This window comes from Cannabis sativa, chromosome 5 (genome assembly GCF_029168945.1).
Source record: "Cannabis sativa cultivar Pink pepper isolate KNU-18-1 chromosome 5, ASM2916894v1, whole genome shotgun sequence".
Lineage (NCBI taxonomy): Eukaryota > Viridiplantae > Streptophyta > Magnoliopsida > Rosales > Cannabaceae > Cannabis > Cannabis sativa.
This window is the reverse complement of record NC_083605.1, coordinates 18,944,331-19,016,419: the sequence shown is the minus strand read 5'-3', so window position 1 is coordinate 19,016,419 and position 72,089 is coordinate 18,944,331. Positions and strand designations below refer to the sequence as shown.

The 72,089-nt window shown below is 32.7% G+C and overlaps 4 protein-coding genes and 1 non-coding gene across 6 annotated transcripts; 3 read left to right on the top strand and 2 right to left on the bottom strand.

The window, feature by feature from the left end:
* Positions 1 to 15,818: 15,818 nt before the first annotated feature.
* On the bottom strand, positions 15,819 to 15,925 carry LOC133038629 (small nucleolar RNA R71). Its single transcript, XR_009688129.1, has one exon. It is a non-coding gene; the product is annotated as a small nucleolar RNA R71 (small nucleolar RNA).
* Positions 15,926 to 16,787: 862 nt separating this feature from the next.
* LOC115717683 (uncharacterized) lies at positions 16,788 to 17,464 on the top strand. The gene is made up of 2 exons (XM_061116281.1): positions 16,788 to 17,017; positions 17,131 to 17,464. Exons 1-2 carry the CDS (start codon positions 16,788 to 16,790, stop codon positions 17,462 to 17,464), a joined length of 564 nt encoding a protein of 187 aa, XP_060972264.1.
* A 9-nt stretch (positions 17,465 to 17,473) lies between these two features.
* On the top strand, positions 17,474 to 17,989 carry LOC133038195 (uncharacterized). Its single transcript, XM_061116280.1, has one exon. It carries the CDS (start codon positions 17,474 to 17,476, stop codon positions 17,987 to 17,989), a length of 516 nt encoding a protein of 171 aa, XP_060972263.1.
* Positions 17,990 to 23,017: 5,028 nt separating this feature from the next.
* Positions 23,018 to 25,644, bottom strand: LOC115716795 (violaxanthin de-epoxidase, chloroplastic). 2 transcript variants are annotated; one of them, XM_030645698.2, is made up of 6 exons: positions 25,314 to 25,644; positions 24,889 to 25,204; positions 24,627 to 24,799; positions 24,234 to 24,330; positions 23,753 to 24,144; positions 23,018 to 23,656 (listed from the first exon to the last, which is right to left on the bottom strand). In XM_030645698.2, the coding sequence occupies exons 2-6, from the start codon at positions 25,168 to 25,170 to the stop codon at positions 23,155 to 23,157; spliced, it is 1,446 nt and encodes a 481-aa protein (XP_030501558.2). In that variant the 5' UTR covers positions 25,171 to 25,204; positions 25,314 to 25,644; the 3' UTR covers positions 23,018 to 23,154. The 2 variants fall into 2 exon arrangements, with proteins under 2 accessions (XP_030501558.2, XP_030501559.2); XM_030645699.2 differs by having other exon boundaries at positions 24,889 to 25,216; positions 25,314 to 25,486.
* A 6,072-nt stretch (positions 25,645 to 31,716) lies between these two features.
* LOC115717684 (uncharacterized) lies at positions 31,717 to 32,529 on the top strand. The gene is made up of 2 exons (XM_030646666.2): positions 31,717 to 32,002; positions 32,099 to 32,529. Exons 1-2 carry the CDS (start codon positions 31,717 to 31,719, stop codon positions 32,527 to 32,529), a joined length of 717 nt encoding a protein of 238 aa, XP_030502526.2.
* The last annotated feature ends 39,560 nt before the right edge of the window (positions 32,530 to 72,089 follow it).

Here is a 72,089-nt window from a genome sequence, read left to right as displayed (position 1 = left end):
ACTGGATTTAGACTGACATGATAATCAGCGATAGGTATTCTTACACCTTGGATAAGTGTTATGTCCTTTCCAAGGCATTGGCAAAGTTTACCAGTATCGGATGTATGGAGTATACATCGGAAGGGACCGATACTGAACTTTGATTAGATATACTAAAATTTACCGTAATATCTATTCAATTCAATGTCACCCGTTGATCCTAGATCAAATGATCTTAATCCTGATATGATTAGGTTCGATCTCAAGAGTACTATACATGTTTTTTGATTTGTTAGTTAAGCCTACTTTTGGGTCAGGGTGATACGTACATTTTGGGAACATGATAGTATAATTGAGTGGGAGCGCTAACATAAATATGGAATCTATAACTTCTATAGGAATTTAGAAGTGAAATGATGATATCCTTCGAGCTTGTCTAAACAGAGATAAATGGTGTAGATCTCATTTCACTTCGCTGAAATATCATTTATACGGACCTAAGTGTTTTAAGGATAAAATACATTGAAGGTGTAACGGTAACTTAGTGCCTATTCAATGTAGAACTCTATTAGAGGGTCATTGATCAAATTAGGATTATAACAGCGGATAACTAATGACGTATCTATATCGTGGAACATATAGAGCGTTCTATATGACTGAGAGTGCAATTCCAAGTTCTAAGTGTGGATTCAATAAGAAATTAATATGTTAGGGAATTTACTTGGTAAATTCGGTTCGACGTATTGGAAGCTCGGAAATATAGGCCCATGGTCCCCATACTAGTTGAGACCATACTGCTTGTAAGACTCAGTTAATTGATTTTAATTAATCAATTATAATTCTAAAGTTAGACTGTGTCTACTTTATTAATTTTCACTAAGCAAGGGCGAAATTATGAAGAAAAGAGATTCTAGGTTTATTTATTAATTAAGATACTTTTATGTCTAAATTAATAAATATATTAAATGACAATATTATTTAATAATTATTTTTAAGTTATTAAATAATTAGAATTGACATTTAAATGGTTAAAATTGGAAAATTGGCATTTTGAGAAAATGAGAATGAAAAATAACAAAATGGGAAAGTTGCAAAGTGAGGCCCAATTTCCTTATATGGCCGCCCACTATGCAAAGGGTTTACCATTTTATTTGTCTATTATTTTAATGCCATACAGTTCTAACCTAAACCTAGAAGGCATTCTATAAATAGAAAGTATTGGCTTCAAGAAACTCATGACTATGTTCTGCTACAGAAAGGAATCAAGGGCTAGAGATCTAAACGGAAGGAGTCATTATATTCTGCTGCACCCAATGTAAGGTTTACTAAACTTTATATGTGTTTATTTCATTGTTTTAGAATTCATATTAGGATGTTAATGAAACATACTTGGTAGTAAATCTAGATCCTGGTAAAATATTTCCAACAACTGGCGCCAGAGCCATGGTAATGATTTACTTTCATGAAATATGAATTAAAACGATGTTTTGTGTTGATTTGGATGGTTTCATATTGGTTTATGTGCTTATGTGATGAATGTATGTGTTGTACGAAATTTTTCCATGAAAAATATTTTTTTCTATTTTTGAAAATATTTTATTTGGATTCCTTGTGAAAAATTAAGCAATTTTGTTTTTTACGGAACTCGATTCCGATAAAAATTGAAAAAGTTATGAATTTTGGAAAATTGGGATTCTTGGTTGTCGAAGCTAGGTGCACGCATGCACCAGGTGCTTCAGACAACCTGGGCTACGCGTGCGAGCATCCTGCTGATCCACCCAGGATCACCCTGCGAGCGCTGAGCTTTGCCGCACATCCCATCCTGCAACGTTCCCCATCCGCGTGCGTGCCAAGCTAATTGCAGCCTATTTTGGGCTGCACGTGCAGCCTTGCTGCCAGCAGTCCCAAAATTACAATTTTTGTGGTTTTTTCCCCAAAATTCCAATTTTTTATGGAAATTTTTCCCAAAATTCGATTTTTACAATTTTTGAAATATTTACAATTTTAAATATTTTCCTTTTTGAAATATTTCCAATTTTAAATATTTCTAATTATGGTAAGATTTAAAAATTTGTTAACTTCTTTAATATTTATATATTATTTAATTATAAGATTAAATATTTTGATATTTGACATATTTTAAATTAAAAGATAACATTGTTTTTTTATTAAAAATATTATATTAAAATTATCTTATATTACAAATTTAAATAATTAATAAATTTGAAATAAACATACATATTTTTATAGATACACTTACCATAATATTTTCAAATTCAAAATTTGTTATTTTGTTTTTTATTTTATTAATTTTAATAAATTATAAGTTTAAAAATGATATTTTTCTATATATATGTATCATTTTTTTCCTTATTGGAAATTTATAAATCATATCTTAAATATTCAAATAACTTAGATATTTTGTAAAAATTTGAATATTGCTTAATTTGAGATATTTTGATATATAATTATGGTAATTATTATTTATTTATTATTTTATTCCTAAAATAATGATTATCTAATCAAATCTATTTTAAAATTGGTTTATTTTATTACTTTAATTTTATTAAATTATAAGATTTGAAAGTGATATTGAAGATTCTTTCTTTCAAATCATTGATCTTATTTGATATTTGATTTAATTTGATAAAAATAATTCAAATAAACCTAGATATTTTAAAATTAGTTTCTTTATTTTGAGATTTTAAGGTTTGTTTTAACAACCCTAAATTTTTAAAATTTAATTGGTTAGTTTAAGAATAATAATTTAATTATATTAATATCTTATTTCACATCTGTTACATGGACAATGTTTGTTTATTTATTTATATTGTTTATTCAAAAAAAAAATAACAAACCTATTATTTATTTGATCTAAATTTCTATGATTAACTTGTTGACAGATCCAATGATCTGATTTTAATCATAGTCCAATTGTCAATAGATCTTATGAATAATTTGTAACAGTTAAATTTTGTACTTCTTTCATCTGTGTAAACCTAGTAACATGATAGGGCCCATCCAAATCATTTGACCTGTGTGAGCTTATATGTTTGCTATTGGGCTTAGATGCATAGAGGAAGTCCATTTAAGTTTTTACTAAGTAAATGGACTAGGTTGCTAAAATAAAATTTGACATAAGTAATTTTATTTAGGTCCAATTAGATTTGGGCTTATTCAATGAATAACAATTATTTATTTTAAGGCTAAATTCCTCTCTTTTGGGCCTTGTGTGAGAGTTGGGGGCCAATAGAAGTGCGTACGACATACTCAACCCAGCTCCCCTTCACATGAACTGTCCCAATTGTGAAGGCCCATTTGCCTTATTTAAATAATTGTATTAGGTTAATTATATTAGTCTAACCTACTTAAAATTGAATTAACAACATAATTAACTTTTAAAATATATGAAATTTATTTTTCATTTAATATTTTAAAGTTAATTTTAGAAAAACACTTAGTTAATGATATATATTCTAGATAGTTATTTCTATACTAGTTATTATTTCTAATATTAAATAGGAAAATATCATTGATTGTGAAATTAATTGTTTAATAATTAATTTTAGTACAATCTAAGTTTAGTATATTTTCCTAGTATTAAACTAGAATTAATAATTAAGTTTCCTCTATACTTAATTATTTATTTCTTGAATTTAATACATTTAATTGAAAATTTCAATATCTAAGTTGATTTTCATCATGATACTTAAATATTGTTATTTTCATGTTATTTAATTAAAGTTGAAAATTATCTTAAGTTTGGAATCTTATTTCAGAATAACTTAAATCTGAATAATTTTCAAAATATATTTTATTTTATTTTATTAATTTTTTTCCCACAATTTCGAAATTGCATTTCTTTAATGTAAAAATTTCGAATTTTATTTGAAAAATAGATTAAAGTTGAAAATTATTTATTTTAATTTCGGACCAACTTAAATCAATGATTTTTTCATTTAGTGATTAATGAAAATAAATGAACTAAAATATATTATAATTAGAAATTGAATTAATTAGTCAATGAAAGTCTAGATAGTTATTATCTGTTTTGCATGAAGTATTTTTCTAGTGATATTTAATTAAATAGAAAATTAATATTTAAGTTGATTCTTAATCATGATACGTAAATATTTGAAAAATTTTCTTAAATATTTAATTAAATAGGAAAATTATATTTTTGTTGTAAATTAATTTTATTAATTAATTTTGGGCCAACATAAAATTAAGATAATTTTTCCAGGATTTATTTTTATTTTATTTTAAAGTATTTTCGAAAGTAGCATTTTTATACACTTCATTTTTCGAAATGCAACATACATTTATAGAAAATTAAATTTGACTTGTAAATTAATTTAAATTAATTTTGAAACAACTTAAATTGAATAATTTTCTAAATATTTATTGGAAATTAGTACTAAGATGGAAATAATTCACGTTATTTTCATATCCATCTAAGTATAATTTATAAATATTAAATTAAAATTTATATTTAGAATTTTTTATTCTAAATTGAAAATTTTAATTAAATAAATATACATTTAAAATAAATTGATTAAAATAAATATTAGAAGAAAATACACTTTGAATAATGAGCTTTATTATTATGACATTCGATCTCCATTGTTGGTTTTACATAGTTCTTGTTTTAGTGAGTAATCCTCCTTAATGGAGGAACGTTCATTAGCAATTTCACGCCGTAGAATCTCGAATAATAATATTATTTGTAAGTGTTTTATGTAGTATTGATCACCCTAATGGTGGCGACTGTATTTGACTTACAAAAGTATGAAACAATGGTGGAAGCTCATAAGATAGAATAGCCTTGACTCTCGCCTAAACGGGACAACGCTGGGTTCCAATCTTGATCGAATAAAAGGTTGCTAGAATGTTTATCATTTCAGATGAGCTGAAAACTCTATTCAACGGATGGTATCACTGACTCTCGCCTAAACGGGACATTGATATCAGTTTGTTGAAGACCTTGGAAATTATTTAGGATTGTATGTTTTAGTATTTTCACTTGTCATTCCTACTTGCTATATGTTTAATAATTTCTGAATTGTGTATGAATTTATATTGAACATGTTATTTTCTGTTATTAAATTGTAGTTTAATTTCGAATCTTCATTGTTGGTCTAACTTGGTTTGTTGTTCTAATGAGATAAATCCCTAATGGATTTTCACCATGAGACAAACATAATAGTGTTAGATCTCGAAAGATAAATATTGTAAATGCGACATCTAGCTGTTTATCAATTGATGACACCTTAGACTAGTATTTACAATATGAAACAAGAAGATTGTATCAATAAGATTACTTTGACTCTCTCTAATCGAAGCATCGTTGGATTCTTATTTAAATACGAAATTATCCTAATTCCTCTTAGCTTATTCATTTCAAATTAGCTCAATAACATATCATTGGATGAATGGTCTATAAATCATTTCATGTCATTTTATATTTTCTCTTAAGATATTATATGATGCATATGATTATATTCCCGAAATTCTATCCCAAAATGATATAAATCCTCAATCTTAGAAATCTCCTACTTGTATGGGCAAATCAAACATAGAGTTAGATTAGTAGTGATGGTCCAAGAAAGAATTACTCATTATTTTCACAAGTGTTTAATAACCATTTTCTATCAATGGATTCAAACTGTATAAAATATGAGTTTAGTATTCTGTGACCAGGATCCACTTGCACTATTCTAAGAATTCTTTAATGTAACTAAATCAAGTCATCAAAAGACACAACCATTTTTTATAAATCTATGGCATTTGTGTCTTGTTCATAGTGGTTTTGACAAGATCATTCTATGAAAAGAGTTAATATGCCTATATCCACTGAAATTAAGTTCAACTCATTCGCAGATGGATGTACATTCAGGAATGGATATGAGTTTTGGTTGTATTCTTAAAACGATCACTCTAGATTTTACCTTAAGCAAAAGAAATTTGAAATGTTTAAAAAATTTCATGAATTTCTAGCAATAGTGAAAAACCATTAAGGAAAGTGGTTAAAGATCTTGCGAACTGAGAGGGGTGGAAAAATAGTTAGTAGATATGCAGTTGAAAGATCATTAATTTGATTTTTGAATTATATCCAAACTTACCTCCCCAAAAACTTCGTTTTGGATATTGTTGATTAGTTACTAGTCGTTGCCTAAGTCCTTCTATGGTAATACAATTTCAAAATGATGCAATGGTTGTATACTTAATGTAAATCATTACTAGATTCATGGATGACCTAATCAAAATCTTAAGAAAAGCTAGAACTGTTAACCATGGTTTGCATGTTTGTTAGCTATTATAAGTGATTAGGGGTTGACCATCCCATAGTCATTAGATAAGAATGTGTTTGTTTAAACAAATACTACTTTTCTAAGAATATGACTAAGTCTGAAAACAAAGTAGCAAATAAATGAGATATTTTTTTTATTCCAAAAGTGTTCTATCATCTTATTTGACATATGATGATCCCACTGCCTCTGTCTTCTTGACACAACTAAAGAGGTCAATACCATTTAGTTTTCTTAGACACAATTCACGGTACCTTGTCGTAGTGGGAGGGTTTCTAGGAACTCACCTTCTTATGACTTAAAAGACACTAGTGATTAAAATCCATTGTGAATTTAAACAAGTAATGGATTGTCAAGATAAGAAACTAAGAGGAAAAGCCAAGAGAACTATGGTTTAATCCATTCACATGGAGTAACCTAAAGTTTTCTATTACAAGGACATAAAAGAAAATTTTCGTTAATAAGTCTATTCAATGGACTTAACAAAACTTCATGTTCCTAGTATTATAGGTTTGAGTTTATCTAAAACTATGGCTTGTGGTATACCTGGTAATTACTTACTCTAATGCAAGCAACTTACTTTAATAAGATGCTGAAGCATTTTCTTTCCAATGACAATCTATAGAAGCTTCACAACTTCTAGACATAGATTTTATTTATCTAAGGAAAAGTCTCAACTATTCCAGAAAAGATAAAGCCATGAAAGAATTTCTTAAATCAACAGTGAGAGGTCTCAGATATGCTTTAGTATGCCTTAGACCAGACACCTGTTGTTGAGTGGGAGTAATGAGTAGGTATCAGATTATCCAGGAGAAGAACATTGGAAGACAATCAAGTAAATCTTAAGATTAAGAAGAGGAACTATATGTTAGTCAAAAAGGGTGTGTTTAAAACTCTTAGACTACACCACATCAGATTTCGAGACTTGCCTTTGTGCTAGAAAGTCTGCTGATAGGATGGTGATTACTCTGGGGGTGGAGTAGTGATTTTGAAGAAGTGTAAAAACTTATCTGAAGTCTCTAGGTCTACCAGAGAGAGACTGAATGTTAAAGTTGCAGGAAAGACACTTATTCAGTCTAAGGAAAGTTCTATACATTTGTGGCACCGTTCCAACTTGTCTTAACTACTAGTGTTAATTTCCTAATTAACCAAAAGTAGTTGCCAAAAGTATAGAATCCAGTATCCCAAAAGAGTAGACATATAGAGAGGAATTTCACATTATCAAGGATTTTGTGATTAAGGGAGAGTAATGGTAGAGAAGAGGTTGTGTTTAATTCAACCTGTCAGATCCTATTACGAGGAGTTTACTACTACTACACTTGATTTGTATATCAAGGTGTTGAGATTATTTGAAATGCACATTTTGTTTTATATTAGTGCAAGTGGGAGTTTGTTGGGTTTTGTGTCCTAAATAAAACCCATTTCAATATAATAAGATTTACTTATTAATAAAGATCAGAAATAACATTTTATGTTGCATGGTTCACATGATTTATTTCATGATTATATAGATAATGTATGAATTCTATTTAAGTCCAAAACATATGAATTCTATTTAAGTCCAAAACAGTGGAATATAATCTTAATTATATGTTCGAAAGTTTATTCCCTGTTTTGTCAGTTCACTGGATTTAGACTGACATGATAATCAGCGATAGGTATTCTTACACCTTGGATAAGTGTTATGTCCTTTCCAGGGCAGTGGCAAAGTTTACCAGTATCGGATGTATGGAGTATACATCAGAAGGGACCGATATTGAATTTGATTAGATATATTAAAATTTACCGTAATATCTATTCAATTCAATAGCACCCGTTGATCCTAGTGTTGGAAGTTATTTTACCAGGATCTTAGATCTACTCACAAGTATGTTGATTTAACAACCTAAATATGATCTTCTAAAACGATAGGAAATTAAACACATAAGAGTATCAGAAATCTTACAGTGATTGCAGCGGAATATATGTCTCCTCCCACTCAGATCTCTAACCCTTGATTCCTTTCTGTAGCAGAGTATAGTCAAGATCTGAGCCCGATAGTCCTTCTTTGTTGTTTCTGAATTCTACACAGCCTTCCTCACTATGATTGAGGTATTACTTGATGTGTGTGGGCACTACTCTAGCACTTATACATTTCGAAACAGTGAAGGAAGAGAGAGAGAGAGAGGGTGGCGGCTCAGAGAGAATTTTCTGAGAGAAAATTCTTTCAGAATAATGTTGTGAAAAGGTTGTACAGTTGTATGCAACTCTGAAGCCTTTGCCTTCTATTTATAGAAGACCACCCAGGGCTATGATTGACATTTGGAATTGAAAAAAATCAAAGAGAAAAGGAAGCTAAGTGGGTGGCCTAGGCATTGTGGAAACAAGGCTTGCCACTTTTCCAACTTTCCTTTTCCTACACTGATAGTTTCCTGTTTTGTCAAAAACTGCCAATTCCATTGTTCAACCACATAAATGAAAAATCTAATTATTTAATAATTAAAATTAATTATCAAATAATATATTATCATTTATTTTATTAATAATGAAACTAATTAAAGTTTCCTAATTAATAAATATGCCCTTCAACTTCAAAATCTCTATTTACTGTTTTGCCCTTAATAAGTGATAAATTCTCAAACAGACAAGTCTATCTTGAGAATTTTTAATTGATTAATTAAAATCAATTAAATGAGTCTTACAAGTAATATCATCTCAACTAGTGAGGGGACCATGGGTCTATATATCCGAGCTTCCAATAAGCAGATCTAGAATTTACCACTTAAATTCACTGACTTATTAATTCTTCGTTGAATCCACACATAGAACTCAGAATTGCACTCTCAGTATATAGAATGCTTTATATGTTCCACCATATAGACACATTATTAGTTATCCATTGTTATAATCCTAATGTGATCAATGATCCTCTATATGGATGATTTACACTGTAAAGGGACTAAATTACCGTAACACCCTACAATGTATTTTATCCTTAAAACACTTAACCCTGTATAAATGATATTTCAACTAAGTGAAATGAGTACTCAATCATTTATCTCGTTTGGTTAAGCTCGAAGGAAATCACCCTTTGCTTACTATTCGCCAGATAGAAGCTATAGATTCCATATTTATGTTAGCGCTCCCACTCAATCGCACTACCGTGTTCCCAAAATGTATGTATTGCCCAGACTAAAGATTAGGCGTAACTAACAAATCAAAGAACACGAATAATACTCTTGAAATTAAGCCTAACCATATCAGGATTTCGATCATGTGATCTAGGATCAACTTATAATATTGAATTGAATAGATGTTTACGGTAAGTTTCAAAATCTAATTCAAAGTTCAATATCGGTCCATTCCAATGCATACTCCATGCATCCAACCTGAGCTTTACTTTAACCTATGTTCTGGAAAGAACATAACATTTCTCCAAATGTAAGTAAACTCTGTTGTAGATTGTCATATCAGTAAAACCCAGTGTTCTGATAAATCTAGGAATACTTTATTCACATAGTCATGTTTATTTTCCACTGTGTTGACAACACAATAAACATGATCAAGTATGTGAAAAGGGGTTTGGATGAATTTATAAATCAAATAGACAAGCAATTGATTTAAGTGAACCAAAACATACACAAGTGAATGAAAAATTACTTCTGTTACTTTATTGATATTGAATAAACTGGATTACATTGAAACAGAGTTTTATTTAGGGCATAAAACCCAACACCTAGATCAAATGATCTTAATCCTGATATGATTAGGTTCGATCTTAAGAGTACTATACATGTTCTTTGATTTGTTAGTTAAGCCTACTTTCGGGTCAGGGTGATACATACATTTTGGGAACATGATAGTATAATTGAGTGGGAACGCTAACATAAATATGGAATCTATAACTTCCATAGGAATTTAGAAGTGAAACGATGATATCCTTCGAGCTTGGCTAAACAGAGATAAATGGTGGAGATCTCATTTCACTTTGTTGAAATATCATTTATACGGAGCTAAGTGTTTTAAGGATAAAATACATTGAAGGTGTAACGGTAACTTAGTGCCTATTCAATGTAGATCATCTATTAGAGGGTCATTGATCAAATTAGGATTATAATAATGGATAACTAATGACGTATCTATATCGTGGAACATATAGAGCGTTCTATATGACTGAGAGTGCAATTCCAAGTTCTAAGTCTGGATTCAAAAAGGAATTAATAAGTTAGGGAATTTACTTTGTAAATTCGGTCCGACTTATTAAAAGCTAGGAATATAGGCCCATGGTCCCCATACTAGTTGAGACCATACTGCTTGTAAGACTTAGTTAATTGATTTTAATTAATCAATTATAATTCTAAAGTTAGACTATGTCTACTTTATGAATTTTCACTAAGCAAGGGCGAAATTGTAAAGAAAAGAGATTCTAGGTTTATTTATTAATTAAGATACTTTATTTGTGTAAATTAATAAATATATTAAATGACAATATTATTTAATAATTATTTTTAAGTTATTAAATAATTAGAATTTGCATTTAAATGGTTAAAATTTGAAAATTGGCATTTTTGAGAAAATGGGAATGAAAAATAACAAAATGGGAAAGGTGCAAAGTGAGGCCAAATTTCCTTATATGGCCGCCCACTATGCAAAGGGTTTAGCATTTTATTTTTCTATTATTTGAAAGTATTGGCTTCAGGAAACTCATGACTTTGCATATTGTTCCTTTCAGAAAAGCCATGCGCCACCCTCTCTCTCTTTTTCTCTCTACAATTTCGAAATTCCTTGAGGGATAGAGTAGTGCCCACACACATCAAGTGGTATCTCAATCATAGTGTGTAAGACTGTAGGAGAATCCAAACAACAAGAAGGAGAATCAGCATCAAAGGAAGGAGAGAAACAGATCCAGGTTCAGATCTTGATTATGTTCTGCTACAGAAAGGAATCAAGGGCTAGAGATCTGAACGGAAGGAGTCATTATATTCCGCTGCACCCAATGTAAGGTTTACTAAACTTTATATGTGTTTATTTCATTGTTTTAGAATTCATATTATTATGTTAATGAAACATACTTGGTAGTAAATCTAGATCCTTGTAAAATATTTCCAACAATCATTATGCGGGAAACTCACTGGTGTTGCATCTTCTTTGCCAAAGGAGATCTTGGGTTCTATGGGCTTCTATACCTTAGAGGTCTGGTCTTCAACATCTAAGATTTTACCTTTAGGCTCGTGACAGAGTGTTCGAGCATAGCGCTCCCTGGCTTTTCTGGTTTTACCAACAATGTGGGGGCCGCCTATTATGACTCCCAGATGTCCTACCACGGGTGGTGGCATTAGATCTCCATTTTGGCCTCCTTGCGCCTGGGTCTGGTCGTCTTTCACATAACGACGCAGGTGGGGATTTTTACACCTTATCAGGTACTCAGTCTCCCTCTTCAAATTTTGACACTCATTTGTGTCATGGTCGAAGTCATTGTGAAATCTATAGAATTTTGACATGTCCCTTCCGATTAGAAAGGGCTTTTGGTACGGGATTGTTCCCTGAGTGGCCATGAAGATGGTCTCAGGCTTCTCCGTTTAGAGGGTGAAATAAGTGTACTTCTCCTCCTTGTTCTTCTGTGGCGTGGGAGAAGTGTTAAACTTCCTCCTTTTGCCATTGTTCCTCCCAGAGTTGTTGGTGATGCGCTTTTTTCTAGTGTTTTTACCACTAGAGGTCTAGGTGGCATTTGTTGTTGCCTATTGTGTGTTTGGTGGGTCATGAGGCTGCTCAGTGCCTCGTGACTGTCAGCTATTAACATGCCCCGCCTAGGCTTTTCGTATGGCTTCTTCAAGTTTGATAATGTCTTCTACTCTATCGAGGAACTCCTTCATGTCGTTGATGGATATCCTCTTGATATCCTTCCAGAAGTCGCTTAGTAGGAGTATGCCCCCTAGTATGGGCGTACATCGACATTCTTTAATTAGGCATTTGATTTTGGTAACCTCGACCATGAATCTCTGAATAGAATCCTTCAGAGGTTCCCCTTGTAGGGACTAGCAATAAGCTAGTTTAGGGTTGTGTTAAGTAGTCAAACCACCCACTACACATAAAAACTTTCTGAAAAAATTTAGAAGAAGAAGATGAACAGTACGAAATGGGGTAGTGAGATTTATGTGACGATGTTTAAAACTGTAAAAAGAATAAATAATATTACAAAAATATTTTTTTTAAAAAAAAAAGAAATAAAACTGTCGCTAAAAGTGACATCCCACGTCAACATCAAACCTTTTATATAAAATAGATTTTAAAAATTGATATGGTTTAACCCTGAGAAGTGAAAAGACACGTAGAAGTGTAAAAAATGACAAAAAAAAGGTTTTAATAAAAGGTAGTATACTGTCATATAAAAGTTTTAAAAATATACAATATAAACGTAATTTATACTGCATGGCAGTATAAAAGTAAAAAAAGGGAAAATGTCAATATTCTATGTAATTTTCCCGATTAAATTCAGTGTTATTACCTATAGACTAGGAAGGGAGATGGAGAGAGATATCTCAATAGAGAGAAGCAAATTCTTATAGCCTGGGAGATATAGTTGTTGTTGTTAGTAAATTTGAAAACTAAGTTAGTAAATGTCTATTTTTAAAAAAATTAAGAAACTGGCAAAATATAATGAATTAGCTAATAAAAATTATAAAACTATATTTATTACATATTATTTTTTTAAAAAAAAATAAATAATAATTAAATTAAGTTATATATTTTTTTTAGTATTGCATATTATTATATTGTAACAAAAACGAATAAATATATTAGATCATTAAATATATACAACAATATTTGATATATTGTATCACTGAAAAGTAATATACCGTAGTAATAAAATTATATACCACAAATAAATTATAACAATACTAAATTAATACTCAATATATATATATTGGGATACGATTTTGTCCCGTTATTGTACTTTCACGGATTGTAATCCGTGATGTACGGCAGCCGTCAGATGAGGCAGTCATTTGATCTGACGGCTGAGATTGATCTAGAGGTAATTCGGGTTAAAAAGTAGAAACGTACCCTGACACTCATTTAATGTACCCTGCGACCCATTTAATGTACCACGGAATACATTTTGTGAAAGTACAACACGGGACAAAATCATATCCCTATATATATTCTGTGAACAAAATTATATATACCATTCTTAAAATACGTATACATACCAAAAAATTTATATACAATAAAATAAAATGTAAATATTATCATAAATAAATGATATACTATAGACAACAAAAACCATATACCATACAACAAAATATATATAACTACAATAAAAAACAAAACAAAATAATATAATATTACTATAAAAAATTATATATATACCTGATAACTCTATGGTATAGAGTTATTTTTTGTGCTTAAAACTAAAAGTATTGTGAGAAGAGTAGTGAAAATGTGTTTGTTTGCTTAATTTTAGTTAGTTTTAGTTTTATTTTCTATTTAGTAAGCTAACTTTTAAGTCTTGTAAAAATTGGTATTGTTAGGTATGTTCTTCCAATTAATTGTGCTTGTTTGTGTTGAAAAAGGAAGAATTAAATTGATAGGAAAAAGAAAAGGAAGCAAGGAAGAAGTGGAACACAAGCTGAAATTGGGGCAGATTGCTGAAGCGAATTCAGCATTCTGGCAGTGACGTGGAAACACGAGTTTCACCTATCCACATCAGCAAATTCGTCCCAATCACTCAAAATACACCAGTTGGCTATTGTGGAAGGAAGGGGACTAAATCTAGTGGGCCAAAGTGCAAAAAGAATTGGGCTTCTCATTTTGGGGAGTGATTTTGTACCCGAGGAACCAAACAACTAAAAGGAAAAAGAAAGAAAGTACATATCTTCATCTTCCATTACGTAATGAAGGAGAGCTGCTGCATTTTTTTTGGAAGAGAAGTAACTGATGAATAGTACAACAAAGGAGGAAGAAGGGGGGACCAAGCTTTAGTGTTTGCTTTTTCTTTTACACTCTCTTAATAATTTCTTCACCTTTCTCTTTTCTTGTTGTTGTACTTAGTTATTAAAAACTTTGTGAGATTGTAAAACTCGGCAGTAGCCATGGATGATAGTTTTTTAGCTTGGATTTTACTTTTTGAATTGAATATGAGCTAGACTTTTGAGGCTTGAATGGCTATGAACTTCTCTGTTGGGTATGATTAATTTTTAAGCTTAGTATTTTTGCCTTTGTTTATTCAATTGAGTTTCATTTTTATTAGATTGTTGTTCCTTGGCCCCGAATAACAATTTGCTAAGCTAGATCTTGTTCCGGAAGGGCTAGATTTAGTAGTTCAACTTGAATGGAGCAAGTGAAAACATAGATTTAGGTTTTTCTTTGTAAGTGGAATATGTATATTTCAATTACCTTGCATAACTTTAGAATTGATGTTTGAATAATGTTTTGCTTGCTGGTTTGATATAAGAATATATTGAGCTTAGCGATAGACTTTAATTTGTGAGTTTTGCAAAATTGTCACAAGCCTAGAGGAATTTTTGTTATCTCTGAGCAGAATGCTGGAATAATGCTGAACTGATGCTGTAACACCTGGGAAAAAAACCTGACTAGAAGGAATTAGCTATTCAAGCCATTTTTACCATATTACATTTTTTATCTTGCAAGAAATTTTTGTAGCAGCATTAGTTTTAATTTAGCAAGTTTAATTCATGTCATTTTAATTTTGAATTATTACTCAACTATTTGCATGTTATTCCCTCTTACTTTAAGTTGAAATTAGTTGGTTTTACGTCAAACTTTGTTTGCAATCCCTATGGAGACGATCTTACTTATCACTTTATTACTTGTTTGACTGCGTATACTTGCGTATATAATTTTCACAACAAGTTTTTGGCGCCGTTACCGGGGATTGAAACTAAAAAATTGTGTATTATCAAACTATTTTGCAACTTATTTTCTAGTTTGAGGTTTTAATCCTATTTTGGTGCGCTGAATTTTTCTTTTTCAGGTGTAATCTAGTGTATGAACGAAGAAGAAGAAGACCTTAAACTTTCTCCTATTGACCCCGAAATTGAACACACTTTCAGACAAAGAAGAAATGAATAAAAGGCTAAAAAACGCTGCAATATGGCCGATGGGTTTGAAGTTTGGGGTGCTCATAATGATGCTAATCCTATTGCTTTGGCCGATGATAGAGCCCGAGCAATAAGAGAGTATGCAACCCCTATGTTCAATGAGCTTAATCCGGGTATTGTGAGACCAGAAATCCAAGCACCTCACTTTGAGCTCAAGCCTGTCATGTTTCAAATGCTCCAAACGGTTGGTCAATTTGGTGGGTCGCCAACGGAAGACCCTCACCACCATATTCGCTCATTTTTGGAGGTGAGTGACTCTTTCAAGCTACAAGGAGTAAGTGAAGAGGCTTTAAGATTGAAGTTTTTTCCATTTTCTTTGAGGGATCGGGCTAGAGCATGGCTTAATACTCATCCTCCCGATTCGGTGACTAATTGGAATGACTTGGCTGAAAAATTCTTGAGAAAGTACTTTCCTCCAACAAGAAATGCAAAGTTTCGAAGTGAGATCATGTCCTTTCAACAATTGGAAGATGAGACTACTAGTGACGCATGGGAAAGATTCAAGGAGCTGTTGAGGAAGTGCCTACACCATGGTATTCCTCATTGTATCCAACTTGAGACATTTTACAATGGTCTCAATGCGGCATCTAGGATGGTGTTGGACGCTTCGGCTAATGGAGCCATTCTTTCCAAGTCTTACAGTGAAGCTTTTGAGATTTTGGAAAGGATAGCTAGCAACAACTATCAATGGTCAACTAATAGAGGTCCTACAAGCCGAAAAGTAGCGGGTGTTCTTGAAGTAGATGCTTTGACTGCTCTAACCGCTCAAATGGCCTCAATGACCAATATTTTGAAGAACATGAACATGGGAGGAAGTGTACAACCAGCTGCTGCCAGTCAAAGGGCAAAAATTCCGTGTGTGTATTGTGGTGATGGGCATACTTTTGAAAATTGCCCTTCAAATCCAGCTTCGGTTTACGATGTGGGTAATCAAAATTTCAACCGCAACAACAATCCATACTCAAACTCCTACAATCCGGCATGGAAGCATCATCCAAACTTTTCATGGGGAGGAGCAAGTTCAAGTGGAGTACAAGCACAAGGAAAACAATCATTTCCACCGGGGTTTTCTCAACAACCAAGACCTCAACAACCACACCAACCTCAAGGCTCTCAAACTAGTTCTTTAGAGAGCTTAATGAGAGACTATATGGCCAAGAATGACGCTGTAATTCAAAGTCAGGCAGCATCTCATCGAAATCTTGAAATTTAATTGGGGCAATTGGCCAATGATTTGAAAAATAGACCACAAGGCACTTTGCCTAGTGACACCGAAAACCCAAGAAGAGATGGTAAAGAACATTGCAAAGCAGTAACCTTGACAAGTTGAAAAATTCTTGAGTCAAATGTGGCTGGAATAGGCAGTAAGGAGCCCTCTTAAATCCACAAAGAGGGGGAAATGAAGAAAAAACCAACAATTTCAGCTGCTGAAATTCCCCCAGTAGTTACAGCATCCAGTCAGCATTCTGCTTCAGAAAAGTCTTTGCAAAAGCCAACTCCACCGTTTCCTCAACGGTTCAAGAAGCAACAAGTCGTTGGTCAATTCGGGAGATTTCTTGATGTTCTAAAGCAGCTCCACATCAATATACCATTAGTGGAAGCTTTGGAGCAAATGCCAACTTATCTGAAGTTTTTGAAGGATATTTTGACAAAGAAAAGGAGGCTTAGCGAGTTTGAAACTGTCGCTTTGACGGAAGGATGTAGTGCTATGTTGAAAAGTAAAATTTCACCCAAATTTAAAGATCCGGGCAGCTTTACAATTCTAATTTCTATTGGGGTCGAGATGTTGGAAGAGCTCTTTGTGATTTGGGAGCTAGTATTAATCTCATGCCCATGTCTATTTTCAAGAAGTTGGGAATTGGAGAAGCAAGGCCAACCACCGTCACTTTGCAATTAGTGGATCGTTCTATGGCCCATCCGGATGGAAAAATTGAAGATGTTTTGGTAAAAGTTGATAAGTTCATTTTTCCGGCCGACTTCATTATTCTTGACTATGAGGAAGATAGGGAAATTCTAATTATTTTAGGGAGGCCATTTCTTGCTACGGGAAGGACTTTCATAGATGTTGAAAAATGAGAGCTCACCATGAGAGCTCAAGATGAGCAAGCCACATTCAAGGTTTTTCATCCCATACGTGCTCCGGATTCAATAGGAGAATGCTTAGCAATTGGAGATATTAATCCTAACATGGTTGAAGAGTCTAAATTAAAAAATAGTAAGAATGTGAGAAAGAAGATTCTCCTTAAAGAAAAACCTAAGGATCACGAGCCGCAAGAAAGCAAAGACAAAACATCATTTGACCCTAAAAAACCACCCAAAAAGAAGACAAAGAAAAAGAAGCTTAGTAGAAAAATTTGGTCTCAAATGTTTGAAGTTGGGCAACAAGTGATTTTCGCCAACTCTTTAACGAAGGCTACTCATGGACGACTAGATTCAAGGTGTGATGGATCTTTCTTGGTGGTGAGAGTATATCCCGATGGGGTGGTGGAACTACGTGATGCACTTTCAAAAAGAAAATTCTTGGTGAAAAGCCAAGGAGTGAAGTTTGGGGGTGGTGAGGTCAACCAAGCAAAGACCTCCATCACTTTGAAAGAAGCTTGAAGAAGGACTTCGGGTTGCCTTGGCCTTATTGTATCACATTTGAGCAACCCAAGAGCGGAAGAACAAGATTATATTTAGTTATATATATATTATATAATAAGTTTGGGTGCCACCCCTTGTAAAAAAAAAACAGAGAAGAGTGTGATTAAAATTAAGTTTTGGGTGTGCCACCCCTTAAAAAAACAAAAGAAAAAGAGGAAAAGAAAAAAAAATTATCATATACATACTTATATAATTACATATGTATATAACTTTCAATTTCCTACAATTACTAATGATTTTGTTGTGGTGTGTGTGATCTTTATTACTGGTGCAAAGCAGGGAATGATAGAAAAATAGATTGCTGCAATATGATGTGAAGCAGATTTGTGTGCTGAAGCAGTAAGTCCCAGTTGTTACAGCATTGCATCAGCATCGCTTCAGTATTTTCAAGCAGGGACTTTAGTGGGGGAGGAGTCGGAATCTTGAGGGAGTATCTCTTTTTCCTTAGTTAGTTAACCTAGTTTAAATGTTATTGTGCTTGTGTGTGCTGAAATAAGTGTGTAAGTTTAAGTGTTGCTACTGTTTGTGTTTGTTACTTTGTGAGTTTACTTTTATTGTTGTCTTTAGTTGTGTGAGTAATAAACACTATATAGAGTAGATGTGTATTAATCATGTTATTTTGTCAGGTTTGTTATGTTCTATTTTGGCTTGCAATTGAGAAAAATAGTGCATGTGTTTTCAGCTTGGTTTAGGGTAGCCCTCGATGATGAAAAATATCCATTTTCTTCCATTTGTGGAGTGCCTTGGTTTGTGTGTTGAAAATGCTAGTTTTAAGTTTTATTTGTGTTTAAATGGTAGCCTATGAGGAATGCTTTCAACTATTGTGTGCTTGTGTTATCCCACCATACTTTGAGTTTTTAGAATAGCTAACACCTTGCACTACTACAAAAAGGGCTATTCCCAACGGTTTATAACTGTCTTTTATATTATTTCCCAACGGTTGCTAAAATCGTTGGCTATGTGGGTTTCATAAAAATGCGAAACTTTAAATGACAGTTTATAACTGTGGCAAAAAGTTACTTTAAATGACGGTTAAGAAATGTTGGAAAAAGTTACTTTAAATGACAGTTAAGAAATGTTGGGAAAGACTTTAGTCAGACTATAACTAACAAAATACACTACTTAATATGACGGTTATAAACCGACAGACAATATGAAGTAAAGTATAAAATAGAAATATTAATTCAATTCTCCTCTTGTATTTTTATTATTTAGATTTCCAATACACAATGATGAAAAAACATAATAACAATAATAATATTTTTATAAGAAAATTCATACATTTAACACTCTTCAAAAGAATTAAAGCTTCATGAAAACCATAATATGCCATCAAAGTTTAGTAATGCAATACAAAAGAAGGAAATCCAATTAAGTTTTTACATTTTGCAATCTTTTGTAGAATATCTTCTGAACATCTAAAAATATGTATACTGAGAACAAAATAAGTCTCCAGGTAGTCACTTAGAACTTTAATCAAATAGCTGGAGATCACTTCCTAAAAACTAAAAAAGCAAGACAATAGTAACTAAGATTGATGTCAAACCTATAAATCATTTTCTTAGATCACATGGGGATCGTCCATGAGCGATCATTGGTCATCATACTCTATGTTATTAGTCATTTGTCTGCTGCTATCATCTGCATGACATACTTTGCCCATTCGTCACGTATTTTATTGATTTCTTTATTAGTGTAAGAGGATGATACGTTCCTTTTAAACTGCAACAAACGAGACCAATCATTAATTTAATAGGTCATAATAAAAGTACTTAAAAACTTTAATATTTGTAAAAATAATTAGTGTCTTTACTTCTGTTTCCAATTTTCGTGTAGGATTATTTTCAGTCATGAATGATTTAATAAATCTCATGCTATAATACCCACACTGGTTGCCATCTGGTTGCTCTGGACATCTGTACTCAGTGAAGCTTATTGCTACTGACCGTCGGTTTCTTTTCTCAAGGTATTGTGAGAAGAGTAGTGAAAATGTGTTTGTTTGCTTAATTTTAGTTAGTATTAATTAGTTTCATTTTCTATTTAGTAAGCTAACTTTTAAGTCTTGTAAAAATTTGTATTGTTAGGTGTGTTCTTCCAATTAATTGTGCTTGTTTGTGTTGAAAAAGGAAGAATTAAATGGATAGGAAAAAGAAAAGGAAGCAAGGAAGAAGTGGAACACAAGCTGAAATTAGGGTAGATTGCTGAAGCAATGCTGAAGCGAATTCAGCATTCTGGCAGTGACGTGGAAACACGAGTTTCACTTATCCACATCAGTAAATTCGTCCCAATCACTCAAAATACACCACTTGGTTGTTGTGGAAGGAAGGGGACTAAACCTAGTGGGCCAAAGTGCAAAAAGAATTGGGCTTCTCATTTTTGGGGAGTGATTTTGTACCCTATGAACCAAACAACTAAAAGGAAAAAGAAAGAAAGTACATATCTTCATCTTCCATTACGTAATGAAGGAGAGCTGCTGCATTTTTTTTTGGAAGAGAAGTAACTGCAGAATAGTACAGCAAAGGAGGAAGAAGGCGGGACCAAGCTTTAGTGTTTGCTTTTTCTTTTACCATCTCTTAATAGTTTCTTCTCCTTTCTCTTTTCTTGTTGTTGTACTTAGTTATTAAAAACTTTGTGAGATTGTAAAACTGGGCAGCAGCCATGGATGATAGTTTTTTAGCTTGGATTTTACTTTTTGAATTGAATATGAGCTAGACTTTTGAGGCTTGAATGGCTATGAACTTCTATGTTGGACATGATTAATTTTTAAGCTTACTTTAGTATATTTGCCTTTGTTCATTCAAGTGAATTTTATTTTTATTAGATTGTTGTTCCTTGGCCATGAATAACAATTTGCTAAGCTAGATCTTGTTCCGGAAGGGCTAGATCTAGTAGTTCAACTTGAATGGAGCAATTGAAAACTTAGGTTTTTCTTTGTAAGTGGAATAAGAATATTTCAATTACCTTGCATAACTTAAGAATTGATGTTTGAATAGTATTTTGCTTGCTGGTTTGATATAAGAATATATTGAGCTTAGCGATAGACTTTAATTTGTGAGTTTTGCAAAATTGTCACAAGCCTAGAGGAATTTTTGTTATCTATGTGCCGAATGCTGGAGTAATGCTGAACTGATGCTTTAACACCTGGAAAAAAAAAACTAACTCGAAGGAATTAGCTATTCAAGCCATTTTTACCATATTACATTTTTTATCTTGCAAGCAATTTTTCTAGCAGTGTTAGTTTTAATTTTAGCAAGTTTAATTCATGTCATTTTTAATTTTGAATTATTAATCAACCATTTGCATGTTATTCCCTCTTACTTTAAGTTGAAATTAGATGGTTTTACATCAAACTTTGTTTGCAATCCCTGTGGAGACGATCTTACTTATCACTTTATTACTTGTTTGACTGCGTATACTTGCGTATATAATTTTCACAACAATACCATATTAACAAAATTATATACACCCATAAAATAATTATACCATACTTACAAAATTATATATCACCTTTATATATAATAAAATAAAAATTAAATATGCATGATTTAAAATAAAATGATATACTATATAATAAAATTTATATACCATATAACAAAAATTATATACGTTACAAATATATATATACATAATAACAACAAATAAAAAAAATATATATATAAGATACTAATAAAATTATATATCATGTCAACAAAAATATAATAAAAAATAAAACTTAAATATTATTTAAAAAAAAATGATATATCGCGTAACAAAAAAATATATATACCATTTACAAAATATATATACTATTAATAATATAAAAATACATATTACTAATATATATATATATATATATATTTGTATACACTAATTAAATTATATCCTATAATTAAAATATATATACCATGACAATAAAATTATATAGCACTATTGTATATAATAAAATAGAAACTAAATAAATATTATTTTAAATAAATATATATCATATAATTAAAATATATAAAAATAATAATTAAATATATGTAGCATGCCAATAAGATTATTTACATACATTAAAATATTTGTATTATGCTATCAAAATTATATACCACTATTATACATAGCAAAATTATAAATAAATATTATCTAAAAATAATAATATACTATACAACAAAATAGTAATATACTGTACAACAAAATTTATATACCAACAACCCACAACAACTCATAAAAAATGAAAGAAAATTGACAAAACTTTCAAATAAAAAAGATTTTAACAAAATTAATATATATTATAATCTTTAAGTAATTTGCTTCTAATTCTAAAAAAAAAAAAACTATTAATTTTTTTTATGTGACAAAAGACAATATAAATAATAAATAATTTAAAAAAGAGATCATTTTGCTATAAATTTTGAAATGAGAATATTTACTAACATAGTATATAATTTGTGGTCATTTACTATAATTTCCTTTTAGTTTATTTTGTTAAAAAATATTATATTTAGTAGCATTAAGTTTAATGCCATATATATGTAAATTTTTTATTTTTTTTCCCGTAATTTTGTATATAGCCTAAATTTTATTGTGTGAATAAGTTAAAGGATTTAAATTGTGGTTGTTTTAAAATTTTAGTTAAAATTTCAATTTTTATAATATAAAAAGTTTCAATTAAAGTCAAATTTTTAAAAATAAAAGACCCTATTTTTTAGTTTCACCCTAAGCCCCTTAAAAACTTGATATGACCCTGGATGCCCACACTGGGCGTGTGTATGATTAATCCCCAACTCTAGATATTGTTTTTGAATAAGGCTATGTGTAGTGTAGTTCGTCTACCCTTCAGTTTGTTCTCAAAGTAATTGATGAAAGAGTCACATTTTTGGATTAATCATACTTTAAATACATGAAAAATACTCTACCTTCATGATACTTGCTAGTTCTCAAATTGGGCAACATTTGAATGATTTATATGGTTTAATCCCAACTTGTTGTAAGTAATTTGTTAGTAGGGAAAAGAAGCACAAAAAATACAAAAGAATTGACTCTTGTATATTCTTTAAAAACTTGTAATAAATATGTAGTATTAGCTTACATTCTCCAAAAAATTGGAGGGTAAGAATTTGGTGCAATTCACAAATGTCATCCTTTTTAAAAAGAAACCAAAACTATCTGAGCTTCCTTATAGGCAGTGCTTGTCCGAAAAGATTTTCTACTTCATTTGCTTCCATTTTCAGCTGTTCTAATAATTCAGTCTCTTCTTTGCTTAGATTTTTTAAGAAATTCTCTTCATCTTGTTGAAGCAATTTAAGACCCTCAGCTAACCTTTGAAATAATGTCATTTCGGTTCTTCCCACCTTCTCTACTTCCCCTTCTATTTGCTCAACTTCCTCTACAATTGTCCTTTCGCCTTCTTCTATCTTCTTCTCTAGCCTCTCTACTAGAGGAGGTTCAGGTCCACAAGTATTATCCGTTTTGATAAATGTGCTGAAGTCCCGGCCAACACTCTTTGCTGCTTTTTCAAGTTCAGGAACAATACTTTCTGGTAATGTTGAACTCCTTGTATATATAAAAGCACCACCATAGCCATCCCAAGCATCATTCCTGCCGCGGTAGTATACAAATATGTAATCATCTGGTGTATTTTCTATCTTGGATGATAGAATGTACCTGAAAATATCACTTTGCCAAAACTCATGACGAAGAAAGGAAGAACAAAATTGTTTTTGCAGCTAATCAAGAACCATGTGGATATGAATGAATTACCAATCATCTTGATAGTGAAGGTACTCATTGTCATGGTTGTATAGTATTCCAGGCTGCTGTGGATCTTGAACAAATCTCTGTGTAGCCGTTCGAGTGAAGAAGCCGCCATCTGGAGTTTTTATTCTCCAAGTTAAATTCCCAACAAGTTTGTTGGATTCTTTGTGGAATTCATGCAATTGGCAATCAAAAGCATCAAAGGTAGGATTTAAGCCACTTGAAATGAACCACTTTCCATCAAACTTTGCAATATCAAAGCTTTTAACGAGAACAGCAGGATCAGGAACAGGAAATTCTCCAACATCAGATTTCCTAGGCACACACTTCTTTCGTGACACAGCACATTCGTTGAATTCATCTACAACACTGTTTTCGAACAAGTCACCACATTTAATCTGCAAGATGAAGAAGCATATATGAACAATTAAGCATTGCCCTAAACTAGTAAAAATAAAAGACTTGATCAAAAGGTTGCAGAACTAGCCTGGCATTCAGTCTCATCAGGTCTATTATTGCAAGTTTGAAGACAAGCAACATTGGCAGCGCAAGATGGGTTTGCAATGCACTTTGCAAGTTCTACCCTGACACAAAAACTCTAGTGTTTGAATGAAGGATAGATACAAAATCACATAGGAACAATTAGTGTCTACTGAGACATATCACCAAAACAATCAATCTCATTATGTAAGTGGAAGATAATGCTATAACTAACTCGAATAAGGCTGCCTTTGCTGGAAAAATAGAAGAAAAAACACAGAAAAGCATAGGATACGAGATAGTATAATCCTAGCTACTACCGGCTAATCTAGATGAGAAACAACAATGTACATTTAATATGATTAGAAAAATACAAACACAAGAAATTCCACTGAGTTACCTGCATTCCTTCAATAAGCAAGTACATGTTTTGAGAGCATCAACAGCATTGGCTGAAGGAATGAGCATGAAAGTGCATGCCAACAAACCAATTACTTTCATCAAATGTAAGTGGCTCCATCCTTTAAGACCATGTGATACATTTTCAATCAGAGAATTCATCACTTGTCTCATCTTGGAAAAAAAACAGAATAAGAAATTAAATTAATTAGTTATGGGAATCAATAACCCAACATTACCCAAGTACATGTACCAAGAACTACCTCATCTTTATTAGCATTACTCATAGAAAATGATGAAGAAATCTCCTCTCTTCTGCGAAATAAAACCCTTGACCATTTTGAACTCAGACCACAAAAGTCTCTACCAGAAGTTCTCAAAAGCAAGTATCGGGGCTTTTCACTAGTCGGCCAGAGCTTCACAACAACACGAAAGTGAAGTGCCTTTTTCTGGTGAACTTGGAAACTATTTCCTAAACCAGACCTCACACAAGCACTACCAAAACTGTCATCTTTGATAGATAAACATATAGAACGAGCAGCCATGGCTATGGTAAAGTGCTTTTACCTCAAAAATGACCTGAGAAAATAGCTGATTATACTCCAAATAATCAAGAAAGGACCAAATTAAATAGTGTGGCATTGAAAAGACTAGACTGAGAAATGAAATTTCAAGACAGAAAGCTTACCCATAAAAAAAGAGAAGAAGAGATAGACGGATGGCGCCAAAGGATGATTATGTAGATGTTGAAATGAAAATCTCTGGTAGTGGTGGAGTGAGTGTGAGTCAATATAGATTGAAAGATAAGAGCAACGCATCGTGTGGAAGTAAGTAGTTTAACGTACTCCAATTTTTATGCAAGAGAAAGAGAAGACCAGGACACTGACCACGTGTGTATTTATCAGCCATCTAAAAAATATTAAGTTCTTTTTTTTAAAACAAAAAATAAATAAAATTTGAAAAAACAAAAAACAAAAAACGTTAAATTTGTTTGTTCGATCTCTCAGTACTTCCTTAATATTCCGTTGGTGTTTGTTCTCTTGCATTACTCTCTATTTAATTTGTTTTCTTCTTTGAATTTGGTATAGTGAAAACAAGGCAATCTAATTCTTTGGTGTTTTTGACTGAAAATAGTAGTAATGATGGTTTGAACTTTGATGATTAACAAAGGAATCCAACTCTGTTCTCTCTCTGTGTATTTCTCTCAGATTTATGTATATCTCATCTTGCCTTTACTTTCACTTTTTTGTTTTTGATTTCTGAAATTTTTAATTGATTTCCTCCACTTCTCAGAACATAGATCGATGAGGCTTCTCAACAAATTCGATTGCTCTCCGATATATGGATAGTATATCTCGATGAGTAATTAAATTTAGGTGCGATATTTGATTTTGAAGTTTAGATTACTGTTTTTCCTCTATGTATGCATACCTCGACCAATTAACTAATTTAACCATAACCATTTATCTATGGCCTTCATAAATAACATCTTTTCTCTAGTACTTGCCAATCAAAATTGTGTTTACTGTTAGAAATTATTGAGGTGACAATTGTTTATATAAAAATGTGTATTGAGTCATTAAATAAAGTTTAATTAGGATTTTTGCCCCCTGAACTTTGACATATAGCAAATCATGCCTATTGAACTTTTAAGGTTCTTAAAAATGCCCCTGAACTATTGAGGTTGTTAGATTTAAGGATTTTTGTCCAATTTTAGTAAAAAAATCTAACATGGATAAAAGTTCAAGAGACATGATTTAGTACATGTCAAAGTTCGAAGGACATGGTTTGGTAGATATTAAATTTTAGGAAGCATGATTTAGTACAGAAACAATCACTGAAATAGTAAAATTGAAAGAAATTCGACAAAAGTCCTTAAATCCAACAATCTCAATAGTTCAGGAGGCATTTTTAACGACCTTAAAAGTTCAGGAGGCATGATTTGGTACATGTCGAAGTTCATGGGGCAAAAATCCTAATTAGCCTTAAATAAATAAGTTAAATTTATGTGGTCTATTTTAGAATAAAGTTTGACTTAAGAGCATGATTGTCATGATTTTAATATGTCGATACCAATTAGACAAGTTTTAATTTGATGAGGGGTCAAATTAAAAATAGTCAAAAAATATTAATTTACTGATTATTCAGTTATTAATAAATAGGTATTGGTCCCAATTTTTTGCATAGCTTCACATATCGTATCTTTATTTCTTGAATCCCCATCATTAAAAAAACTCAAGTTCCAGAGAAAAAACTTTGATGCAAAAATTGGAAGATCATACCATTCAAAATCAATTCTATGGACTCCGGTACACTTCCGTTAAACTATAATTTTATTGTTTAATTCTCATGAATTAATTAGGGCTAAATTAAAATTTGCAGTATTCTTAACATTTATGACACCATGTCTAATGAACATTGGCTTTTGCATTCAGCATTCACAGCCTGGGACAAAATACTAAGCTCTTATATTTTGATAATACATGTTGTTATGCCCTATCTAAGATTTCAACTACAAAAATTTCAATTTACAAGCTAGTATGTCTTCACCAAAACTAAAATACAGCACTACAGACTACGCTTGACTAGCTAAGCTTCATTGGTTTTGAACACTGAATTAGTCAGCTACAAATAATAAGCACCGGCCACAAGCTAAGCAATTACATTCTCTGACAGCTTTTTTGTGGTATGAATTTTTTGTGTCTTTCCTGATCATATTGTTTAATGAGTGACAATGGCCTCTCATAACAATCGGCCTTCTGTTGAGGCTTTGGTTTCCTTGCATTTCTTGCCTCAGGTTTCCCCAATAAGTCAGCAATATCTGTCGTCATTGCCTCAACTTTCTTCACATAGGGAAAATTATCTCCCTTGAAGAGTTGTGTCAACCACAGATACATAGGCAAAACTTGATGCTTAGTCTCAAGATCCAGGAGATATCTAAATATGACTTTCTTCCTATTTAGATTGCTCAAAGTTTCGAATTCACCATCATTTAGATAATCAAATGTTTTGAAATTAAAGTATATAGCATTAATGACTTTCCTTTCAATTTTATTTTAATGGCTTCAACGCTATTTGAACAATACTTAAATATATGCTCAGAACTTATGCTTCTAATAAATTACTTAAAGTAAAAAAAAAAGTTATGATATTTGTGAAAAATGGGGTAGGTAGATTGCCATTAAGGTCAATTATTTTTTGTAACTCTCTGTTGAAGTGAAGTTTGTATATATAAAATCAAAATTTTGTTATGAGTTATAATTTTCTGTTTATTTGATTTGGTTATTCAATTGTGTAGAACAAATGTATATACTGTAGCTACTTTGTGTCCTGTGACATTTTCTGGTGAACATATTACAGGTATATCAGCAAAATGTTTATGTGAGCAAATATACAAAATGGCACCTATAAATCCTTGCTCTAAAATTTAAGGTCAACTTCTTTCAAGTCTGGTAATGAATCCACCCAAGGTTAACATCTCTCTTGTTCTTTCTATTTATACTGTATATGTGAGACAACACATTGAAAACTTTTGGTAGACTATATGAATAGTAAGAACTAAAGGCGGCTTAGGCCGCCCAATGTTTAAAAAGGTGTTTTTGAGGTGCGCCTCAAGTTGAGGCGTTTGAAAAGTACATCAACGCGTGTGCCTTGCTGAGAAGAAGTGAGGTGTACGACTCAAGTGGTGAGGCGTTGAGTTGAGGCGTGAGGTGTTGAAGCGTAAGAGGCGTGCGCCTCAAATTTTGTACGTAAAATGGGCTATTTAAGCCCTAAAAAAAGGTCCAAATTGGTATTTTAAATTTAATTTTCTGCTGCCTAACATAACACTTAAAAAACTTTAAATAAGCACAATAAACATTAATAAAAAAGCCGAATAAAATACTTAAGTGAACCCAAATAAAATTAAAAAATAAAACCCTAGATTTATCTTCTTCATAGCAGCTCCTCTCTTCTTCACAGCAGCACACAGCTGCTGCATATTTCTTCAAGTTCAACCCACGAAAAAAAAGCTTGCTGCCTTCTTCCTTCGAATTGGTGCACTACCCTGCCCCTGCCTTCCTCCTCACTGTTCCTCCATTTTCACTGCCTTCCTCCACGACTCCTCCTTGCTGCTGCCTTTTCCCTTTTCTCATCACAGAAAAAAAAACCTTGCTGGTTTGCTGCTGCCTTGTCCGAGTTAGGTGCTTCTTGGTTCCTGCTGCCTTTCTTTGGTCCATAGGTAAACATTTGAATATTTTTTAGTTTTTTTTTTAATTCATAAGCCATATTTAGTTGTTCTTAGGTTCATTAGGTGGTGATTTATTATTTGGTTGTTACTTTGTTTTGTATAGATAAGAAAATAAATAGAAAATCAAAATTGAGTCATATTGGTGCTGGAGGAGCTCGTCGCAGTTGCAGTGTTGATGATAATAATAATAATAGTCTTAGAAATAGAAAAGATCAGGCTTGGAAGCAAGGCGTTGAAGTTGATACTTCGGGTGAAAATGCTGAAAACAAGAAAAATTATATTTACATGGAGTGTAAATACTGCAGAAAGCTTCTTACGGGTGGTGTTGCATGGTTGAAACAACACCATGCTCACACTAGGAAAGGTGTTGCACCATGTAAGGAGGTTCCCGAAGAAGTTAAGAATAAATTTGTGGATCTCTTGAAACAAAAAACATTAGAAAAGCGTGTGGCTCAAATGAAATTCGAAGAGATGGTTGAGTCGGGATCTTATTACACTAAGACTAGTGCTCCCGTGTCTGCTAGAGGTGTAAGAGGACCAATTGATTGGTTTGTGTGTGATGGTAGTGATAGGACAGCCGCTGAAAAAACCACTCCCAAAAAAGAGATAAAAATGTGTGATAATGTTTGCATGGACATTGGGAGGTGTTTCTTTGAGAATGCTTTGTCTTTTCATTTGGCTAAGAGTGCTTCCTTTCTCAATATGTGTCGCTCGATTGGAAATTATGGTTGGTAATTGAAACCTCATAGTATGTATGAGCTTAGGACTTGGATATTGAAGGAGGACATAAAGACTACCGACACTATAGTTAAGGATATTAAAAAGACATGGCCATCAACAGGAGTTTCAATAATGTCTGATGGATGGTCCGACGGTAGAAATCGAAGCATTCTTAACATCTTGATCAACAATCCTAAGGGCACTGTGTTTTTGAAAAGTATTGATGCCTCCTCATTTAGTAAAAATGCAGAAAAGTTGTTTAAAATGTTGGATGACGTTATTGAAGAAATGGGAGAGCATCCAAGTGGTTACTGATAATGCTAGTGCCTACAAAGCGGCGGGTACATTATTGATGGAGAAAAGAAAGCATCTCTAGTGGACTCCATGTGCTGCACACTGTATTGATTTGATGCTTGAAAAAATTAGAGAGTTCCCACAACATGCAACTGCTTTGAGTAAAGCAAAAAAATTGAGCAAGTATATTTACAATCATCAAGTGGTCCTAGACATGATGAGAAAATTTGTAGAAAGAGACATTGTAAGACCTGATGCCACTAGATTTGCAACTGCAATTCTTACACTACAAATCATTTATCAAGTGAGGCAACCTTTGGAGGCTATGGTTACTTCTGAAGAGTGGATAGAGTGTCCTTGGGCAGCTAAACCAGATGGAAAAGAAGCAAGAAAAACAGTTTTGAAGGACAAGAACTTTTGGCCAAGTGTGATTTATGCTATTAGGACCAGAAGTCCTTTAGTTGAAGTGCTAAGGTTAGTTGATGGTGATAAGGAACCGACTATGGGATTTCTCTATAATGCAACGGATAAGGCGAAGGAAAAGATAGCAAATATTTTGGGTGGAGAAGAAAAAGATTACAAGGAGATATGGGAAATCATTGATGAGAAATGGGAATTTCAATTACATCGACATTTGCATGTTGCTGCCTACCAATGTTTAAAAAGGCATTTTTAAGGCGCGCTTCAAGCTGAGGCGTTTTAAAAGTGCATCAAGGCGTGCGCCTTGCTGAGAAGAAATGAGGCATCAGAGGCGTGCACCTCAAATTTTGGGTGAAAAATGGGTTATTTAAGCCCTAAAATAAGGACCAAATTGGTATTTTAAATTTAGTTTTCTGCTGCCTAACATAAAAGACTTAAAAAACTTTAAAAAAGCCCAATAAATATTAATGAAAAACCCCAAAAAAATACTTAAGTGAGCCCAAATAAAACTTAAAAATAAAACCCAAGTTTTATCTTCTTCATAGTAGCTCATATCTTTCTCACAGCAGCACACAGCTGCTGCATATTTCTTCAAGTTCAACCCACAAAAAAAAAAAATGCTTGCAGCCTTCTTCCTTCGAATTGGTGCACTGCCCTGCCCCTGCCTTCCTTCTCACTGCTCCTCCATTTTCACTGCCTTACTCCACAACTCCACCTTGTTGTTGCCTTTTCCCTCTTCTCATCACAGAGAAAAAACCTTGCTAGTTTGCTACTCCCTTGTCCGAGTTAGGTGCTTGTTGGATACTGCTGCCTTTCTTTGTTCCATAGGTAAACATTTGAACATTATTTAGTTTTTTTAATTCATAAGCCATATTTAGTTGTTCTTAGGTTCATTAGGTGGTGATTTATTATTTGGTTGTTACTTTGTTTTGTGTAGATAAGAAAATAAATAGAAAATCAAAATTGAGTCGTATTGGTGTTGGAGGAGCTAGTGGCAGTGGTAGTGTTGACGGTAATAATGATAATAGACTTGGAAATAGAAAAGATATGGCTTGAAAGCATGGTGTTGAAGTTGATACTTCGGGTGAAAATGCTGAAAACAAGAAAAATTATATTTACATGGAGTGTAAATACTGCAGAAAGCTTATTACGGGTGGTGTTGCAAGGTTTAAACAACACCTTGCTCATACTAGGAAAGGTGTTGCACCATGTAAGGAGGTTCCCGAAGATGTTAAGAATGAATTTGTGGAGCTCTTGAAATAAAAAACATTAGAAAAGTGTGTGGCTCAAATGAAAATCGAAGAGATGGTTGAGTCGGGATCTTATTACACTAAGACTAGTACTCCTGTGTCTGCTAAAGGTGTAAGAGGACTAATTGATAGGTTTGTGTGTGATGGTAGTGATAGGACAGCCGCTGAAAAAAACCCATATGACTCCCAAAAATGAGAAAGAAATGCGTGATAATGTTTGCATGGACATTGGGAGGTGTTTCTCTGAGAATGCTTTGCCTTTTCATTTGGCTAAGAGTCCATCCTTTATCAATATGTGTCCCTCGATTGGAAATTATGGTAGCGGATTGAAACCTAAGAGTATGTATGAGCTTAGGACTTTGATATTGAAGGAGGAGATAAAGACTACCGACACAATAGTTGAGGATATTAAAAAGAGATGGCCATCAACGGGAGTTTCAATAATGTCAGATGGATGGTCCGACGGTAGAAATCGAAGCATATTTAACATCTTGATCAACAAGCCTAAGGGCACTGTGTTTTTAAAAAGTATTGACGCATCCTGATTTAGTAAAAATGCAGAAACATTGTTTAAAATGTTGGATGACGTTATTGAAGAAATTGGAGAACATCTTGTTGTTCAAGTGGTTACTAATAATGCTAGTGCCTACAAAGGGGTAGGTACATTATTGATGGAGAAAAGAAAGCATCTCTTTTGGACTCCATGTGCTGCACACTGTGTTGATTTGATGCTTGAAAAAACTGGAGAGTTGCCACAACATGCAACTGCTTTGACTGAAGCAAAAAAATTGAGCAAGTATATTTACAATCATCAATTGGTCCTAGACATGATGATAAAATTTGCTAAAAGAGACATTGTAAGACCTACTGCCACTAGATTTGCAACTGCATTTCTTACACTACAAAGCATTTATCAAGTGAGGCAACCTTTGGAGGCTATGTTTACTTCTAAAGTGTGGATAGAGTGTCCTTGGGCAACTAAATCAGATTGAAAAGATGCAAGAAAAACAGTTTTGAAGGACAAGAACTTTTGGCCAAGTGTGATTTATTCTATTAGGACCAGAAGTCCTTTAGTTGAAGTGCTAAGGTTAGTTGATGGTGGTAAGGAACCGGCTATGGGATTTCTCTTTAATGCAATGGATAAGGCGAAGGAAAAGATAACAAATAATTTGGGTGGAGAAGAAAAAGATTACAGTGAGATATGGGAAATCATTGATGAGAAATGGGAATTTCAATTACATCGATATTTGCATGTCGCTGACTACCAATGTTTAAAAAGGTGTTTTTGAGGCGCGCCTTAAGCTGAGGCGTTTGAAAAGTGCATCAAGGCATGCACCTTGCTGAGAAGAAATGAGGTGTACGCGTCAAGTGTTGAGGCGTTGAGTTGAGGCGTGAGGCATTGAGGCATAAGAGGCGGGCGCCTCACATTTTGTGTGTAAAATGCGCTATTTGAGCCCTAAAAAAAAGGCCCAAATTGGTATTTTAAATTTAGTTTTCTGCTGCCTAACATAAGTAATAATTATCCAAAATATGGGAAAATTTTAAGAGTTCACTTTTTTATGGCATAAATAAATAAAGCATAGTGGTTATGGGTTTTTTTTTTTTTTTTTTTACAGTTATATGGGTTTTTTTTTATGCCATATTTTTGTAAAAAAAAGTAGAAATCTCATATTTGTAAAACAACAATAAGTTTTGCCGGAAAAGTCGCTGGCACCGGAAAAGTCGCTAGAAAGTCACCAACACCGGAAAAGTCGCCGGAAAAATCACGACCGCCGGGAAAGTCACCAGAAAGTCAACGAAAAAGTCAGTGTCACCGAAAAAGTCAATGGAAAAGTCAACATCGCTGAAAAATTCACCAAAGTAAATGTCTCATATATAACTAAAAATATAACCGGTTATATGAATAAAAATTAATAACTCAAACCGGTTATAATTGAAATATAACCTGTTATGTAACATAATAAATAAATACAAATAACATAAAATAAATCAATCCAATTATAATTAAAATATAACCGGTTCCGAAACAGAATTATAATTAAAAACAAATAACACGAAATAACTCAAACTAGTTATAACTAAAATAAAACTGGTTATATAACATAATGAATACAAACAAGTAACACGCAATAACTCAAACCGATTACAATTAAAAACAAAGAAGAAATCAGTTCTTAAAACACTAAATATAAATTAAAGACAAAACTAGTTTCACAATAAAATACTTCATAACACATAATACCTCATAAAACCGGTTATCATTTTTTTTTAAAAAAAAAGTGGGGATCAAATGTCTTGGATTTAATAAAAATAGAGCCGGTTCTATAACATAATGAATAAAAATAAATAAGACATAATAGCTCAAACCGGTTATAATTAAAATATAACTCGTTTTTCATATTTATGCTTCAGTATTTTTTCAAATTGATCCTCACATTTTAAAAGAAATTATAATCGGTTTTATGAGGTATTATGTGTTACGATGTAGAACTAGTTTTGTTTTTAATTTATGTTTCAGTATTTTAAGAACTGATTTTCGCTTTATTTTTTTTTAATTGTAATTGGTTTAAATTATTGTGTGTTACTTATTTGTATTCATTATGTTATATAACCGGTTCTATTTTAGTTATAATCGGTTTTGAGTTATTTCGTGTTATTGATTTTTATTCATTATAACACTGTTATAGAACCAGTTCTATTTTAATTATAATTGGTTTAAGTTATTTTGTGTTACTTGTTTTTATTCATTATGTTACAGAACCGTTTATATTTTAATTATAATCGGTTTGAGTTACTTTGTGTTATTTATTTTTATTAATTTCTTATAGAACCGGTTCTATTTTTATTATATCCGAGACATTTGATCCCCACTCTTTTTTTTAAAAAAAATTATAACCGGTTTTATGAGATATTATGTGTTATGAAGTATTTTATTATGAAACTAATTTTTTCTTTAATTTATATTTCATTGTTTTAGGAACTGATTTCTTCTTTCTTTTTAATTGTAATCGGTTTGAGTTATTGCGTATTACTTGTTTGTATTCATTATGTTATATAACCGGTTCTGTTTTAGTTATATCAAGTTTGACTTCTTTCGTGTTATTTGTTTTTATTCATTATAACACTGTTATAGAACCGATTTTATTTTAATTATAACTGGTTTGAGTTATTTTATGTTCTTTATATGTATTTATTATGTTACAGAACTAGTTATATTTCAATTATAATTGGTTTGAGTTATTAGGTTTTATTCCTATAACCAGTTATATTTTTAGTTATTGTATGTTATTATTTGTGTTATTTATTTTGTTATGGAGTTGGTTCTTTTCATATTTATGCCTCCGTATTTTTTCAAATTGATCCTCACCTTTTAAAAAACATTATAATCGGTTTTATGAGGTATTATATGTTAAGAGGTTTTTTATTGTAGAACTAGTTTTATTTTTAATTTATGTTTCAGTGTTTTAGGAACTAATTTCCGCTTTATTCTTTAATTGTAATCGGTTTAAATTATTGTGTGTTACTTGTTTATATTCATTATATTTTATAACCGGTTCTATTTTAGTTATAATCAGTTTTGAGTTATTTCGTGTTATTGATTTTTATTCATTATAACACTATTATAGAACCGGTTCTATTTTAATTATAACTGGTTTGAGTTATTTTGTGTTTTTTTATTCATTGTGTTACAGAACCGGTTATATTTTAATTATAACCGGTATGACTTATTGTGTGTTATTTATTTTTATTCATTATGTTATAGAACCGGATCTATTTTTATTATATCCGAGACATTTGATCGCCACATTTTTTTTAAAAAAAAATTATAACCGGTTTTATGAGGTATTATGTATTATGAACTATTTTATTGTGGAACTAGTTTTGTTTTTAATTTATATTTCAGTGATTTAGGAACTGATTTCTTCTTTGTTTTTAATTGTAATCAGTTTGAGTTATTGCGTGTTACTTGTTTGTATTCATTATGTTATATAACCAGTTTTATTTTAGTGATAACTGGTTTGAGTTATTTCGTGTTATTTATTTTTAATTATAATTCTGTTTCGGAACCGGTTATATTTTAATTATAATTGGATTGATTTATTTTATGTTATTTTTATTTATTTATTATGTTACATAACAGGTTATATTTCAATTATAACCGGTTTGAGTCATTAATTTTTATTCATATAACCGGTTATATTTTTAGTTATATCGGAGACATTTACTTTGGTGACTTTTCCAGCGACGTTGACTTTTCCATTGACTTTTCCGCCGACGTTGACTTTCCGGTGACTTTTCCGATGACTTTTTCGGCGACTTTCCCGGTGCTGGCGACTTTTCCGGCGACTTTTCCAGTACCGGCGACTTTTTCGACAAAACTTATTGTTGTTTTACAAATATGAGATTTCTATTTTTTTTACAAAAATATGGCATAAAAAAAACCCATATAAATGTCAAAAAAATTAAAAAACCAATAATCCTATAGTGTTATTTATTTATGCCATAAAAAAGTAAACCATACCCTCGATTCTCATATTTATGAAAATTCCTCCTAACATAAAAGACTTAAAAAACTTTAAAATAGCCCAATAAACATTAATAAAATAGCCCAATAAAATACTTAAGTGAGCCCAAATAAAATTAAAAAAATAAAACCCTAGTTTTATCTTCTTCATAGCAGCTCCTCTCTTCTTCAGAGCAGCACACAACTGCTTCATATTTTTTCAAGTTCAACCCACAAAAAAAAAAAGCTTGCTGTATTCTTCCTTCGAATTGGTGCACTGCCCTGCCCCTGCCTTCCTTCTCACTGCTCCTCCATTTTCACTGCCTTCCTCCACGACTCCACCTTGCTGCTGCCTTTTCCCTTTTCTCATCACAGAAAAAAAAACCTTGCTGGTTTGCTGCTGCCTTGTCTGACTTAGGTGCTTGTTGGTTGCTGCTACCTTTCTTTGTTCCATAGGTAAACATTTGAATATTATTTAGTTTTTTTAATTCATAAGCCATATTTAGTTGTTTTTAGGTTCATTAGGTGGTGATTTATTATTTGGTTGTTACTTTGTTTTGTATAGATAAGAAAATGAATAAAAAATTAAAATTGAGTGGTATTGATGTTGGAGGAGCTAGTGGCAGTGGTAGTGTTGACGGTAATAATAATAAAAGTCTTGGAAATAGAAATGATTTGGCTTGGAAGAATGGTGTTGAAGTTGATACTTCGGGTGGAAATATTGAAAACAAGAAAAATTATATTTACATGGAGTGTAAATACAATAGAAAGCTTATTACGGGAGGTGTTGCAAGGTTGAAACAACACCTTGCTCACACTAGGAAAGGTGTTGCACCATGTAAGGAGGTTCCCGAAGAAGTTAAGAATGAATTTGTGGAGCTCTTGAAAAAAAAAAAATATTAGAAAAGCGTGTGGCTCAAATGAAATTCGAAGAGATGGTTGAGTCGGGATCTTATTACACTAAGACTAGTGCTCCCGTGTCTGCTAGAGGTGTAAGAGGACCAATTGATTGGTTTGTGTGTGATGGTAGTGATAGGATAGCCGCTGAAAAAACCACTCCCAAAAAAGAGATAAAAATGCGTGATAATGTTTGCGTGGACATTGGGAGGTGTTTTTTTGAGACTGCTTTGTCTTTTCATTTTGCTAAGAGTGCTTCCTTTCTCAATATGTGTCGCTCGATTGGAAATTATGGTTGGTAATTGAAACCTCATAGTATGTATGAGCTTAGGACTTGGATATTGAAGGAGGACATAAAGACTACCGACACTATAGTTAAGGATATTTAAAAGACATGGCCATCAACAGGAGTTTCAATAATGTATGATGGATGGTGCGACGGTAGAAATCGAAGCATTCTTAACATCTTGATCAACAATCCTAAGGGCACTGTGCTTTTGAAAAGTATTGATGCCTCCTCATTTAGTAAAAATGCAAAAAAGTTGTTTAAAATGTTGGATGACGTTATTGAAGAAATGGGAGAGCATCTTATTGTTCAAGTGGTTACTGATAATGCTAGTGCCTACAAAGCGGCGGGTACATTATTGATGGAGAAAAGAAAGCATCTCTATTGGACTCCATGTACTGCACACTGTATTGATTTGATGCTTGAAAAAATTGGAGAGTTCCCACAACATGCAACTGCTTTGAGTAAAGCAAAAAATTGAGCAAGTATATTTACAATCATCAATTGGTCCTAGACATGATGAGAAAATTTGCAGAAAGAGACATTGTAAGACCTGTTGCCACTAGATTTGCAACTGCATTTCTTACACTACAAAGCATTTATCAAGTGAGGCAACCTTTGGAGGCTATGTTTACTTCTGAAGAGTGGATAGAGTGTCATTGAGCAGCTAAACCAGATGGAAAAGAAGCAAGAAAAACAGTTTTGAAGGATAAGAACTTTTGACCAAGTGTGATTTATGCTATTAGGACCAGAAGTCCTTTAGTTGAAGTGCTAAGATTAGTTGATGGTGATAAGGAACCGACTATGGGATTTCTCTATAATGCAATGGATAAGGCTAAGGAAAATATAGCAAATAATTTGGGTGGAGAAGAAAAAGATTTACAAGGAGATATGGGAAATCATTGATGAGAAATGGGAATTTCAATGACATCGACATTTGCATGCCGCTGCCTACTATTTGAATCCCCCCTGTCATTATGGTGAAGATTTTTCCAACCATCCAAAGGTCAAGTTGGATTTGTTTCATTGTATGGACAGACTTATCCCACATCCCAAAGAAAGAGAAAAAGTTGACCTTCAATGTAGCATTTTTCACAACAAAGAAGGCTTCTTTGGATTTACCCAAGCTAAACAGACATTTGAAAAACGATTACCAGGTAATTAAATGTCTAAATCTTTTACTAATGCTTTTGGAAAATTTCTTAGCATCTTATCTAAAATATTTATTCTTTTGATGTCCAATTTTAGTGGATTGGTGGACTCAATATGGAGATGGCACGCCAGAGTTTCAAAAATTTTCCATCAAATTATTGGGTCTTGCTCGGCATCAGGATGCGAGCGAAATTGGAGCACTTTCCATCAATTTCATACAAAAAAAAATCGATTGACTACCCAAAGAATGCCTTCTTTGGTAGGTATAATGTTCAACAAAAGATTGAAAGATCGATATTTGAGGTTGGCATCTCCACCGTCAAATAAAGATGATGCTTTGTTGCTTGATGAGTTGCCATCTGATGATGAATGGATCATTGGTGATAACGAAAATGAAAATGTTTAAAGGCTAAGTGATAAGAAGCTTGAGAGATTGGAATTGACCCAATTAGACCAAAATCATACAAGTGCTCCAGAATCTAGTTCAAGAGCGGATTCGTAAACTCTTATTCTTGGTTTAGCTTATATCACATATATTACTTATTTCAAATATTGATTAGTTTGTATTTTTTTTCTTAGGAAAGTGAAAGAGATTAGTAGTAGACATAGATGAGGATGAATGGGAGGATATTGATGGTGGCAATGAGGGTGGTGGCGATGAGGATGGTGACGATGAATTTGAGGATTTCTAATCATCATTGCATTTTCCATCAATGCTTTAGTTCGAGTTTATGAGTCAAATATGTTCTAGGATAGTAGAATTTAGAATTCTAATTCTACAAACATAATTATCTTTATTTTAGTTTGAGTTTTATGAGACATATCTTTGGGTATGTTTGAATTTTATAAGACATTTTATGGTTATTATTTTTATGAGATATTTTATGGTATGTTTGAAATTTATGTGACTGTTTATTTATTCTTAGGTGCTTTAAAAGTATTGATTCTATTAATTTTTGAGGCTTACGCCTTGCCTTACAAAATAAAAAAAGCCTCAAAGCTCATTTGCGTTTTTTAAACATTGAGGCCACCTAAGTCAGAAGTGTGTCTACTGCACATATTAGTCATATGATTAACTTTTGGTTGTGGCAATCGAGGAATTAGTATAAAGTTGTAAATGAAGATAACAATTTAACACATTATTCTTGATATGAAAAGTGGGTTTCTCCACAATGTGGTCAATGTAGTGTATGTTCTCCCTTGAGTTTTAGTGTCAAATGTTATCTGGGGGTTTCTTGCTTTGTTGTGTTTTTAACTTATGATTTATGGTAACTACTTATGATATTAGAGGGAAAAAAAGAGGCTTTTCAAAATTTATGTTAGAAATATTTTTTTTTTAAATTTAGCTAACCAAACTTCAAAGACATAGCAGGCTCTTTTACTGTGAAAAAAAAGCTTCCTTTGTTTTTTTAGTTCCATGTGCATACAGCTAAGCCTTAATCTAAATGCTTTGCATCATTTTCTTATTTGCATATAGTTAGCTTGGTGTTGAACAAATTTGTTAATAGAGATCCATGCCACTTGTGACACGTTTGTACAATGATCCATTTACTGGAAGATATGGTTACTAGATTAAATTTAAAGCATAGCAGAGTAGCCCAACAACTTTTTACAGTAACCAAAACCAAACTACCTATGATACTTTGGCTTATATTTTTCTTGAGCAGGAAGATCCTATGTACCTTCTTTACCTATACAAAAACCATACAATTTTTTTTCCTGGGTTTGGTGGTAATGTTACTGAGAAAATATATATGTATACATATATAAGGTGGTTCAGGGCGTACTCATTGATATAGTTGAATAATAATTAGATATTTGTTTCAAGCTTAAATAAAGTTTATTATGTGCATTAAGTATGCTAGTTATTTGTTCATTTTCATTTAGTTGATGTTGATGAGTTTTGCTTGAGTTTGATGTTTACTTCTTTCGGCAGCAATTGGATATTTTAAACAGTTAAAGGAAAAGCTTAATTCATGGAGTTATGGAGCTCTAATGTCAATTGAGAATTATAGTCATCTTATAAGGTATGAGTTTATTGATCATTCTTTTCAATTGTAACATTGAAACTGAATGTGGTTAGTATTTAAATTTCATTATATTTTTTTGAAGTATTGACATGACACTGTACATGCTTCCATTCTATATTGCAATGAAATTGATAACATAAATTCATCTCAAGTTTTGTTTCTTATTGAATATTTCTATCTAAATTATTATTTAGATGATGAAGATAGTGAAGACCTGGATGCTTGCAACTAAGTGAAGAGAAGGCACCGTACAAATATTAATTACAACTTGTTTTTAATGTCTATATTAGACTTGTTACTTATTAGACATTAAGATATGTTTTGTGCTTTATCAATTTTATTTAGAGCACATTATAGCAAAAAAAAGAAAAAAGAAGAAGAAGAATAATATTTAGAACACATGTACTGATTGGATAATACAAGAAATACATTAGATTTTATCAAATTATAATTACAATAAATAAAAGAATAATAAAAAAAATTTAGCACTATAAAGTTAAACAATTTTATTATAAAGTGTTGCAAGAAACTAAAAGATAAGATTAATAAAGAGTAATTATTCTAAAATTATAACAATTGTATAACATAGTTATAATGTAATTGAAAATGTACTATTGTTTATTTATTTATTTATTTATTGTTTTTTTAGAAAATAAATCTCATTAAAACTTTTGGAGTAAATCCAATAAGAAATCTCGAGAGCAAAAAGAGTGCTCAAGATATATAGATTATGAAATGCCGTCTTGATTTGAAGGACAACATAGATACAATCAAGATAGTTAGACCACCAATCATAATTATCAATAAATGATAAAGCTAGCTTGGCTAATGAGTCTGCAACATTATTCGCCATCTTAGGACAAAACTTAAAATAAATACTAATAAAATTATTACAATAAGCAAGAATATATCTAAAGTAGGAATGATCCACATGATGATTAGAGATGGCACAAACCACATTGAAACAATCTGATTCAATCTCCACCATAGAGCATCCAAGACGAGAGCACAACACAACACTAAAATAGATCATTATAGCTTCAGCAACAATGAACTCCAATAGAATATTCCAAAACCATGTACCAAAAGTTAAAATTCAGCCTCTGGAATCATCAATAACTGCCCTTACACTAATTTTTTTCACACCAATATCAAGCCCCACACCACAGTACAATTTTAGCAAACTCGTAGGTTCTTTCTTCCACCATTGATCTGTCAATGGCTGACGCACCATGACACCAAGGATGGCATGATATCTGACGACAACAAGATGTTTGTCAAGGAAGGCAAGACTCCAAGGTGGCCAAACAGTTGGGTCTTTTCATTCAGAAAAATATTCTTCCTATACAAATAATTTTCCAAGATCTGCAACAGATAACATCCAAACAAATAGATAGAAATTCGTAGAAATCCATTCTAGTATAGAGCAGAATATAGATGATATCCTAAATGGTGCTTCTAGAAGCACTCAACTTCTCACAATTCCATAGGGCATGAACAATAGTCTCTGACCCCTTATACTAGAAGGAACTCAGATTGGTGACATGCATCCCAAGATTACAAAGATTGGAGAAAGAAGGTAACCAATTGTTAGCAATTTTCTACAAAAAATACCTAATTTTTCTCGGGATGTCCAAATACCAAATTTTTATCCAAAATGTACGATTACATTTTAAAATGTTATTAAATGCGTATAACATAGAAAATTTTAACAATTAAATAATATAATCAACTGAAAAATTTTAGTTACATGGGTTGAATTATAACATTTAAATGATGTTTTCTTAAATATATAACGCTAAAAAAAATATTATAGGGCTCGGTTGGTACATCGTGATGTATTGTATTGTATTATATTAATTAGTATTGTATTAGTATTATTTAAACAATACTATGTTTGATATTGAATTGAACTAATAGGTCCTCTAAAATTATAAATTCATTAAAATAAATTCGACCCAAACCCCAACCATGGCCTAGACTCGGACCCAGACCCCAGACCTAAACGGGGACCTAGACCCCAGACTCGAACCTAACCCAAACCTTGACCTAGATCCTGGACCCGAACAGGGACCTAGACCTCAAACTTGAACCTAGACCCACACTCAGACCTGGGCCTAGACACAAACCCAAACCTGAACCTGGAGTCGACCCCGAACCAGGACCCCGACCGAACCCGGATCCTGAACCCAAACCTCGCACCCAAACTCGGACCCAGAAAGGGACCCAGACTAAACCTGTGTAAGAGTTTATGCCCAAAAAGTAAGTAGTTAATGGATAATATATTAGAGAATATATAAAATATTGGATTTTGTGTCCTAACTAAAACTCTTTTTCAATGTCATCTTGAATTTTATTTATCAATAAAGGAACAAAATTATTTAATAATGCTTGGTTCACATGTTTATTTCATGATCATTTGTTTGATATATAAATTTTTATCATATTGTGATTCATGATTATTGTGTTGTCTACATAGTGGAAAATAATCAATATTATGTGATTAAATTATTAGTCTCATGATTTATCAGTACATAGAATTTACACTGATATGATAATCAACAATTTGGTTTACTTACACTTATAAAGTGGTATGCCTTTTTTAAGGCATTAGTAAAGTAAGCTTGTATTGGATGAATTGTTATACATCAGACTGGACCAATATTCACAGTAGAAAAGTTATTATAAACTTATCGTAATATTTTTTCTAAGTAAATATCACTTAGTTGATCTTAGATCAATGATCTGAATCCTAAGATGGTTAGGTTATAGTTCAAGTGTATTATTTGTGTTTTTTGACTTGTTTGTTAAAGCCGACCAATTAGATCGGCCCAATACTTACATCTTGGGAACATGGTAGTACAGTAGAGTGGGAGCGCTAATCATTGATATAAAATTTATAGCTTTAATGAATATATAGAAGTGAAACGATTATTTCCTTCGAGCTTGGCTAAATGAGATTAAATGGTAGAGTACTCATTTTAGTAATTATATTAGTTTACTGAAATATCATTTACAAATAGCTAAGTATTTTAAGGATAAAATACATTGAAGGGTAGAACGATAAATTTGTCATTACTCGATGTAGATCATCAATAGAGGATCATTAATTATTTAGATTGAAATAATAGATAATTTATAGCGTATCTATACTTGGTATAGAGCGGTCTATATAATCAGGAGTGCAATTTCGAATCTATAGTGGAGTTGGGATGTAATGACTGCATTTTAGAATATGGATTAGTAAAGGTAATTAGCGTTAATTATTAATATTTTTATAATAATTCATGAATTTATTTAATAGGTGACTATACAACACTCTAGCAGACCCAAAACATTTAGGCATGTGGTAGTCAGGGTTGTTAGAGAATTTCTCAACGTATTTCCCGAGGAATTGCCGGGATTACCGCCACAACGAGAAATAGATTTTGTGATTAATTTGGCACTTGGAGTTGAACCTATTTCGAAAGCACCATATAGAATGGCTCCACCGAAACTCAAGGAGCTAAAAATACAACTTCAGGGGATGCTTGATTTAGGGTTTATCCAACCCAGTGTATCGCCTTAGGGAGCTCCAGTTCTATTTATGAAAAAGAAGGATGGTTCTCTCAGAATGTGTATTGATTATCGGGAATTAAACAAGCTAACGATCAAGAACAAGTATCTGTTGCCAAGAATTGATGATTTGTTTGATCAGCTTCAGGGAAAGACTGTGTTTTCAAAGATTGATCTACGATCTAGTTATCATCAGCTTAGAATTTGGAAAGAGGATATACCAAAGACTGCGTTTCGAACTAGATATGGGCACTATGAGTTTTTGGTAATGTCATTTGAATTGACAAATGCTCCAGCGGCCTTTATGGATCTCATGAACAGAGTATTCAAGGATTTCCTCGATAACTGTGTTATAATGTTTATCGACGATGTCCTCATGTACTCTCAAATAGAAGATGAGCATGAGCAACATCTCCGAATGGTATTACAGCGACTCAGGGATCATAAGTTGTATGCAAAATTCAAAAAGTGTGAAAAATTGAATTAGTGAAAAATTGGTCGAGGCCAAAATCTGTGGTGGAAGTGCGAAGTTTTCTCAGTTTAGTAGGGTATTATCGATGTTTTGCAGAAGGATTCTCTAAGATTTCTATGCCACTAACTGAGCTAACTAAGAAGAATCAACCGTTCGTATGGTTAGACAAGTGTGAGGCAAGTTTTCAGGAATTGAAACAGTGATTGATAACAGCACCAGTGCTAGCTTTGCCATCAGATCGAGAAAAGTTCATTGTTCATTATGATGCATCCAGACAGGATCTGGGATGTGTTCTGATGCAAGCTGATAGAAATATAGCCTATGCCTCCAGTCAACTAAAAGATTATGAGCATCGCTATCCAACACATGATTTAGAGCTTACTGTTGTAGTATTTGCTCTAAAAATATGGTGACACTACCTTTATGGTAAAAAATGCGAGATTTACACAGATCATAAGAGTCTTAAGTACTTCTTCACTCAAAAAGAAATAAATATGAGGCAGAGACGGTGTCTGGAATTGGTTAAAAATTACGACTGCAAGATTTTGTATCACCTTGGGAAAGCCAATATTGTGGCATATGCTTTAAGTAGGAGAGGTCCCGGGCAGGTTTTCAGCACCGTGATGATAGCTCCTCAACTAGCTTCAAAAGTGGTTAATGCTAAAATTGAGTTTGTAGTTAGAAAGTTACACAATCTGACACTCCAACCAGATTTGTTAGAAAGAATCAGAAAAACAGAATTGGAAGATCCTGAGCTAGTAAAAATTCGGGATGAGGTTTTGGCCTGTCGACCTATCTACGTGCAAATAGTTTTAATTCCTAATAACAAATTTTCTAAATTAATCTTACAATAAAACCTTCAAGAAAATGGTCATTTTATTTAGAAATTAATGAACTCCACGTGGACTCCTAACAACATATATAGTTCAAAGTTCAACAACTAGTATTTATCTATACTATGAAAAAAAAAATAACCAATAGGTGACTATACAGCACTCAGTTAGGTCTCTTCCGTTTTGAATTTGAAATGTGATCTTACTCTAAACTAATTTCCACTAAAATCTCCAATTGTACCCTTTATCCATTTCAGTAATCATTTGAGTAAACTAACCCCCATTCACTTCTACACTACACATGCAAGTCCAACTAGACATTTAAATTTTGAATTTTGATAGCCATCTACTCTACACGCCCTTTCTTAGTTGGAATAGCCCAACTATTCTCCATCCATTGCTCAAAATAAAAGGCCACATATACACTATTTCCTACATGTGCAAAACGTTACTCAAATAGCTCATTAATCACCACATGTATAAGACCATTTCTAACTTGCCCCAAAGTCTATATGGTACTATACGACCACTACCACTACTATTACAATTCTAATCCAATAATAACATAATAATTAAACCTAATCATATTTATTCACTTGTTATAAATACTATAATATAAAATCTTTAATATATGCTTATATTCATCTTTGAGCTAAATAATTGCTAATACTCAAATCTCTTTTATTTGAGAAAAATAACACAAGCATGTACTTATAAAAATACTATTTTTCTAACAACATATTCTATGAAATTATTATTTTTACATTGAGATATCTAGACTAACGTAATAAAAAATAATAACTAAATATTTTAATTATTACATATCTAGATAGTTATTTTCTAAGTTACTTTTGGTATTTTTCTAGATATAGTTAATTAAATAGAAAATTAATATTTAAGTTGATTTGTTCAAGACACATAAATATTTGATATTTTTATTAAGAGATTTAATTAAATAGAAAAATTATATTTATGTTGAAAATTAATTTATTTAATTTTAGATCAACATAATTAAAGTAATTTTTTTCCAAATTTATTTTATTTTATTTTAATAAATTTTAAAATGTATTTTAGTTGGTAAATACATTGAATTTCAAATTAATTAGAGATATATATACGAAACACTTCTCAATGGGTATTACCCATTGATGGGTACTAAATAAATTTAACTATAAATATTAATTTTAAAAATATTAAACCATTAGATTTGATCCAATGACAAATATTAAAAGAGAAATTTGAATTTCTATGTTTCATTTAGCTACTTAATAAAAAAAAATATCAAAAAGTACCTCTTTTTACACTAAATAAAAAATGTAGTTATATAAAAAATATTTAAGTCAAACTCATCTTTTTTATCTTTTTTTTTTTTGCCAAAAATTTTATTTTATTATTTTTTTTCAACCGAAGGAACACTCTCAGTCCATATAATATAAAAATTAGAAATTTTTCTAATTAATTACAAAAATTAAGCATAAAAACTCAAATTTTCCTAATATTACTCATTCATGGGTAATACCCATTAAGAGTGCACCCATATATATATATATTTATAGAAAATTAGATTTGAGTTAAAAATTAATTATTTAATGAAATTTAGACCAACTTAAATTAAGTAATTTTCATAATATTTATTTGAAAATTAATACTAAGGATAGAAAGTAAATTTTTATTTTAGATCAATCCAAGTAAATACATAATTTATAAATATTAAATTAAATATTTTTACAGTTATCTAAATTAGTAATTTTTGATTAAATAAATATATGAATATTAAAATAAATAGATTACAATAAGTATAAAATGAAAATACAATCCTTTAAAATAATGGGCTTTGCTATGGGATATTTGATCTCCATTGATTGTTCTACATAGTTCTTGTTTTAATGAGATTCATCCCCAATAGATGTTCATTCATTAGCAATTTAACGCTGTAGAATCTCGAAAGATAAGTATTATTATAAGTCTTTTATTCTTAGTAACGATCACCCCAATAGTGATTGTTAAGAGCAGGGCTTACAAAGTATGAAATAATAGTGGAAGCTCATAAGATAAAATGGCATTGACTCTCGCATAAACGAGACAACACCGAATTCTTATCTTGATTGAATAAAAGGTTGTTAGAATGGTAGCTATTTTAGATGAGCTGACTACTCTATTCAATGAATGATATCTTTGACTCGTCTAAACGAGACATTGTATCAATTTGTTGGAAATAGAAACCTTAGAATTATTTAAGATATGTTTATTTTGTATTTTTACATATCTTTATTACGTGTTAAATGTATAATAATTTATGAAGTGTGTATGAATTTATATTGAACCTATGTTATTTTTGGTTATTAATTTCGTAGTAAAAATTTCGAGTTTTCATTGTTGGTCTAACTTAATTTGTTATTTTTAATAGAACAAATCTCAAATGAATGTCATCCGTTAAACAATAGAATAGTGTTGGATTTCGACAGATAAATATTTGTAAATGCGACATCTAGTTGTACATCCAAAGATGAAAACTTAGACTAAGTGTTTACAATATGAAACAATGAAGATGTTTATAAAATAAGAATAACTTTGACTTTCACCTAAACGGAACATTGGTTGATCTCAAGTTAAATACAAATTGGTTCGGACAGATTCAAAATATATGTGTATATGTAAAAGCTCAAATCAGTTATACAATTTATATTTGGGATCAAAATAAACCTAAAAAAATCTTTTAGTGAAAATCTTACAGTCATCAAGAATAAATACTCCAACATACAAAATACTTAATCCCTAAAAATTAATAATACCCTTTTTTATATTTTCAAATTTAATACCCACATAAATGAAAAAGTCACAAATTTAAATTCATCATCAGACATGAGATAAAGAAAAAAAATACACATCTCATTTGTGAACAAACACTCCATACGCCCATATCAAGTCGCCTCCAACCATCCGCTGCCCAGAAAAATTCCATGACGGAATGCCCAGACTTTGCACACCCTTGAAGTACCCTATGACCCAGACACACCTATTACCTCTCTCTCTCTCTCTCTCTCTCTCTCTCTCTCTCTCTCTCTCTCTCTCTCTCTCTCTCTCTCTCTCTCTCTCTCTCTCTCTCTCTCTCTCTCTTGCTCTCTCTTATTTCTCTTAGATCTGATTACAATAATCATTGTAAAATTGCAAAAGGGAGAAGTTACATTATGTATTGCGCCATCTTGTCGAAGCCACGTCGGTCTGTACTCTGTCGGCTTGCACCAATTTAAGAAAGAACCTTATTGGGTCAGGGCTAAGCAGCTTTATGAGTGAACTTGCTGGAGGGAGTAAGGAACCATCGAGAAGCTTTGGTGACTTTTAGTGAGAGAGGAAGAGATTATTAGAGTGAGAGAGGAGAGATTTGATTACTGACAAATTATTTGGTGTGTTCTTGTTCTGTGTGGAAAGGGAAGGGTTGGGTATTTTTCAATCAATGCCAAACATCAATTATGACAATGTCAACACTGATGTTTGTGAGGGAAAATGTTGTCTCTTTTTCAAAGTTTTAATTTTAAAAAATAAAATCACATTGTCGTCACTAAAGTGTCTCCATTGTCACTAATAAATCATTTAATAAAAATACAAAAGAAATGGTTTTTACTAGTGATGACTTGTCATTGTTGTCACTGATAACCCTACCTTCAGTGATAACTTTCTTTTGTCATTAATAATAGCGTCAATTATATCTTAAATTCTTATAGTGCCTTTGCTACAGAAAAGATATGAGGGTTAGAGGACTGAATGAGAGGAGTCATTGTTCTGTTGCTTCACCGCTTCAATAATTAGGCTAATTATTATAATGCGTGATATATAGTAAATAAGATCCTCATAAAATATTTTAAATAGTAAGAACAATTGGACTCGCTCAAGAATGGCCTTGCCATTCGAGCCCTTTATTTAGGGCTAACTAGATTTCTGTGCTACCTTATCGGCAAGAGCACAAAATTTCCATTTCTTTTTCTTTTGTGCCATTCTATTTCTAGAAAATAGGTGAAGAGGGATGAAAGGAAGAAGGAAAAAGCGTTTTTGATTTTTCAGAGAAGAAGAAGAGAGATAAAGAAGAATGAAAATGTGGTTCTCAACTAACTTTTTTCTTTGCATGAAGATGCCTATCAATCCAAGATGCTTAAGATGTGGAGATAAGTGCATTGAAGATATGATCCATGTAGTTTGGACCTACCTGATAGCTACTCAAGTTTGGAAAAAAGATAACTTGTGGAAGAAAGTCAAATGAAATATCACTGAAAACCAAAGCTTGCTCATTGAGTGTTGTTTGCTTTCCTTCTCAGTTGATGAATTCAATTTATTTATGGTTATTGCCTAAAAAATATGGCAAGAAAGAAACAAGTGGACCTTTGAAGGAAGAAATTAAAAAGCTAGTGCGTTGGTGGATTAGTGCAGCGAGCTTTTAAAAGATTTTAAAGGAGAGTGCTTGGAGTCTAAGAACAAAAAGGAGGCGGTCAGATGGTCTCCTCCCCCTATTTCGGTGGTCAAAATAAATGTAGATGCAGGGCTGAACACATTGTTTATGTAACGTTCCCGTTTCAAGCCTCCATTGGATCCTTACACCCACAAACTAATGGCTCTTATACACGAGTACGCCACTCTAGCTGCTTTATGGACTGATGACTGACCCTACAAACCAACACGAGTGTTTCCAGCGTGTTTTGTCCTCACTCGCACGCTTCCTGGGAAAACTTCGCAAGAGGTCACCCATCCTAAAATTGCTCCAGGCCAAGCACACTTCACTGTGGAGTTTTTTCGAGATGGGCTACCGAAAAACAAGATGCACCTTGTTGATATAGGTAGTACCAATCAATCCATTTAAGCTCTCTTCAACTGTGTAGTCCCATACCTGCACAGCCTTAGAATCATCACACTTGACCTTCCCCAGGCGATGTGGGATTGAACAGCTTACCCTATATTTCCCCTTACGGATCATGGGACTACTGACTGTCACAATCACCCACCCTTACGGGGTCCGACGTCCTCATCGACCACACTTCCGGCTGGGTCAAGGCTCTGATACCATTTGTAATGTCCCTGCTTCAAGCCTCCATTAGATCCTTACACCCACGGACTAATGACTCTTATACACGAGTACGCCACTCTGGCTGCTTTATGGACTGATGACTGACCCTACAGACCAACACCAGTGTTTCCAGCGTGCTTTGTCCTCACTCACACGCTTCCTGGGAAAACTTCCCAGGAGGTCACTGTTACGAAAATTAAGACCAGTACGCAAGTGCACGTAATCAAGTAGTAAACTCACACAAGTGAGGTTGAACCACAGGGAATTGAACTGAATACCACTAAACTAGATTTATGATTCTATTTGGCAGATAAAATAATTTTAATAAAGTTTGAAATTAAGATAAACAAGAAAATTAAAGAAAGCAGTAAAGTTTTTTAATCAAGGATGAGAAATTAGGGAAAAGAATCATGTTGATTTAATTACCCAATTGTTAATTCTAATTACTACTCTCTTTCTCAATGTGAATGACAGATTATAAAATTAACCTAACTCTTTTAAGATCTTTTAGGTCCTCAATCACATGTTATCTAATCATCTCTGAATTAGACTAACATATAATCAGCATTACGCAATAATCTAATTGTCACAAATGCTATGTAAATACTTTCGTTTCACATCAAAACCTAGTTTATCCAATTTTAGCATTCTCAATTCTCACTTTTCAGATTTTGAATTGAGATCATAAAGCATGTAAAAGGTGATCAATCTTAACATGTAATTAAACACAAATATGGATAAATTTCACAATCAAGAAAGGAGAAATAGCAATTATCATTAACTAAAGATAATGTCAATCAACAATCATCATCTCCCTAAATAGGAGTTTAGTTCATAACATCCATAATCAAATTCATAATTAAAATTGAAACAGAAAATAGCATAGAAAAATTAAAGAGAAGAGAAAGAACTAGTTGAAGCAATTGATCTGGGTCGCCACAAGCCGCTCTTCTAGCGTCCTCCTTTGTTTCTAGGGCTCCAAATCTAAATGAACCCTAATTTTCACGAACTCCCTCTATTTAAACCAAGTCTCATCTTTAAAATTCGTGAAATTATGAAACTACCCAAAAATCCCGTCACTGGGTCCCCGTCGCGACAGGCAATGTGCCCCGTCGCGACGGGATTAGACAGAACATTTTGAGATCCTCTCTGCCGATCCCCGTCGCGACGGGATTTGGCAGCAACATATTTTTTTAGTTTTTCTTCTCAATTCTTTCAGCACTTGTCCTCAATTCTTGTAAATACTTTCTTTAAACACCCGGGGACCTGGAAGAAAAGAATCAAGCGTAAATGTATTTAAGTAGATATACTGAAAGAATTATCCCTTTTTAATGATAATATTGGACCTAGACCCAAACCCCAATACCAGACCCTGGCCCAAGGCAAGAACTTAGACCCCAGCGCCAGAGACAAACTCTGACCCCAACCTTGGACCCAGACCTTCTGACCCCAGCCTCGGACCCTCTTACCCTAGCCTCGGACTCAACCCCCAAATTTGGACCCATACCTTAGCCCTGGACCTCGGCCTCAACCCTAACCCGGACCCTAGACCCAGCCTCGACCCTGACCTTGTACTCAACCTCAGACCTCGAACCCCGACCTTGATGAGAGAGAAAGTGGTGAGAGAAAAAATGAGGAGAGAGAGAGATGAGAGAGAAAATAATGACAGAGAAAGTGATGAGAGAGAAAATAAAGAGAAGGAAAATGAGGAGAGAGAAAATGATAAAAGTGAAAGTGGTGAAAGAGAAAATAATATGAGATAAAGTAGAGAAAAAATATTGATGAAAAATTAAAAATAATATTTTATTGATCTTAAAATTCTTATTTTTTTTTTAACTTTATTTTTTAAAATTAATTTTAAAGTTAAACACCCCTAATTTGTTCTAGCAAAATAATATTGTATTTTTAAAAACAAAAAATAACTTTTTATATGATGTCATGCACTAAAAGAAATATCTTGCACGCAAATTATATATGCATGATCATAGAAAAGTTTTAAATAATTCATCTCATTTCATACAATAAGACAAACAAAGCTTGCCTGCAAATTATATATGCATGATCATAGAAAAGTTTTAAATAATTCATCTCATTTCATACAATAAGACAAACAAAGCTTGACTTCATATAATATAAATTTATATTCACACAAATGAAGCCATATATAAACAATAGAAATTTAAATAAATAGTAAATTCTTTTCTCGTTTAGCCTAAAAAAAAAAGTTTCTGTACTTTCTTGGTAAAATGAAAAAATTGGACAAAGCCTTTGCCATAGGTTCTAATGTCATGCTTAAATTGAACATTATGATTTTGATGAATTATGAGTCTTTTGGGGTTAAGACAATCATGTCTTTTAAAAGAGAAATCATGATGGTTTTGGGAACAATCCTATACTAACTTATCTTCCTATTAAGTTATCATTGAATACCATAATATGTTTTAATTAATTAACTGAGCTCACGCGTTTCATTATTGATGGGCCACTGTGTGTTTATCATGTTTTTCTTTGAGGTGGGTCAGATTAGATGTTTGAGTAATTGTGTGCATGTCTTGGCATGAACACAGTGTTGAGTGCAACACAAAATAATAATGTACTATTTCTTTAAGTAATTAAATTATATTAAAATTTCTCAAATTATAATGATAGGACTTAGTGACTCAAGATCACTTGTTCCTTATCCCTTTTTCCTCTCTTTCCAACCCCCAACTCCAAAAGTCCCCCCCAAAAAAAACTAATAACCTCTTTTATAAGAGTTACTAGCTAGCTTTGTTTTATAGAGAAACAAAAAATGAAGGGTGTGTTTGGAAGGAATGTGTAATTACTAGGTAGGGTAATTACTAAGGTAGTAATTACACTATATTTTAAAATGCAAGGTATGTTTGGATATGAGGTGGTAATTACATATGAATTCGTAATATCTTGTTTGACAAAATAGTTAGTAATTATATGGGAAAATAATATTTTTTAGTAAATAATGTTTAATATGGAAAGTTTTTAGTAATTATAGAGTGTAATTACATTCAATTCTCATGGGAGCAATGAGAATTAGAGAGTAATTAGAAGCACTCAATTACTTCCAATTACACAGTTACAGTGTAATTAAATGGTGAGACAAACATGTTAAATTGTGTAATTACCTTTAATTACACACAAATCTAATTACATTGTGGCTTTCTAAACGCACCCTAAAAAGAAAACTAGAATGGAAGGCTTAGATGAGAAAAGAGGTCCAGGAGTCGTTACGGAAGGCCGAGAAGTACGAGATTGGACGGTTGAATGTGCTGTTCTGGATGTATCGAAGCCATCTAAGCTTCCTAACCACTGTGATGATGTTGACCAGGTACCTTACTTGCATCAACCATTTCTCTCAGTCTCACTCGTCAACTTCCATATTATTTTTCATATTAAGAACCTATGTATCCATTGTACGTATGGATTAAAAAAAAAAACGAGAAAGTCAAACATAATTAATATTCTCTTTTATTAGGGAGATATATAGTAGTATACATAGAGAAACTTGGCTATTGCAGTCAAATGACAAAGTCCAGAATGTAATACTGTAGGATTGAGCTGCTAATTTGCTTAAACTTTTTTCCTCTATATCCTTATCCAAAAATAATATAAGTGATCAGAATTTAATAATTTGCACAAACCATATGAGGTGCAACCTTATATTTTAATAATTTTCCATATTATTTATTAAATTAAAATATATGTGACCCAATATTCAAATGCACCAATGACAATTTGTCATCTCATATGGTACGCTTCACACGTTAATGTATCCTTTTTTTTTTCTAAGAAAAGCGTTTATATATAAATGATATCAGTTTGACCACATGGTCATTACAAAATAGTTGTTCACGGATAGAGGAAAGTGGAATACAACCAAATCTCTAGTGAGAAAACGCTCATCTAACCACATTATAGGCTGCAAAATTATAATTTCTACTAATGTTCGAAGATACAACAAACAAAAAACGGAGAGGATCTAACACAAAATGAGACATAGTTCTCAAGCTCCTAACGAGACTCCTTTCCATTAAGAGCGTTGATCACTACCCTCGAATCACTCTCAATCACAATAAACTTTGAGCCTCGATCCTTAGCCATCTCCTGGGCCAAACAGCAAGTCACTGCTTCCTCACAAAGTGCATCAGAAAACTCCAGTTTAGATGTAATAACCCAGATCACCTTGCCAAAATGATCCCTTGCGACCACCGCAGCACACATGCTATCCGGTCCCACTCTGTTGGAAATTATTTTACCAGGATCTTAGATCTACTCACAAGTATGTTGATTAACACCCTAAATATGAACTTCTAAAACGATTATAAATAAACACATATAAAGTATGAGAAACCTTACAATTGGTGCAGCTTAATAATATGTCTCCTTCCACGTTCAGATCTCTAACCCTTGTATCCTTTCTGTCGCAGAGTATTATCAAGATCTAAGCCCGAATATCCTTCTTGAATGTCTTTCTTCATGATCTTCCTCACTATGATTGAGGTACTACTTACTGTGTGTGGGCACTACTCTATCACTAAGAGGGTTCGAAATATTCAATGAGGAAGAAGAAAGGAGAGTGGCGGCTAGGTTAGAGTGAAAGGCTCAAGTTTTTCTCTGAAGGAAACAAGATGCAAAAGTCACTTTTTCCTGAAGCCATCACTATCTATTTATAGCATGCCACATACGGTTAGGTTTGAATTATTTGGCATTAAAATGATGAAAATATTAAGTGATAAAACCTACAAAGGTGGCCGGCCATGGCTTAGTGGACTTGGGCCTCACTTTCGCAATTTTGCTGTTTTATCATTTCTGTATCTCATTTTCTAAAAAACGCCAATTTTCAAATTCAACCATTTAAATGTCAATTTCAACTATTTAATAACTATAAATAATTATTAAATAATATTGTCATTTATCATATTTATTAATTAGACCAGACAAAGTATCTTAATTAACAAATATGCCCCTAAAAACTCTTTCTTTACTATTTCGCCCTTGCTTAGTGAAAAATTAAAGAATAGACATAGGCTAATTTGAGAATTATAATTGATTAATCAAAACCAATTAAATGAGTCTTACAAGTAATATTGTCTCAACTAGTGGGGGGACCATGGGTCTATATATCCGAGCTTCTAATAAGCAGATCAAGAATTTACATCCTAAATTCACTGACTTATTAATTTTTCGTTGAATCCACGCATATAACTTAGAATTGCACTCTCTGTATATAAAACGCTATATATGTTCCACCATATAGACACGTCATTAGTTATCCATTGTTATAATCCTAATTTGATCAATGATCCTCTATATAGATGATCTACACTGTAAAGGGATTAGATTACCGTAACACCCTACAATGTATTTTATCCTTAAAACACTTAACCCCGTATAAATGATATTTCAGCTAAGTGAAATGAGTACTCCACCATTTATTTTCGTTTGGTCAAGCTCGAAGGAAATCATCCTTTACTTTCTATTTGCCAGATAGAAGCTATAGATTCCATATTTATGTTAGCGCTCCCACTCAATTGCACTACCGTGTTCCCAAAATGTACGTATCACCTTGACCCAAAAGTAGACTTAACTAACAAATCAAAGAACACGAATAACACTCTTGAGATTGAACCTAATCATATCAGGATTAAGATCATTTGATCTAGGATCAACTAGGCGATATTGACTTGAATAGATATTACGGTAAGTTTAATTAATCTATGTCAAAGTTCAATATCGGTCCCTTCCGATGCATACTCCATGCACCCAACCCAAGCTTTACTTTAACCAATGCTCTGGAAAGAACATAACATTTCTCCAAATGCAAGTAAACTCTGTTGTAGATTGTCATATCAGTAAAACCCCAGTGTTCTGATAAATCTAGGAATCTTTATTCACATAGTCATGTTTACTTTCCACTGTGTTGACAACACAATAAACAGGATCAAGTATGTGAAAAGGGTTTGGATGAATTTATAAATCAAATAGACAAGCAATTGATAAGATGAACCAAAACATACAAATGAATGAAAAATACTTCTGTTTCTTTATTGATATTGAATAAAATGGATTACATTGAAATGGAGTTTTATTTAGGGCATAAAACCCAACACACTCTAACATCACAATTCAGTTTCAGCCAATCCTGGGGGGGAGCGATGCCAGACATCCTCAGAGTTGATTTCTTTGCTTTTGAGATCACACAAGAATTTAACCCAGTCTCACATCTGAATCCCATTATTACAAATAGGGAAAATACCCCAAGGAGAGGACTGCCACAGGTTAAAAGTCACATTACAGGAAAAAAAGGGTGTTCCATAGATTCAACCTCAGTTCCACCGAGGGGGCAGCTATACTCCCTAATTGGAAACCTTTTACTAATCACCACACGAGCAGGGAGAGCTTTGGACAGGATACACAACCATAGAATCTTGAGCCTGTCTGGGATTTTACTGTTCCATAACTTCCTCCAATTGGATGGGGTGACCTCACCATGAGTCGCTCTTTCTACATCCTGGGCTCTATAAGCCGATTTGTAAGAAAATTGATCATTGCTTTCCAACGTCCAAGCCTATCCATCCTTTCCATGGCCAATCGGGTTGCCCCCTTTCAAAATGGCCGACGTAGTTTCACAATCAAACATACTGTTAAGTTTTTGGATATTCCATTCTCCAATGTCTAACAGCAGTTCCACCACTTTACTCGAACCATAAGGGAGGATTCTCAAAAAGAGGGAGGAAATCTTTCTTATGTGCTATCCACGGATCATCTCAGATATTGGTATCCTGACCATCCGCCACCAATTTGTAGGCGCATTTGCGAAGGATGGCTCTGGTTTTAACCACATTTTTCAAAACCACGAGTTAGAGTCCTTAGAAGTGCATCCAAGAAAGGACTTTCCTTTAAGATATTTAGCTTCAAGGATTCAACAGCATAAAGACTGGTTACCTGTGAGGAGGTTCCACCCCATTTTTCCATAAAGGACTTCTCTATACCACATGTCAATTTCACGAGCCTCTTATCCATTTCCATTCCATCATTAGAGCGAAAAATTAAAAAAAAACAAAAAAAATGAAAAAGTAAAACATTTATTAGATTTTACAATTCAAAATTACCAAATTGATTAGCAAGTTTCCAAGCCTTTATACCTTTATAGGAAGGAAGGCCTTAATAATAGGATAGACAAGTTAATTTAATATTATAATGAATCTAGAGGGTACACAATCAAGAGCAAGTACTGGAATGAGATTAGTAAGCTAGGATGTGACCAACCTTAGGTTTTAAAGGTCATTCATTTTAGTGGAAAATGCTTTGGGTTTTAAACCTTCCTCCTAAACGAAGGTGTTCATTTGGAAAGCTAGCTTATATTAGTTACCCACATTAAAAACATGTATAGACTTTGGGTGCCTCTAGTTGCATATGCCCACTTTGTGAGGATGATGAGGGAACTACTTATTATGCACCATGGGATTGTAAGAATCTCAAACATTTTATCTCTAAAGTTCCAAAAGAGATTTTTGTTCTTTCCCTCTTACCACATACTTTTATGCTTTTATTTTAAAGTGTGATCCAATCTTAAAGAAGGCCTATCATGAACAATTGATAGTAATATTGTGGGAGGTGTGGTATCATAAAAAACAAATTAGTATATGAATAGATATTGATTGATAATGATGGTGTGATTGTGTGGGCTTTAGATTTTTCCAGAGGTATCAAGAAGCCAACTTGAAGAGTGACCTAACGAGTGTTGTTGTTGGTATTGAAGCATCTCGCGCTACAACTTGTCTTGAAACAAACTCATGCGAACTTTCCAAAGTTGGATGTTGATGTGGGTGCAGATTTTAGAATTAGTGTAGGACTGATAGTCCACAATCATGTCAACAAATGCATGATTTCTACAAAGATCCATTGTTAGTGAAGGTTAATAAGTTAGTTATTCTGTTATTTTTTTAGTTAGTACAGCTGTGTGATTAGGCAAGAGTTTGTTACTCTTCCCGTCTAGTTTTTTCTTCTTTTTAACAGATTCAGTTCCACTCTCTTGTATTCAATCTTTAGTATTTATAATAAACTGATCTCTAGTGAATTCACAAGCTCATTTGATCAATTCATTTTTGCAAGTTGGTATCAGAGCTTTAGGTCCATTTTTTTCCTTTATTTGTTTTTTCTCTTCTTGAAGCTTTCATCCATCGCATCTACTTCTACCTCTATTCCTAGGCTTGATGGCTCCACTTCTGCTATTGGCGTTCTGGCATCTCCCGCTGCCATTTAAGTCATTCTAAATTTTATCATGCCTCTCAAACTTCGTTTGGATTGCAGCAACTAATTACATTGGAAATCTCAAGTTTATTCAATAGTTTAAGGACATCAACTTGAAGGTTTTCTAACTAGCTTTCATGCTCACCCTCCAGCAATGATGTCAGATCCAACTGAAGGCTCAAGATTAATTCTAAATCTTGATTTGGCTAATTGGCTACGCTTGAATCAGTTCCTAATGAGTTGGTTGTTTAACTCCATCTCTAAAGCCATGCTTGATCATGTTGCTTGATGTGCTTCTTCTACAGAATTATGGAACATTATGATTTAGCTCTACTCCAATCACTATCATGCCAGAGTTCTTCAACTTCGTGGAATGCCTTAATCAACAAAGAAAGCTTCCACTCATATGGATGAATACATCTTGTCTCATAGATGCTTCATTAGCTTTTGGTCACGCTATCAGTGATGATGAGCTCTTCCTCTACATTCTTGGAGGACTTGGAAGTGAATATGATTCTGCAATAATTTTTCTCAATTCCAAAGAAACTATCACTCTCTTGGAGGTTCAATTCTTGCTCCAAATTCAAAAAATGTGAATTGAACAACAAACCTTTATTACTGCATTGGATCTTCACAATCTAACATCTAACTATGTCTTTGCACCAAAGAAAGGTCAAGCTCCACTTGCATCTTCTGATAATAATTGTCGTACTCGAGGCTGGCAAGGTAGTTCTCGTGGCAGAGACGGTCATTTTAACCCCAATAATCTTATTGGCAATCAACCTATATGTCAAGTATGTGGCAGAGCTGGTCACATTGTCTCAAATGTTATCATCAATTTGATCTCAGCTATCAAGGAGAGGGTAGCTCTAGTCAAAATTAATTTTCTCCAGATGAGTCTCAGGCTCTTTTAATTGTTGTTGGCACCGTTGAAGATCCTCATTGGTATATGGATAGTGGAGAATCACACCATGTTGTCTCTGATGGTTCCAAGCTAAATGACAAGATTGACTACAAAGGGAAAAGAAAACTAACAGTATATGTAATGGAAAATCTCTCCCTATTCTTTCTGTTGGATCATGTATTCTTGTTTCCTCTCGTAATCTATTCTCGCATAAAGGCTTACATGTTCTTGACATTTATAAAAATCTTATCAGTATATCTCAATTCACTATTGATAATAATGTTCATTGACTTTCATGAATTTTCTTATGCTATCTTTGATAAGGTCACGAGGAGGATCCTTCTGTAGGATACTCTTAGTCAAGGACTCCACAAGCTCTCTTAGCCTTTCCCAGTAATAACAATTATTCTCTTTTTTCCAAGTTTGAATATGTCCTACATAATATTTTTTTTTTTATCTAAATGTACTTTTGGTATTCCGTATTTTCAATAATACTTATTTGGTAACTTGTATTTTTAATAATACTTATTTAGTACTCTATATTTTAAAATTATATATATTTGGTACCCTCACTAAAATTCGATCAATAAAACTTTATCCGTACGAAAACTATCTTTAATTATATGAGTTTATAATTTAAATGAACTATTTTTTTTAAACGAAAGTCATCATTTTATTAAACGAGTAACTCAGTTACAAAACTAGGTAACAAACTAACCGGAACAGTGTCCAAGTTGAAAAAGCAATCAAGGTAGGATATAGAGGCTCTCACAAAGGAGTGAGCCACTACATTTGCTGATCGTTTTACAAAATGAAAAGAAACATTACGCAAAGTACATAAAAAGGTCTTACAATCACTAATAACTTTCCCAAACATAGAAAGTATAACTGTATTGCTTCGAATAGCTTACCGAGAGGCAGTCCGTTTCCAGTGTCACATGAAGCCACGCATGTTCTTTGATCCAACTTAATGCCTCTCAAACTCCAATAGCTTCGGCCACAACAAGAGAAATCAAGCCATTAAACAGTTTAGTGCTGCCTTCCACAAATAAATCACTAGAGTCTCTAGCCACAAACCCAACACCATAATTAGAGGTTTCGATAAACACACCTGCATCAACATTGACCTTAATGCTATTGACATTTAGAAATCCATTGCTCAGCTCCATCCCCTGGTATGTATCCAGTGAATGACAACTCATTATTTGAATTTTGAGCAACACGCCATTGATTAAGGTATAAATTTTGAGTAACAATCTAGTCAAACTAATAAATTTTATTGATCAAAGTTTGACTTTAGAATTAATAATATGTATAACTTTAAAATATAAATAATAGTAAATGAGTATCTTTTATACTGTAACAGAGCCCACAATACAACTACTCATAACTTAGCCAAATTGACTTTCACAATGAATAATACAATAGTGTAATGGCATGGGACTAAGCTATAATTGACCTAGTGCAATAAATTTGTGTATGTCGTGCTGACCCGATCCATACTTATTTGTGCTTTTTAAAGTATAGGTTGTGTTGTACCATGCCATAAATAAATATGAGACATGTCGTGTCATACCAATATTTTAAAGCATAGGCCTGACAGAGCCCGTAGACCTGGTACTTCGTTGTCATTGGATTTGTGCTGCATTTTACTTAGGTCGGCCTATTTTTCTTAATTAGGCTAGCTCATTTTCATATCCAGGCTCGAATTTGTACTGTACTTTTTTATAATTATTGAGGTAATTACTTAACTATATTCATTTTTTATAGCTTCAGTTATTTGTATAAATTTTCAACAATATTGTATTGACAATCATATAAGAAAATTTTTATAATTATTAGAATTTGTGTATTCACTTATAAATACTTAAATTTTTAAATCATACTCTACAAATAAATCAATATATATTTTACATTTTCTAATAGAATCATAATATTCAGAATTATGTTTTAGTTGTATCAGCCTTGTAGTGCGCCTAGCCGTTTAGACTAGTCTATTCATGCTTATATGTTGTACTTTTTGGGCATGTCGTATAGTGTCATGCTTAAACACATATTTTTCGTGTATGCCAATGCATAGCATTGTATTATGTCGTGTCTAAGCTCATATTTTTTTCATGCCTAGTCATACTCGTGCCACCCAAGCTCGTGCTAGTTTCGTGTTGTGTCAAAAATCTCAATCCATATTTACAACACTAATTTAACAAAAAGAGTATTTGATTTTTTTTAAAAAAAACAAATAAATAAGAAGCAATTTTGCTTGTTACTTGAGAATTATAATATAGCTATAATATGCCAAGTTAGTAGTATAAAGCTATAATTTAGTGTTGCACATTCTTTAGCTAGCTACATCTTTGTCTATAATTATGTTTGGTCGCCTAGCTATTTTAAGTAAGTGTTTGGTTGGAGGTAATAAAATAGAATATAATGAAAAGGAATCAAGTTTTATTTCATTTCTTTGTTTAGTTGCATTTTAAAATATTAGATTGTCATTTCATTGGATTTATTTTTCTACCATTTTAGTAGAGGGACTATTTTATTTTGAAATTAAAAGGAAAAGTAATTCCAATGCAATTATGTGAGAAAAGATTTAATAAATTTTTATCAATTTTTTAATACATTTTAAATTTTATTCTATTCCATTTCTATTTATATTCTTATTTTTACTCTTATTTTTATATTTTTATTACTCCCAACTAAATGCCACCTAAGTGTATCCATGATGTAATTAATATTGATACTTAATCAATTTATTTTAAGTACTTTTTTCTCTCTTGAAGTTTTTCCCACTGGATTTATTTTTGAGATTTTAATGAATCCTATTTTTCTAATAAATAAATTAATAAAAAAAAAACTATAATTAAGCACTTTTCATAATGCTTTCCAATAGTGTTAAATTGTAAAATGTTATACTAAATATAGCACATAAATTTAACATAAAATATAGTAGCTAAGTTTGACACAAAAATAAATGTTGTTTTTTTGTTTATGTTTTTGACAATAATCATTAATTATAAGATTAATAAATATTTTTTATACAATAATGTTACTAATTAATTTTTGAATATTTAATTTATTAATGACCATTAATAATATTTTGTTTTTATACTAATTTGAATCTCAAGACGTGTATTTGAGCACAATTACAAATGGTAACCTAAATAAGTAATGTTATATATATATTTAATTTTTACCATAAATTATTATATATAATCATATTAATTTTAATTGTGTTATTGAGATTAATTATACGCAATTGTATTACTACTAAAAAACGAGCTTTCTAGTTGGTCCAAACATAACCTTATTTCGAGAACCGACTATAATAAAATTAAGTGATCATTCAAAATCAACGATAAAAATAACTATTAGTGTGAGGTTATAACCAACTCTAACAAAATAATCATATGGGCCAATCTAATTTCACCAATTATAAACCTAATTATAACCTCTCTCTCTCTCTCTCTCTCTCTCTCTCTCTCTCTCTCTCTCTCTCTCTCTCTCTCTCTCTCTCTCTCTCTCTCTCTCTCTCTCTCTCTCTCTCTCTCTCTCTCTCTCTCTCTCTCTCTCTCTCTCTCTCTCTCTCTCTCTCTCCACCGTTCGCACTAGTCAGTAAGTTACTTTCTCTCTCAATCTCTCTTTAACTTTGTATTTCTTTTCAGGCACGCAATGGTAGTCATAGTGCAGTGGTGGCTCTGAGATTAATATTATATTGCTATTTGTTTACCAAAATTTCAAAAACAATAACGTGTCAAGAGTAGCAACACGTGGCACAAAAATATTAAGACTAAAGTAATGAAGAATATGTAAAGTCATGACTATTGGGATGACCGTTAATCATGAAAGGTGGTCATGACCGTCAACCATGAAGGGTGGTCATGACCGTCAACCATGAAGGGTGGTCATGACCGTCAACCATGAAGGGTGATCACGACTGTTAGAATGGAAGTCAGACGCTCACTTTTACCCCTAGCTTGAGTAAGGTGGGCGTTTCCAAAAAGGAAAATGATGGACTAACACCTTCGTAAGTAGAATGAACAATCATTATGTACCCACACGCCAAGTTAGTCTAAGGGGTAGATGAAACTACCCCAACCATAGACATAAAGGTCCACTCAAAGGTAGATGGTGACATCCACATAACACTATAACTACTGACAACATACAAGGGATCTTGGGGGTCACCCAAGATGACGATGGTCGCCCTCCTCAAGTTGGGTTTTGGGGGTGTCGCCCCCAAGTATGGGCTTCATCCCCAAAGGTGGTCAACAACCGTGTCACACCCTTAGGAGACCCTTGTCGTCAGTGACTATTTCAAATTTTCAAATCCTATGAAAGGCTCAAAGACAGTTGTCAACCCACAAAAATAGCAAAATATTATCAAAAAATCAGACTTCAACTGTAATATTCTGGAAAGTACTATTGTATTTAATAAAACATATTTTATTAAATATGTACTTATTCCGGTCATGACGTAATTATGATCTTACTTAGGTTAATTAGTGTAAATTTATTAAACGATTAAATAAATCGTAATTTATTAATTACGGAGAATATATTGGATTATGAGGGTATCGCAGATACGATTTTTGAAGTAAAATGTTTTCGGGCTCGGCAGCAGTGGAAACTCGACGGGGTAGTGAGAAATCTCATAGCAATTAAGTTGTGTTGTATTGGAATTATGTTAGGTTAGGTTAAATGTTCAGGAGTGGTTGACATCGGGAAAACTAGTAAATGACCATTATACCCCTAGGTTATGTTATAGCTTAGGTTTCTAAAGAGGGGTAGATTAGTCATTTTGCTAGATTAGGTGTTTTGTCTTATTTGATTTTGGGCTGATTTTTATTATTATTAAAGTTTAATTTTTTTAAAAAAAAAATAAAGGGAAGTTTATGTGGGATTTAGGAGGATAATGATCAAACTTAGGAATAACTTGGTGTAGCTCTTCCTCTTCCATCTTTTTTGACCTTAGAAGGAACCAAGAAGGCAGCTTGCTCATCTTAATTTAGACTAGAATCTAGCTAAGAAACTACCCTAGTTGCTGTCCTTATTGGTTGAGGTAAGTTCTTGATGCTTTCTTCTTTGATTTTCTTAAGTTAGGATTAGTTTTGGGTTAGGGTATTAGGAATTTGGGGTTGAAATGATATGTTGAGGTAGGATTATGTTTATAGGTGTGTTTTAGAGTTTGGGTGAGTTTAGATTAAGTGGTCTAGTGGCTGCTTACTTTAATTTGACTTAGAAGATGATTTTTGAGTTTAATTTCATTTCACTATGCAATTTGGAGTTTATGAAAGAATTGTTTTAAATTAATGCTTGAGATACATTGTATTTATGGTTTTGAAGTGTGCTGGGCTGTTTGAACAAGTCGTTGGTGGTTTGGTTAGGTTTTGATGCAAAAACTCGAGTTTTTCTTTTCTAGAAACTCAGAAATCATTTAACCGGTTTCACCAGCATTATGAAACCGGTCAACTGGTTTTGCCAGCAGGGGAAAACTCTAGTATTAGCCTCAAAATTGGTTTTGATTTGGGGTGTCTCTCAAAGCTTATATTAGGGTATTTTAGTGATATTTAAATTGTTCTAAACCAGTAGGAAGTTTGATGCTCGGTTTTGGAGATTAGGGTTTGGTTTCAAAGATTGGATAAGTTATTTATCAAGTTTTTATTGTCGTGACATAGGACCCGGGATCATCGAGCGTAATTCCACTCAGGTCGGCCCGTACACCTGATTCATAGATTGAGGTAAGAAAAGTGTTATACATCACTTAGGGTTAAGTGATTAACAATTGTATGGTTGTAGTCTCGATTATGATCGAGAGCCTGAATAATGTGTGCTAAGCCTCGGTTATGATCAAGGGATGGAAACGGTCAATACTGTTATGAGTAATTACTCCTGAAACTGTGGATAGGTTTCTTACTTATCGTTTGCTTTATCGGGCAATGATAGTGACATATACAAATCGGGGTTAACGAGTGGTAAGGGTACTTTATAAAGTACCAAGCTTGTGTTTACGATATTGTGTGAATGTTTAAGCATGTTGATATGAAATTAAATAAATGACAGTTATATTGATTATTAATTTATTCACTTTTCTTGCTGAGTCTTTGTGAGTCACGGGTGCTAAATGGTGCAGGTAAAGGGAAGGCCAAAGTTGAGCAGCCATGAGTTTGAGGTCGTCGCAGCAATGTACATATCAGTCGCAGTGCCAGGGCCCGGTGGACAGGATAACCCGTTTTGACTGTATTTTGAAGTATAATCCTACTTTGTAAAGCACTTTTGAAACCAAATGTAAATATTTTGTATTAAGGGGTCCTCGTAAAGATTAGTACTTATCCTTTACAAAAAAAATTATGTGTTTATTTTAATTGCAAAATTTTAATTAACCACACTTTTGGTATAATTATTTAAATCATTAAAAGAGAATTTTATAAAAACACACACATGGCGTCCTTGTTGGACAGGGCGTTACAACATGGTATCAGAGGGACCAAGGTATAAAGATCATGAAGACTAGTTTGATATGTACATTGCCTGCGAAGACTCGACCAACTCATGGTTTAGTAAGTTTAAATTACTAGATAACTGTTAATTATATGATTGCCTGTTTATCTAAATTATGTTAGTTGTTGGAAAAGAGTGAAAAGTTTGAGATGTTTAGAAACACTTATTAGTATTGTCTTTACTTGAAATGTGACCACAGTTGTATAGACTATGCACCCAAGGCGGTCTGGTAGGGGTAACCGTGAGCTTGCAAGGCTCGTGGTTGAAGGTGAGAGCGAGAACCCTCCACCACCACCAAACTAGGAAGAGTTATATGCCATGATGCAGGAGACTATACGGCAACAAGGCGAGCAAATCTGAGAATTAAGGGAGCAGCGAGCTCAACCTTCTCCAAACGTTAATCCTGATCCTCCGGCACTTTTGGTAGTGCCACAGGATGCAGGGAATCGCCTAGAACCATTGTATAAGCAGTCAGGAAGAAGAACCCGCCAGGGTTTGGGGGTGGTGATGATCCACTCAAAGCAGAGCAGTGGATGAGTATGATAACATCCATTTTAGATTTCATGCAGGTTGAGAATAATGATCAGTTCAAATGTGATATCTACATGTTGCGAGAAGATGCCCGAATATGCTGGGAGATTGTGTCTCAGGGTCATGACCTAAATAACATGACTTGGGATGCTTTCCAAATATTGTTTTACGAGAAGTATTATAATGAGTCTATCCGGGCAGCAAAAGTAAAAGAATTCATATGATTAACTTAGGGCAATATGACAGTGGCATAGTATGCCACCAAGTTGATCGACTGGCAAAATTTACTTCACGTGAAGTGTTTATTGAGGCTGCTAGAAAAGAAAATTTTATTCAGTGATTGGATGAACATATTGCACGAGATGTGATTGTTGTTGTCAAACAACCTGGGTTTGTTTGTGTTGGAAATAATTTTACCAGGATCTCGATTTACTAACAAGTATGTTGGATTAACAACATAATATGGATTCTAAAACAATGAAAATAAACACATATAAAGTTAGAAAACCTTACAGTGGGTGCAGCGGAATATTATGACTCCTTCCGTTCAGATCTCTAGCCCTTGATTCCTTTCTGTAGCAGAGCATCACCAAGATCTGAACCTGGATCTTCTTTTCTCCTTCTTTGATGCAGAATTTCCATAGTCTTACATACTATGATTGAGGTACCACTTGATGTGTGTGGGCACTACTCATCTCACAAGGATTTCAGAATTTTTCTCTCTTTTTCTCTCTTAATTTCGTGGCTTATAGCTTACAAGAGAAGAGAACAAAGGTTGCTTTATATAGGGAGAAGGGAGAGCACAACTTTCCAAATAAAACAGTTTCCTTAATTACTGTGTAATCAATTAACTGGCTTATTTAGTGTGATCCACCACTTTCCTATTTTTGCTAGGCTTTGATTAGCAATTACATGGCAATTAAAATTGAAAATAATAATTGGGAAAATCACAAAGAGGTGGCCGACCATAGAGTGATATGGGCCTCACTTGGATTTTGCAGTTTCCTCAATTTTATTTCTATTTCTCCAAAAATGCTATTTTTGCAATTCTAATTATTTAAATGCCAAAACTAATTATTAATAACTAAAATAAATTATTAAATAATGTTGTCATTTAAAATAATTACTAATTAGACATGCAAAGTCTCTAAATTAATAATTAAACCTGGAAACCCTTTTATTTACGATTTCATCCTTACTAAGTGAGAATTCATAAAGTAGACATAGTCTAACTTTTAGAATTATAATTGATTAATTAAAATAAATTAACTGAGTCTTACAAGCAGTATGGTCTCAATTAGTATGGGGACCATGGGTCTATATAACCGAGCTTCCAATAAGTCGAACCGAATTTACCAAGTAAATTCCCTAACTTATTAATTCCTCATTGAATCCACACATAGAACTTGGAATTGCACTCTCAGTCATATAGAACGCTCTATATGTTCCACGATATAGACACGTCATTAGTTATCCATTGTTATAACCCTAATGTGATCAATGATCCTCTATATAGATGATCTACATTGAAAAGGCACTACTGTTACCGCTACACCTTCAATGTATTTTATCCTTAAAACACTTAACCCTGTATAAATGATATTTCAGCTAAGTGAAATGAGATCTCCACCATTTATCTTCGCTTGGTTAAGCTCGAAGGAAATCATCCTTTATTTTCTATTTGCCAAATAGAAGCTATAGATTCCATATTTATGTTAGCGTTCCCACTCAATTGCACTACCGTGTTCCCAAAATGTAAGTATCACCCTAACCCAAAAGTAGGCTTAACTAACAAATCAAAGAACACGGATAACACTCTTGAGATTGAACCTAACCATATCAGGATTAAGATCATTTGATCTAGGATCAACAGGTGATATTGAATTGAATAGATATTACGGTAAGTTTTAATATATCTAATCAAAGTTCAATATCGGTCCCTTCCGATGTATACTCCATACATCCGATACTGGTAAACTTTGCCAATGTCCTGGAAAGGACATAACACTTTTCCAAGGTGTAAGAATACCTATCGCTGATTATACCATGTCAGTCTAAATCCAGTGTTCTAACAAATCAGGGAATAAACTTTTGAACATATTATTAAGATTATATTCCACTGTGTTGACAACACTATAATCTTTAACAAACTCATATGTTCTGGACTTAAAAAAGAATTCATACATTATATACATATAATCATGAAATAAATCATGTGAACCATGCAACATAAAATGTTATTTCTGATCTTTATTAATAAGTAAATCTGATCATATGAAATGAGTTTTATTTAGGGCATAAAACCCAATAAACTCCCACTTGCACTAATATAAAACAAAAAGTGCATTTCAAATAATCATTAACACCTTGATATACAAATCTAGTGTAATAGTAGTATACTCCTCGTAATAAGATCTGACAGGTTGAATTAAACACAACCTCTTCTCCACTATTACTTTCTCTTAATCATAAAATCCTTGATATTGTGAAATTCCTCTCTATATGTCTACTCTCTTGGGAGACTGGATTCTATACTTTTGGGCAACTACTTCTTGGTTATTCAGGAAGTAACCCTAGTAGTCAAGGCAAGTTGGAACAGTGCCACAAATGTATAGAACTTTCCTTAGACTGAATAAGTATCTTTCCTGCAACTTTTAACATTCAGTCTCTCTCTCGTAGACTAAGAGATTTCAGATAGGTTTTTACACTTCTCCAAAATCACTACTCCACCCCCAAAGTAATCACCATCTCATCCGCAGACTTTCTAGCACACAGGCAAGTCTCGAAATCTGATGTGGTGTAGTCTAATAGTTTCAAAAAAAAAAAGACCCTTATTGACTAACATATAGTTTCTCTTCTTAATCTTAAAAATTACTTGATTGTCTTCCAATGTTCCTCTCCTGGATTAATCTGATACTTCCTCATTACTCCCACTCAACAGCAGGTGTCTGGTCTAAGGCATACAAAAGCATATCTGAGACCTCTCACTGTTGATTTAAGAAATTGTTCCATGGCTTTATCTTCTCTGGAATAGTTGAGACTTTTCCTTAGATAAATAAAATCTATATCTAAGAAGTTGTGAAGCTTCTATAGATTGCCATGAAAGGCAAAATGCTTCAGCATCTTACTAAAGTAAGTTGCTTGCATTAGAGTAAGTAATTCCCAGGTATACCACAAGCCATAGGTTCAGATAAACTCAAACCTATAATACTAGGAACAAGAACTTTTGTTAATTCCATTGAATAGACTTATTAACGAAAATTTCCTTTCATGTCCTTGTAACAGAAAACTTTAGGTTACTCCATGTGAATGGATCAAACCATATTTCTATTGGCTTTCTTCTTAGTTTCTTATCTTGACAATCCATTACTTGTTTAAACTCACAATGGATTTCAATCACTAGTGTCTTCCAAGTTATAAGAAGGCGAGTTCCTAGAAACTCTCCCACTACAACAAGGTACCGTGAACTATGTCAAAGAAAACTAAATGGTATAGACCTCTTCAGTTGTGTTAAGACAACAGAGGCAGTGGGATCATCTTGTAAAATAAGATGATAGAACACTTTTGGAATCAAAAAAAATATCTCCTTTATTTGCTACTTTATTTTCAGACTTAGTCATTTTCTTAGAAAAGTAGTATTTGTTCAAACAAACACTTTCTTGTCTAATGACTATGGGATGGTCCACCCCTAATCACTTAGAATAGCTAACAAACATGCAAACCAAGGTTAGCAGTTCTAGCTTTTCTTAAAATTTTGATTAGGTCATCCATGAATCTAGTAATGATTTACATTAAGTATACAACCATTGCATCATTCTGAAATTATATTACCATAGAAGGATTTAGGCAACGACTAGTAACTAATCATCAATATGCAACTCGAATTTCTGGGGAGGTAAGTTTGGATATAATTCAAAATCAAATTAATGATCTTTGAACTGCATATCTCCTAACTTTTTCTCCACCCCTATCAGTTCGCAAGATCTTTAACCACTTACCATTGCTAGAAATTCATGAAAAATTTTCAAACATTTCAAATTTCTTTTGCATAAGGTAAAATCTAGAGTGATTGTTTTAAGAATACAACAAATACTCATATCCACCCCTGAATGTACATCCATCTGCGAATGAGATGAACTTACTTTCAGTGGATATAGGCATATTATCTCTTTGCAGAGAATGATCTTGTCAAAACCACTATGATCAAGATACAAATGCCTTAGATTTATAAAATATGTGGTTGTATCTTTTGATGACTTAAGTTACATCAAAGAGTTCTTAGAATAGTGCAAGTGGATTCTGGTCACAGAATACTAAACTCATACAGTTTACATCCATTGAAAGAAAATGGTCATGAAACACTTGTGAAAGTGTAACTGTATAATTAGTAATTCTTTCTTGGACCACCACTACTAATCTAACTCTATGATTTGCCAATACAAGTAGGAGATTTCTAAGATTGAGGATTTATATCATTTAGGGATAGAATTTTGGGAATATAATCATATGCGTCATCTAATTTCTTAAGAGAAAATAAGACTTTATATGATTTATAGACCATTCATCCAATGATATGTCATTAAGCTAATTCGAAATGAATAAGCTAAGAGGAATTAGGATAATTTCGTTTTAAATAAGAATCCAACGATGCTCCGATTAGCGAGAGTCAACGTAATCTTATTTATACAATCTTCTTGTTTCATATTATAAAACACTAGTCTAAGGTGTCATCAATTGATGATCAGCTAGATGTTGCATATACAATATTTATCTTTCGCGATCTAACACTATTATGTTAGTCTAATGGTGAAAATCCATTAGGGATTTATCTCATTAGAAAAACAAATCAAGTTAGACCAACAATGAAGATTCGAAATTAAACTACAATTTAATAACAGAAAATAACATGGTTCAATACAAATTCATACACAATTCAAAAATTATGAAGCATATAGCAAGTAGGAATGACAAGTGAAGATACTAAAACATACAATCCTAAATAATTTCCAAGGTTTTCAACAAACTGATATCTGTGTCCCGTTTAGGCGAGAGTCAAAGCTACCATTCATTGAATAGAGTTGTCAGTGTTGGGTTTTATGCCCTAAATAAAACTCATTTCATATAATCAGATTTACTTATTAATAAAGATCAGAAATAACATTTTATGTTGCATGGTTCACATGATTTAATTCATGATTATATGTATATAATGTATGAATTCTTTTTAAGTCCAGAACATATGAATTTGTTAAGATTATAGTGTTGTCAGCACAGTGGAATATAATCTTAATTATATGTTCAAAAGTTTATTCCTTGATTTGTCAGAACATTGGATTTAGACTGACATGGTATAATCAGCGATAGGTATTCTTACACCTTGGAAAAGTGTTATGTCCTTTCCAGGACATTGGCAAAGTTTACCAGTATCGGATGTATGGAGTATACATCGGAAGGGACCGATATTGAACTTTGATTAGATATATTAAAATTTACCGTAAATATCTATTCAATTCAATATCACTAAGTTGATCCTAGATCACATGATCGAAATCCTGATATGGTTAGGCTC

Excerpts from the sequence above, each read along its gene's own strand:
- LOC115717683 (XM_061116281.1), top strand. The coding sequence starts at position 16,788 with ATGAAGAAAAAACCAACAATTTCAGCTGCTGAAATTCCCCCAGTAGTT. Across the intron at positions 17,018-17,130 it reads CAAATGCCAACTTATCTGAA|ATCCGGGCAGCTTTACAATT; the intron begins GTTTTTGAAGGA and ends CCAAATTTAAAG.
- LOC133038195 (XM_061116280.1), top strand. The coding sequence starts at position 17,474 with ATGAGAGCTCAAGATGAGCAAGCCACATTCAAGGTTTTTCATCCCATA.
- LOC115716795 (XM_030645698.2), bottom strand. The coding sequence starts at position 25,170 with ATGGCTGCTCGTTCTATATGTTTATCTATCAAAGATGACAGTTTTGGT. Across the intron at positions 24,800-24,888 it reads GTAATGCTAATAAAGATGAG|ATGAGACAAGTGATGAATTC; the intron begins GTAGTTCTTGGT and ends TTTTTTTCCAAG. Across the intron at positions 23,657-23,752 it reads CTTCACTATCAAGATGATTG|GTACATTCTATCATCCAAGA; the intron begins GTAATTCATTCA and ends TGATATTTTCAG.
- LOC115717684 (XM_030646666.2), top strand. The coding sequence starts at position 31,717 with ATGACTCCCAAAAATGAGAAAGAAATGCGTGATAATGTTTGCATGGAC. Across the intron at positions 32,003-32,098 it reads GTCAGATGGATGGTCCGACG|AAACATTGTTTAAAATGTTG; the intron begins GTAGAAATCGAA and ends GTAAAAATGCAG.